The sequence below is a fragment of the Varanus komodoensis genome, unplaced genomic scaffold (genome assembly GCF_004798865.1).
Source record: "Varanus komodoensis strain SLA01 unplaced genomic scaffold, ASM479886v1 scaffold1, whole genome shotgun sequence".
Lineage (NCBI taxonomy): Eukaryota > Metazoa > Chordata > Lepidosauria > Squamata > Varanidae > Varanus > Varanus komodoensis.
In genome coordinates, this window is record NW_025335268.1 from 7620313 (window position 1) to 7692401 (window position 72089).

At 43.8% G+C, this 72089-nt stretch overlaps 2 protein-coding genes across 2 annotated transcripts in view; both read right to left on the reverse strand.

Annotated features, from left to right (window-relative positions):
* Positions 1–15001: 15001 nt before the first annotated feature.
* Positions 15002–39986, reverse strand: ACBD3 (acyl-CoA binding domain containing 3). The gene is made up of 8 exons (XM_044435868.1): positions 39672–39986; positions 30943–31084; positions 27283–27423; positions 26196–26354; positions 22744–22918; positions 21335–21524; positions 20290–20574; positions 15002–17255 (listed from the first exon to the last, which is right to left on the reverse strand). The coding sequence occupies exons 1-8, from the start codon at positions 39964–39966 to the stop codon at positions 17044–17046; spliced, it is 1599 nt and encodes a 532-aa protein (XP_044291803.1). The 5' UTR covers positions 39967–39986; the 3' UTR covers positions 15002–17043.
* Positions 39987–65865: 25879 nt separating this feature from the next.
* Positions 65866–72089, reverse strand: part of LIN9 (lin-9 DREAM MuvB core complex component) — a 35790-nt gene continuing 29566 nt past the window's right edge. Inside the window, exons 12-15 of the mRNA XM_044436001.1 lie at positions 70658–70783; positions 69012–69194; positions 67313–67410; positions 65866–67187 (exon numbers count right to left, since the gene is read on the reverse strand). Coding sequence (XP_044291936.1) covers positions 67082–67187; positions 67313–67410; positions 69012–69194; positions 70658–70783 — 513 coding nt within the window. The 3' untranslated portion in view covers positions 65866–67081. The remainder of the gene's footprint in view (positions 67188–67312; positions 67411–69011; positions 69195–70657; positions 70784–72089) is intronic.

Sequence of the window (72089 nt, forward strand, 5' to 3'; positions counted from 1 at the left end):
CATTCACACCTAACAGGATTGCAGTAGCAGTTCAAATTGCTGACAGGTAGCCTTGTTTTATCTTGTTGGTTTTCCTGGCAGGTTATGAAAACCTCTAGCTGGAGGTGATGGGCAAGAGAGATTGCTAGGATATGAGGAAAGTTAAAAGGACTTAGAAACAGAAACAAAGCAAGTCAGAAGAGAGCTCCCAGGCCATCTAGTCTAACCTCCAGCTCCAATCTTTTCTTGGACACTTCACTGATGGGGCCTCAACCACCCCCTTTGGAAGCCCATTCAATACCCCAGGGGTCATAACAGTCAGGAAATACTTCCTGATGTCCAACCCGAAGCCTGGTTCCTTGAGCTTGGCCCCATTGGAATGCGTCCTGCCCTCCACTGCAAGGAAGAACAGGTCACGGCCCTCCTCCACATGACATCCCCTCACATACCTATAAGTCACTAAAAGATCCCCTTGGAGTCTCCTCTTCTCCAGGCTGAAAAGACCCAGTTTCCTCAGTCTCTCCTCATATGTCATCCCTCCCAACCTGGCTACCATTCTTGTGACCCTGCACTGAACCAATTCTAACTTAGCTATCTCTCTCCTATAATGTGGAACCCAGAAATGGATGCAGTACTCCAGTTGTGGGCTCACCAGACTTGTGTAGAGCAGTAGCAACACCTCCCTAGATAGGGAAGCCATGATTCTGTCTATACATCCAAAGGGTACATGGGCTCTCCCTCCATTAACTTTGTTGGAAGTGAATGAGGTATGCAGCTCCTGACACCTGTTTGGCTGCAGTGGCTTCTTTTCCTTCTCCAGTGAATGAGAGTGCTGCTTTGCCACCATTTTATGTGCGTACTCTTTGGTCTGGGACGAATGCAGCAAACTAGGAAGGTGCACTTGAAAGTTTCCTGGGGGTAAGCCTGTACTGCAGCCTTCTACTATCTGGTGTCTTCCAGAAATTTTGGACTTACTCCCATCAGCCTCTGCCAGCATGGTCAATATTCAGGGATGAGAATAGTGTAGCCCAAAACATCTGGAGGGCAGGAGGCTGAGGAAAACTGTTTTAAACGCATACCTAAAGTCTAGAGTCCCTCCTCTTTTGTTAAGCTGGAAAAATACACTGTACAGACTTGTATCCTGTATGATAAAAAATCAAATCAAATCTTAACCCCTTAGAAATTTTACCTTAAAAATTGAGGTTTGATGGGTCAGATCAGCTGTTCAAAAGTGATTACCCCATAAATAAAATCCTGACTAATTTTACTTCTCCATGATTTGCTAACATCTCAGGAACACTTGCAAAATCTAGGAGACCTTGTGGAAACTTGTGCTTCTTCAAGCCCGCTATCCCAGGACCCTGCTGTGAAAGGGGTGTTTGAAGCCCTCCCGTTCTCTCCTTTTCTGCAGCCACGAATCATTCTGGGCTTTGTAATCAGAGCACAAAAAATTGTGTTCAAGGAACCTGCAGCAACATTTGGGATGCTCAAGGCCTCAGTATTCTACAGAGCCCATACTAGTTTCCTCCAAGACCAACTAATCCTAGTCCCCGTCCAAGTACAGGCCTCTTTTCAGTACAGCAGTATGTCAGGGGTGTGCCTGATAAGATTTATCTTCTTGAAGCCCTCAACAGTTGGCTGATTCACTCAGTTTAGCATTTGAACTTGAAACATCCTCTCAAGTGTGAATACTTTGGAAGGCAAAACTGTCTGACGCCAATTCAGCGTGAGGCAAAATAGAGATTTCAAAAGACTTTTTGCAGAGAGCTAAAAAGTATCACTCTTAGTCTTTCTGTGTCATTCTTTTATTCTGTGGTCAGGGGAGGCCAGTGGCTCTAAAGCCAGCAGGGCTCCTTATCTGTTAATCTGCACTTTAAAGGAGCCACCCCGGTGCTGTCGCCAAACTTAGGTTCAGCACCACGGAGAGCTCCTTCAAAGTTTATAGTCCAGTTTGGAGCTAGAAACCAAATGGTCCTGTTGCTTTTCTTTATTTGGATGGGAAAAGATTGCCATGATAGTCTTTTAGCTGTTCACACTTTCACCAGGTTTTTCTTTTAGAAAACAGTCAGAAATAGAAAGCATGTACAAATATAAGCAATAGTTTATTACTGTTTTTGGCTACTTTCTGACTTGGGAGAAATGACTATTAAATTCAGTGGGACATATTTGGGAACAGACATCTAAAGGGTTGTGCTGTTAATTGGTTTAAAAGGTGAGAATTACTAATGAATGTTGTTGAGCAGTTATTTGGAAGTGGTTGATAAAGAAAGTCATACTTTGAGCTTTTAAATTCAAAGTTAAAGAGCTTGAGAACATTTCATCAAGTGATATGGCAGCCATATAATTCAATGTACATTACTGATGGATCAGTAACAGTCACTGCTTCTAACTTTATGAGTGATCTAGAATCTATAATTTATACCAGTTTTGTGTTTCCTCTGTGAAGGCTGGTACCCTCTGCTGGACGTTCCTGGTACCACATGTACCTTCTGAGAGAATTATGTTTCTTTATGACAAATTCACACATAATAAGAAAAAGTTTATTAAGAATCCATAAGGCAAGACATAGAGAGGGACAAACTGATTTTGAATAATAAAACAAAGTCACATAAAGCACATGCTAACAGTTAAAAGAGATACATGAGCGATGCTGCATTGATGTACGGTAGTACCCTGCATTCGTGGGTTTGGTTACTGCATTTTAATTAACCACAATTGACTTCAGCCTGAAAGAGAAATTGTAAAGTGCTGTAAAGTGCCAAAGGAAGTCTTTAAGTGCTGAGGTAAGAATGAATGAAATTGGGAAAAAGGAATGCATATAGCTTATTTGAGTTTATTTTGCAGTTGCTACTCACTGCCTTCTGCCACCACCCCTGGGCACCCACTTGATCTTGTATAGTATATTGTAGAGTGTATGCTATTATCCATGGGTTCAGGCATCTTCTGTGGGACTTGGAACCAGTTCTTGTAAATATATGGGTCCTGCTGTGTAAGAAACTGGAATAGTGTGTACCTGCGGAAAACATAAGAGAAAAGCCCTACGGATTAGACCAAAGGCCAATGTCATCCACCATCCTGTTTCTCACCTGATGACGATGGCAAGACCAGAAATAGGGCATGAGTGCATTAGCCCCCTCCCAACTGTATTCTCCAAGAGCATAGGAAGTTGCCATCTGTCGTGCTAAACCAATAAATAATCTTCAGCATATTGCCAATATTTCAATGTATGGAAATTCAGTCTCATTGCAAAAAGAATCCTTTCTCAGGTGGCAAGGAATATATGTTTTTCACTCAGTCGCTGTTTTTCTTGTCCAAATTAGTTTTACAGGTACATGTCTGGCAAAATTGAACTTCCATTCACAGATGTCAGACAGGGCTGCTGGCCAGGTTGCCAGGATTAGATGTTGCGCCATGCTGCAGGTACACACACATTTTCTGTCACATTACAGGTGAGGTCTGCATACCACTCTTGTTATGTTTTCAGATTCAGAAAGATGGACTGTGCTAATGAAGGACTTCCAAAAATAGAAAGCAGCCAGTTTGAGACCTTGCCTGTACTTCTGAAGGAATATAATCCAGGTACCTATTTGCACCTGGTTTGCAGTTTAGGCCTTACTGAGAGCTGCCCCTGAGATTGAAGTAGTAGTTTTGTCAGCACAACTGGTTGGACGTTGTAGTCCTCTGGCATTCTCCGGTAGTGCTGATGCTCATGTGAATGGATTCCATCGGTGCCACAGGAATCGGTGGTTCCCAGAGCAACTGGAAATGAGCAGAAGCACTCATTTCTGGAATGGGACAGGTCATGGGAGGAGCTTTGCTGGTCTGCCCCAGGCTTTGAAAGCTAGTCTTGCCACTCAGTTTTGCCACTTAATTTTGCAAGTGGGCTGTCCAGGCACTGTCTTCTTTCTCCATCTAAAGGTTGTCCAACCCTGGAGAGGGAGTTTTTGTTAGATCCTGATACACGTAATACACATTCATGCTTATCCTCATGGACTTGAATACAAATCTTGACAATCTTATAGAAATTCTCCAAGGTTCATTTTCAGTGTTAGTTTTCACTATTTGTGACTTTTTGTTCATTTTCTATTTGTATAATAAAACTTGGATTTCATAAAATGTTATTTTTAAAAATTCCCAGGGACATGTAACATCTTTACAGGGTTGGAATCTCAGAAAAGCACCAGAGGTAATAATAAGACTGGGAGAGCCAGTGTGGTGTAGTGGTTAAGAGCATGGGACTGGGACTCAGACAACCTGGGTTCTAGTCCCCACTCAGCCGTGGAGCCAACTGGGTGACTTTGGGCCAGTCACAGATTCTCAGCCCAGCCTACCTCACAGGGTTGTTGTTGTGGGGATAAGATGGAGGAGGAGAATGATGTAAGCTGCCTTGAGCCCTTTGTAGGAAAAAGTCTGGATATAAACCGGAAAATAAATAAGTAGAGGAAGAAAATGGAACCGGCAACTAAAAGTTGCAGCATGAAGTGCTTCTGTTCAGGATTCCAGATACTCCATTCCATCACCCCCTTCCTGGTTCTCTGTCCCCAATCTAAGGATCAGCATTCTGTGGGTACTTAGCATACTTATTTCCCACTGATTTTGGCAGTTCTCCCCATTTCAGTATCCCCTCCATTTAAACACTTTGTGTACTTTTGCAAAACTCAGGATCCTCCAAGGTTGCGAATTTGTTAGCTGTATCATGGGACTCTAGTACCAGTTGGCACTGGGTCACACCCAGTTGGACTGGATATTTTGCTCTTTGACTGGGTCCTGTCTGCATTTGTGCTCTGCATAATAATAGGATTCACCCAGCGCTGGAACGGCTGAGCCTTCTGCCAGCCTCAGTTTAATAACCTGCCCTCACATCTGCTTCTCCTCTCTGTATCCACTGTATGTTTCTGCAAACTGGAGATAACACTGTATGCATGTGACAGCACAGGCTCTGGCCACAAAAGCTTATGCCTAAATAAAATTGGTTTGCCTTTAATGTGCCACAGGTGCTGCTTTTGCTGCTTTCCAAGAAGCACATTCCCTGGGGGATGAAGGTGTTGGAGAGGGAACTAGGAAAACCCTTTCACATTCAAATCACTCTTCTCTTACCCTGCAGGGAAATACCCACCAACCCACAGCACCAATATGGAACAAACACTTCTTCTGTACTGGTGGTAACTATTGTCACAAAATTAAAGTGACAGAAGTAGTTGTGATCAGTGTTTTCCAGGGGATTACGCAGGCCTTGAAAATAACATTACTGACAACAATAGAATCAACTTGATTACGGCTTTGAACAGGTCTATTTGTTTCAGGTCTACAAATAATTAGGCTTTGAACAGGTCTATTTGTTTCAGGTCTACAAATAATTAGCAGGAGACTGGAAAGAAACTGGATAGGATGCAGGCAGGCCCTGTATTTGCTAAATAAGCTCTAGTGGGAGATGAGTTGCTGTGTCCTTTTCTAGTAGAGGGTGAGTCGCTTTGTACTTTTCTAACGGAGGGCCATGTTAGCACTCTGCTGCAGGCCAGTTGTAATGAAATGGAAGGACGGATTATATTAAGCAAGATGAGGAGAGAGGGCTCTTTTTTCTATCTGGGGCATCACGCAAGCACAAAAAGAGATGAAGTGAAAGGGAAATTGTGTGCACAGATTAAGGGCAGGAGGGCACCGTGACTTGCTCCACTCTGCACAATGTTTATGCTCGGTGTCGAGAAAACCGGGGCACCCAGCCTCTCTGTGGTGTCTCTCTCTTTAGCCCAGCAGGCATTCAGCCATCCACAGTGTATGTGTTAAAGCAGAAACATGGATAAGTCTCCTAGCCAGGTTATCAGGTGGCTCACCTGCTCAGTAGAAGATGACCCCTCCTCTTGCCAAAGAACCATTCATGTGTTTGCCTCTAAATATGGCTCTTTCCGTGTATTACCATATTATTTCTATTTCTGTAATGCAAACTGGAGGTAGAACATCTGTTGGAATTTAGCTGTCTACAGGCACAAGTCTATGCAAGTTTAGACAGAGAAAAGGTCTACCAAGCCCACTGCTGGGTGTTGTAGGCTTTTTTTCATCGAAATTGCATAGGATCACACCTTGATGCTCTTAACATGCTGTATGTACTTGTTCAGCCTTTACAGACCCAGGAGCCAATATGCTTTCGGACAGTCACTTCTCCATTTTGATTTTAGCCAGATCTGCATATGCAGATAGTAAAGATGTCGGGATGTGTCTTAGGTCGGACTGCAACCTCGAAGTGTGTCCCTAAGCCACAAGTTGCTGAGCAGTGCTATAAAGCCGTCCACCCCAGTGTGGTGTCCTCCAGCTGTGTTGGAGTTGGAGTCCTACGGGTTTTCAGTAGCGAGGGTGATGGCCAGGAATAGTGGGAGTTGTAGTGCAAAACACCTGGAGGCCACCAGGATTGTGCAGGTCACCTCGGCACTGTTTACCACAGTCTTGTAAGGCAGGTCAGTGTTATTACCTAGAGGGCTCATATTCCTCCCAGTGACATCACCATTTGCTGCCTCTTGTAGCTGGAGCTCTCCAGCAGAACACCTGCATCTTTCACAAGACACATTTGCCAAGCATCCTTTGCTGACACAAACCCCAAATCCCCTTACTCTCCTGCAACCAGGCCAGGTGGAGGCAACCTGTGCACCCCCTCCCCCAGGTCTTGTGCAACTAGAGTTTCCATCAGGCTGGGCCTGATGGGAGTTGATATCCTGCAACTTCCGGAAGCCTACAGGCTGGCCTGACCCCCGAGAGAGATGCATAGTCCTCTTTGGGGCCCTGACTTCCACCACAAACCCATTCCCCAGCTATCTCCTCTCTGCCCATTTTAGACTGTTAGCTCCTCAGAGCAGAGGTCCTTTCATCTGTTTCAACAGCACATCACTATGTTGTAAAAATAAATGCTATGACTATATTTTTCACTGAGTTTGATTTTATTATGCTGTTTATGTGTTTTATCTCCTTTAGTCTTTTATTTGTTGCTGTGTTAATTATGTGGCTGTTAATTGGATTTTGTGCTTTGCATTATGACTGTTAGCTGCCCTGAAAGATGGCATTTCTCCCTTTCTCTGCCTCTCTCCTGCCTGCCTGCTTCCATATTCACAGAAATGCATGTGTGTGCACACACACAACCCCTTGGGACCAGGTTACCTAGCTGACTGTCTTCCCATATCAATCTGAGCTGACCTTACTGGTTGTTTTGTACCCAGCAGATAGTTGCCAGGTCATGGCATGGAATCCAGCCAGCCAGTGGGGACACCCAAACCTTGGAAGACTCCTCAAATGTGGTTGAAGAGGTAGGCATGGTCACTAGTTTTAAATGCCTCTCAAAAAGTGACTTATTCGCAGACTTTCCCTGACTCATGAGAGATCCTGCTGCTATTCCTTTTTTATTGTTTATGGTGCTGTAATGTTTTAATGTTTCAGATATACATTATTTTTATCTTGGTATATATATTTTATTGTGAAGCATTTAGGAATGTTAATATATGAGGCACTATAAAAGTATAATACTAAAATAAATAATATATGCATGCAATTAAATGGGCAAATATATCATCATAAAATTTATCAGCTGATGTGGAAAAGTAGCAGCCTACTTCTATTATTTCACAAGTACAAAAATCTTTAGAAATGAGTTAATAGACCTAATGAAGTCTGTCCGCAGAATGCTGACTATGAAAAGAAAGGAAAATTGGTGTGGATGGAGGGAAATGAATGGAGCATCCTGGGGAAAAAGCATGGCTGGCTGGCTAACATCTTGCTGTTCCATGCGGCAAGATTTTGCTGAAGGACCTAATGGTTAGAGTGCTTGACTGGGGACCTGGGAGATCCAGGTTTTAGTCCACACTCAACCCCAAAGCTCACTGGCTGACTTTGGGCCAGTCACTGATTCTCAGCCTAACTTACTCCCCAGAGCTGTTATGAGGATAAGACTGAGAGGAGAAAGTGCAGATGAGATATGCATCCCTGAGGTCCTTGAAAGGAAAAAAAAGGTGGGATTTAAATATAATAAAAAAATAAACAAACAGTTGCACAGGGACTGCAACAGTTACGCATAAATGACCTCTTTAAATTCTCCATCCTCTTTGAGGACAGAGATATTGTATGGGGGTGCAGTGTGACAAGAAATTCTTCAACAAATTCTCCTTTTGACTCACCACTAGCAGAGGTTTGCCCAGCTCATTTGCATTTTTTCCTTTTTTCTTTCTTGTGGGTGGTTTTGTTTTGTTTTGTTTTAGCTACTTGCCCTACCAGTGCAAGTGGTAACAAAACTACTGCACTGAAAGTCTTGTCCTCTCTCTGCACCCAAACCCTAACCTACGTAGCACTAATTGAGGGCAAGAGGAGATGACCTCCCAGTCGTTTTATCAGTCGTGAAGAATATTTGGACAAAATTCCCCAAAGTGACCTCCTATTTCTGGTGGAGTAAAACAGAAAAGGATAACCTCAGCCATTTTCCTAGGTTAAACAATCTCTAATACAAATGTTGATAGCGTCAATCCTTTGGTGAAAGCTCTAACCCAGAGGGAGGGCCAAGGAGTTTTGCATCCAGCTCCAGTGAAGAGTGGAGTGAAATGCTTGGGTGAAAATGATTCCTCCAGTTTCCCAGACGTCTTCCCCATGGGAGGGGATCCTGCTTTTTTTGTCTCATTTTCTTTTGAATTTCTTTCTGTGGTGTTTTTAGGCCACCTTCTTACTGCAAGGTGCTTAGGGTGCTGTGAGTATGCACGCCTGATCTGAAAAAAGCTCCATGGAGAGGAGTTACCTCATAACATAGTTTATTCTTTAGAGGGCCAGTGTGGTTTGGTGGTTAGTGTGTTGGACTGGGGACCTGGGAGATCCAGGTTCTAGTCCGCACTCGGCCAGGAAGCTCACTGGGGGACTTTGGGCCAGACACTCCCTCTCCGGGTAACGTTACCTCATGGAGCGCTGGTTCTTGTGAGGATAAACTGGAGCTGTGTAAGCTAAATGCAATGTTAGAATAACAACAATTGTTTTGTGGTGTTAATGGAGTTGCAGGAAGCTAGAAATGCCACTGATTGTACAATGAAAGGCAGGATGGACACACAGAGAGAACCCCTTTCAGCCACTTCATGAGTCAGCTAAGGTTAAGAACCCTGACCCTCATCTAAAAGAAATTCTCTGAAATGTCCTTTGAGTTTCTTTTCCAATTTCTTTCTTTTGAAATGAGTAAAAATAGTCTCCCAAAATGTAGACATGTTTTTCAGTAAAGCACCTGTTGTAACCATGACTCAGCCAAGTCTTGGCACATGAGCTTTTTCATGTTCCTAACAGAGGCTTGCTTGATCTGTCAGGCAGAACTTCAGAAGCAGAAATGGAGAAAGATTGCAAAACTCTGGTGACACTTCAGGGCCACTCCAGCAGCTTTCGCTGGGATCAGCTCTATCACACGTCTTCTGCCCCTCAAATGTTTTTGTTCAGGCTGCTCATTAAACAAGCATTATAACCTTAAGAACTGGTGTCCAAGTTTTTTTTTTTTCATTCACCATCTCTTTTTCACTGCATGTTGTGCCTCTTCAGTGGGAAGCTGGTGTGCAGGGTCCACCTTACTTGCTCCTGTTCTCATGCATGCTGCTTTGAGTCTTTTTGGTCAGCGTGAGGTGAGAATGCTTTAATCCAGGGGGGTGCACATAGACCCCACCCCCATTTTCCCCTTCTTGAAAAAATGGTATCTGTAGCAGCTAGAGTGCCCAAACAGATTAACTTGTTTAGAAGTCAATTGTTGTGCTGGCACTCCTTGGATGTTATGGAGCACCAAAAGATTTGCGTTTAGTTTGCAAAGAGGTGGTGCTCTGTAGTGCTAAGGAGCTATTTGGGTCTCTTTTGGAAGCCAGGAGGTCAAAAGTGCACCCCAGAAGTTGCCCATTCCTGCTTTGAACAAACAAAAGAACATCCAAACAAAGGAAAATCCAAATGCATCTGGGTGTCACATGGAGGTGGGTAGAGAACTGCTCTCTCCTGCAGAGGAGGGCAGGACACGTTCCAGCCGAGTGAAGCTCAGGGAACCGAGGTTCAATTTGGATGCCTGGAATACCTCCTGACAGGTAGGACCCCTAGGACATGGAATGGGCTTCCACGGGAGGTGGTTGAAGCCCCAACAGTGAGGGTGCTCAAGGATAGGCTGGACATGCACATGGTAGGCAAGTCATGAGTGGAGCCGGCTGGAGCCAGAGGTCAGACTAGATGGCCTGGGAGACCGCTTCTGACTCACTCTGTTTCTATGTTCCTATTATCAGTATCTGAATATTAGATGAATGAGGAAGATGTCAACTGTTGAAGAGTACAAGGAAAAATATTGATGATAGTGAACAGAGAAAGAAAGAGGGGAGAGGGAGAGGAAAAGGGAGAGAGGGAGAGGGAGAGACTTTGACTATACACTATCAAGAATTCAGAAGCTGTTTGAAAGAGCTGTCAATTTTTTATTCAGCTTGTCACCAACAGGCTAAGTGAATTGACCAGCAGCAGACTTCCATAAGCTAACCATATGGATGGGGCAATGAAAAAGGATTGCAATGCCGAACAATCAGTCAAATAGAAAATGACAAGCATGCTTGACCAGTTGTTGTTGAACTGTTCCCTTTACTACCAATTGTCCTTGCATGGCTTATTTCTGCTCGGAGATAATATGGGAAAGTTTGCTGGTTTTATATTATTATGTAACTTTAATCCCTGCAAAGCTGAATGGAGTGAATACATTTTAGTCTTCAGAGTGTTTAGTTAGTTGGGCTGAGGATGCCAGAAGAACAAGTATAAAAAGCAATTGACATGAAAGGCTAACCAGATTCTCCCTGTCAAGTCTTCAGGTCAGCAGTTCAAATACGTTCCCAGGAAAATTAAATTTCCTTTGCATGTGGTGTAAACCAAGGCAAGGAACCTGTGGTCCTACAGATACTGCTGAAGCCAAATTTGCATCATCCCCAGCTCGAGATGATGGGAGTTGGAATCCAACAACATCTGCAGGCTGCACTCCCCCTGATGTTCAGGAACTCCATTTCTCACTGTGAGCACTTACTGTGAACCTGAAATAGTGACAGGCATGGAAAATCTCCCTCACATGGACCCCAGCTTTGAGAGGGCCATTTCAGACAGAAACATCGCTGCCAGCCTCCGAGTCAGCTGCACTTCAGCCACCGCTTGCTGTTGCTGTTGCCAGATGAGTTTGCCTTGGAAACATCTTACAATATGGTAGGCCCCCAGCTCCACAAGGGCCTGCCATGAATCAATTCCCTATTCCATCTCAGCTGCCTCTTAGTTCTGCTGACAGTTCCAAGTGCAGGGGCTATAAAACACAGAATAGGTTGTGGCACATGCAAAGAGTGCATCTTTCTATCCATGGCTCCCAGTTCTCTGAGATCCAACAGTGACATTTCGCTCTTGAGGGAATGGGGCATGTATACCTTCTCTGTACCAACTTCTTGGAACTCTTTGTCCTCTGAAGGGCAGGCATCCAGTGTCAGCTTTAACTCATTGTTGCAATCAAGTTAAAACCAGACTTTTCTGGAAGTGGTACATAATCTCATAATTTACTGCTGCTGTTCAGAGATCTCAGGCTCTGTCCTCTTTCCGGCTTTGGCATTTTATTATGTATGCATGTTAATGGCAACATCTGGGGCATAGGTATATTTGGCAACTTGAGACATTGTCGTGGGCACCACCACAAAAGGAGGCATAGCAAATGAAAAGTAACACCCAAAAAACTGAGCATAAGGCGGGGGGGGGGGGGCTCAGATCCAACAAACAAAACAATTCATTTGATCCTACAGTTTCCAGCACTAACAAAAGTGCATTTCAGCTGCTGGTAAGGAGATGTGTCAGTTTTTAAAAAGTGGAAAGAGTGGGATACTTCGGTGGGCAACAAGGAAAGTGTCTGGGGCTGCATTTCGGCCCAGAGCACCCCTGCTGCCTTTTCCTGGCTTAGAAGGCTGGAATCCTAGTAGAGACACAGAAAAAATTGGGACAGAAAAAAAGCAAGCCTCCAATTTCCATCCACACCAGGCCCTGAAGGCTGGTCAGCGAAAGAGGAATTTAAATGGTTCGGAAATCTGTGGCCATTCTGTTATGTCACCGTGTTTGCCTATATACACTAGGATAGGTTTTGCATGGAATTTTTCCTTGCACGCTCTTCACTTAAGCATGCCCTGAATCTCTTTTGGTGCTCTGTGCTCTCTTGACCTCATTGCATTTATGTGAAGAAGTAGCAAGGCAGACCAGTTTGCCCTGGGTGTGCCAAGTATTTATCGCAAGTGATTGAATCATGGCCATTACAATTCTGGCATCTTTTAAAGTCAGAACCACAGTGAATTAGTGGAGGGAACACGGCTCATAAAATACTTGCTTCTCATGCAGGAGGTCCCAGGTAGGGATGGAAAATGTCTGCATGAAACCTCTGGAAAGGAGCTGCCAGTCTGTGTTGACAGTACTGGGCTAGATGGACCCATAGTCCGATTCAGTAGAAGTCAGCTTCTGTTGTTATGTTCCTAGCTAGGCCATCCCTTCAAGTCCTTTTACAACTGGCATTAATTGAGATTGTAACCAGGCTCAACAGGTCAAAGGATGGAAGAACAAGTTGTAACATTTTGCTTTCCTTGTGTTGGTTAGCTGTGTCTGCAAAAACAGAAATGGGTGATATGGTATGACAAGTGATGGCCCTTTGCCACCCGCTCAACTGGTGTAGGATCTGTTACAAGTGCTAACTAGGAGAAATCTCATCTCCTAGAGAATTTCAAGCTTTCCAGAGGCTGTCGCTTGTGCAGGTGCAACCCCCATCAATGTGGCTGCACCTAGGATGCAAGGGAACGGCATATGTAGAAGGTTGAATACCCCAGTCCCTTGCTCTGCAAAAAGTCGGCATACATAAGCATATGTTTTGGATAGTAACATTCAGCACTGTTCAGCAGAGGTTGAGTGCCAAGTCAGCAGCAGGACCAACTAGCTGCCCCAAAACCAGGCACTCAAAAGGAACAGCCACAAAGAATAAACTCTGTAAGGGCATGCCCAAAATGACTGCAAGGCATGTTCAATAGCTTAGTGCTGGCAGCATCTTTTGAAGGGAATGAAACCAGGTTAAGAGTTGCAAACAACTTTTGTTGGAAAATAACTAGCAACCAGAATACAGCAGCTGTCCCCCCTGCCCCTGGGGTCCTCCCAATGTGCTGGATAATGGTGATGCTGAAAATGATAAAAACGTTTTAATAAATAAATAAAATGATAGAATATGCAGTCCAAAACATTTGGACGGCACCACATTAAGAAAAGCTGGGATAATGTTGATCTCTCACTATAAGGCAACATCCAGTATGCGTATCTCGAGTCCCCATCAAGAACTGTACCAAACAGAGGCAGACTAGTGGGTGACATGAAGATTTAAAAATATTACTGAACTTGCTCAAGTTTTGATTGCCGTGTGTTAAATCCAACATCATATTAATGGAAGCCTTTTCCTGTGGAGTTTCTCTCTTGCCTCCACTGCTGTAAAATGTGGTTTGGAGAGTCACCAGGCACACAGGGAGAGGGAATTGATGCCTTCCCAGATTTGCTGATGGAACTGCTTCTGTCAGCGGAATGAAAGTTGGAACTCACTTCATGTGGCTAAACTTATTTCTCTAAATCAAATTTGCTGGAGATTCTAATTTTTGGTCTTGTCTTCCATTGACTATTGCCCAAATAATCTAAGTTATTTTCAGTTTAGGTTCCTTAACTTGGAAGCCTTTCTGGTCTGGATTGTATTAGCATCATAGTCTGAAAGCAATTGCTCAACTTCTAGAGAGGCTGGTAGGCTGATACCCTGCACAGGGGTGGACTGCATTTATGTTGACATTGAGGTGTATGTATTAATTGGTTGATTTGTTTGCTGGTTGGATAGTTTTAATATTTGGGAAGTTTGTTCTTTTAAATGTTATGCGGACCACCTGGGGATTCCTTGCGGATAAAGGCCAGTCCATATATTATAAAAATAGATACAGATCAGTTCTATGGTTCCTGGACAGCATCCTAGGGAGCATAAGGTATTTTGGATTCCTAATCCCAAGGCCAGGAAGAAAATCAAGAAACAGAATCATTCCTCCACCAAGCCTTCACAGCCCTGACAATAATGACCTTAAATGATCTCAGAGATCAGAAAGGGAACATTCCCATGAGCAGATAATGGGGAGGAGAGGACAGAGTCAAGAGGACCTACTGGGACTCTCAAGGATAAATGGAAGGCTCCAATCTCACATTATGCAACATGAGCTCTCTAAAGGCACAATCCTATGCATGCTTAGATGGAAAAAGGTTTTGCAACCCTCAGCATTCCCCAGACAATATTGGCTAGGGGATGCCGGAAGTTGCAGAATCTTTAACATGCATGGGATTGTGCCCTAAATAAATCGAATGGTAGCTTCCAGTTTCTATTTGGCAATGCATGCAGGAGCATGTGAAACAGGTTTCAACTTTGGGTGCTTTTCTTAATGGATCCAAGTGATTGAAGAATTTTATGTTGACTTTAAACTCCTATATTTGTGCAAGCTCACCTTTCTTCATGGTAGCTCAGAAGAGACAGATGGAGATGCATCACAAGCAATTCTCTCCACCCTCGTTCCTTTCTGTTTTCCCATGATACCAATCCTTGTACCCAGTTACCCTCTTCCTCTCCTGTACTTCCTTTACTAGAGTGCCATTCCTGAACCTCCACCTCAATGTTAGTAATTTCTGCAAAAACCCTCCACATTCCACAAAGGAATCTGAATTCTGTAAGCAGAAAATTATTCAAACCTTTAGTTAAATCATGCAAACTAAACCCATGTTGCATAATTTACACAAGACACAGAAATCTATGCAAACTCCTGAATAGAGAAATGGGTGAAATGGATGTTATGCTGATGAACCAACAGTATTTCACATCGCCTCTGACTTGGAAGTAGGGGGTAAAAAATTTGCTTCATTGAAAAAGTCTTTGCAAATTTAATACATCTTTTTCTTCCTCAACCACAGAAATAACAGCGGTACTTAAGAAAAAGCCAAGAGGTTCCATATAAGCATTTTTAATTCAGATTAAATATATTATTCCAAGGTATTTTGAAAGCATACTTTTCTCTACTCATCAACAGTCAGAGGCAATTTTTGGAGATTGGAGATCCAAAGCATGACAGCAAAAATGTGCTGTTGTTTACAACAAACATATATTGCTCTCCAACACATTTTTTCCTGCTAAATCATGTGATACGGACAAAACGAAATCTATGATACTCAACAGAATTAGTGCCTGCCTCTAATTTCATTTTAAAATTTAAAATACAGCTTTTTAAAAAGCAAGCGATTTCTAACTCCATGAGTTTATATAGTATTAGGTACACATGAGAACAGAACATGTTAGAGCAGATTTGAGTGGAGCACCGCTAACTAGACAGTAGCTCATAATGCACTGCTATATCAAACAAGGTAGAGAAATCACATCCTTTTAAGAGATCCTTTTACGATGTGAGAAGAAAAAAAAAGTATGTATAATGTATGTACAGCTACTTGAACAGAAAAACCCTAGAATTCCAACAGATCCATTTGCAGTAGAACAAATCATTCATGTGGGACAGGGGAGACTGCATTCCTCAAGCATAACAGACTTTACTCAAGTCATTTTTTAAAAATGCCAACCCCATCTTGCTTCTTGAAAACATGATTCCATATAAAGTTGTTTTACTGCTGCTGCAAATAAATTGAACAAAGAGACACACCTTCCTTAGTCACTGAAGAGCAAATACACAATTTTTCAGTTTTTCTCTAAACCTGATATGCAGATTAGAACAGTTCTTGTGTTTCTGAAAGAAAGAATGAGTCTACAAATGCAATCTGGATAAAAAAACTACAATGTTCCTGGCAACAATTGCCACAACATCAGTGCAATATTAATTCCTACAACATGACATTCTTTCATTATGCAAATGCACAAAATGCAAGCTCAGGTTTGTAAAAGAAAAAAGGTCCCCAAATGAACTATAAAAGTTGGGCAGACAATGCATTTGAATTGGAATCCTATCCAGCAAGTTTCAGAAGAGAAGCACACCAAGAGGAATGTCTCATGCACGCCCCTGCCAATTCAAGAAGCAAGAACTACAGAAGGGCAGTTCCCACTTATTTTAATGTGGTTTATAAAAAAACAAACACACACAATTCTGGAGTTTTTTATCCAAATGGCAAGTTACCTATGTCTCCATTCTGAAGTCTGAATCCTGTATAAAACTTGGGTCTTGGGATTAGCAGCAGACAGAGGGGAAAGATAGAGATCTTTTGCTATCTCCTTGAAGTCCAATATTAAAATGGTCTAATGTTGAAAATAAAGCAGGAAATTTATCTGATGTGCATATAAATATATATCTATATCATCCCACATACTTTCTTGCTTTGAATAGGCCTACACATCTCCATGCAGGGCAGGCACAGACACTCCCAGGCCTCATCCAGCCGCATGGCATTTCAACCGGGAGGCTCCAAATGACTTCTTCAATGAGAACAGACGACGAGACAAATCAGTTTCTAAACTGCATCCACTAAGTTTCAAGTTTAATGGTGTAAAATTCTGACATTCAAATACAGTTTTAAGAAACTTGCTTGCTACAGTGCAGATTGCATCAGACTCCCCACCCCCACAAATAAGGCTGGTACCCTCAAATGAACGACTAACAGAATTATCATCTTTAAACGTTCAAAGCTTACAGGTCAGGCAACATCAGACTGAGTGCCACCAAGGAAACATCATGCCCTTGTATATGTGTGTTAGCGTTTCAGGGGTTTTAAAAGGCCAGTTTATGCAGTGTATGCTACTTGCTTAACTGTCTCACAGTGTGGCAAACAACCAGAAGGGAGTGGTTGTCCCCACAAACTGCATCAACACTGAGCTGCAGAAGAAAGCCCAGATCCCAGTGCCAAAAGTTAACACGCGCACACGCACACACACAAAAACCATACAGATACATCAGACAGGGTAACAGAGTCAAAAGGTCCAGTATGCTTGATGGAAGTTCCAAACAACATGACATCTTCTGCACCGGCCCAGCCTCCAGCACAACGAGATCTCTATCTAGTATAATAGACTCTGTAGTAAACTGTTTTTGACCTCCATAACGAGTAGGAATTATCAAATTTAAGGAGATAGACCCCTCTCCCTGGGTACTGATGGCTGCCAGCATATACTTCTTCATGACAGTCTCGTCTGTACACAGGCACTATTTCATCTAGTTGAGGCTTGTTGGCATTCTTTTTGGCTTTCTCTTCATTGCTAGCATTTTCTGAGAAAGAGAGGAAAGAAAACGTGCGTCAGTAAATACAAGCTGCCTTGATGTTAAACAAGCCCCACATCCCATTTCTTTGTAGTCAGTGTAGATTAGCCCTTCTAAAAATGCACCAACACCTGGGCAATTATTTAAATGTAACCAAAGCAAAACTATATGATCTCATCTGTGCCAAATTTTTACAAAAATAATGACTACCAAATGTTCACCAAGAGGATTTGGACCAAGAACACATGATGGTAGCACATGAAGGTTTTGATTTTTTAAAAGCTGCTTAAGTGATTTCTCAGCGCCCTGTCAGTGATTTTGTCACTGACCAGTGTTAAGACCAACTGATGCAACAAGACCAGGGCACCTCAGTGACCTAGACTGGATTGGTCTGACTGTGTCAGCAATGTATTCATACAACTTCTACCCCTCAACCCCACAAAATGACCATTTAACACTGAATTTAATTTGCTGAAAGTATCACAGGTTACCTGCAATTAGGTAACACTCAAAGACCGGCTGGAGTGACAACATTCAAGATTAAACTGGGGAGTAAGTTGACAGTCCATGGTTTACACTGATCAATCCTTAGCATGAAGCTGCTAGCAAAGGTTACACTTGTACAGAATGTTCTACACCATGGGTCCTCAAACTATGGCTCGGGGGCCAGATCCGGCCCACCATGCCCATTTGGACCCGCCGTGTGCACCCAGCGCCGCCACCCACCTTGTCCCGCACGTGGGGAGACAGTAGAAAATGATCTCCAAGCGAGCCAGCTGCTGCCTCGTGCGCCTACCTTGCGGCGCATGCCCGCTCCTGCCTCAGCACGCGCACCCCACCCCTGCCTCAGCGTGCGCGCCCGCATGTGCCACCCCCAGCCCGGCCTGTGTGCACCACCGGCACCACCTTTCCAGCCCACGCCCAGCACTGGCACCTTTCAACTGGCCCCCTGGTGAAAAAGTTTGAGGACCCCTGTTCTACACAGTACACAGACCCATTTTTCCTAGCTTGAGATTTTAGAATGGGGCATTGTGTAAAGACAATAAAATGCATCACCACACAGTTAGAGGCAAATATTTGGGTAATGGTTCCCGAATACTTAGGTCTTCCTTAGTTATGTGGAAGACATGACACACAGGTCCTTAGGTTAACTCAAATCTTATAAAAAGAGGATCTGGGAAGTGACACCATTAACAAGGGTAAGAAAAAGAGTTACTAGGAAGCTGCAAGACAGGAACATCTGGAAGGGAGACTTGGAAAAAGATGTAGAGACAGCACAGAAAGACTCATACACTGAGTTCTAGATGCTAGGGATACATGGCAAAAGCAGTCTAGAAATAAATTTAGACAGACAATACAAGGCAAGTATATACAACAGAGGACTTGTTCACCTATCTCAACAGCACACCATGGCATCGTCATTAGCAGTGAGGGGTGTGTGTCACACTGTGTTAAGCACCTGCTAAGCACCTGTGCAATTTAGCATGGCAGCCATGGGCACTAGGTTTGTTGTGCCTTGGCATGGTGTGGAACCCAGTCAGTAGGGGTTACTTGAGGGTTAGACAAATTCAAGTGACCCTAACACTTGAATGGGCATGTGAGGGTTGCCGAGGCACAAACAATCCCTGCTGCCTCATTTTGCACAGTGGCAAGTCAGAGCACGGTACGTATTCATGAGTGCCATGCAAAGATGGTGCTTGTGGATGCACAGCATGGATAAATTAAGCCACAGTGAGCTGTTGTGCTATGTGAACCAGAACACTGCCATTTTATTAATGCCAATGATGCTGTACTACCAGAAACTAGATTTCTGAACTAAGCACAAGGAAAGAACCCAACCAAGTTTCACTTGTGCCACTGCTTTCAGAAGAATGGGCCAGATGTTCTGTCAGTGCAGGCTCTGCTTGCACAACTGAAAGAATTGGCAAAACTCTGCTATTACTATTTGAGCCTGTGGAATCACACCACTGGATACTGCCCTGATATTTAGCCTCTATTTCAGGGGTCCTCAAACTTTTTCAATAGGGGGCCAGTTGAAAGGCGGCGGCGACCGGCGCGGGCTGGTGAAGTGGGGGTGCCCGGGCGCACAGGCCGGTTAGGCAGCACCGGAAGTGCACACAACGAGTCCAAAACCATCTCCGAATGAGCAAGCCACTGCCTCCCCGCCCGCGCGGCAAGTGCGCGCACGTGGGCAGCGGGAGACGGCACAGGCCGGATAAATGGGCATGGCGGATCCGGCCCACCATGCCCATTTGGACCCGCCACGCGCGCACCCGGCCCCCCACCTCGCCCCACGCATGGGAAGGCAGTGGTTTGCTCACTCAGAGAAAGCGATCTCCAAGCGAGCAAGCCGCTGCCTCGTGCGCCCGCCCTCCACCTGCACCTCCCCTCCCCTCGCCGTGCACACCCACCCGCCCCTCACCTTGCCACACGCCCCTCCCCCGCCTCAGCGCATGCACCTGCATGCACATGTTGCCCCCACCCCTCCCCGGCCCATGCGCACGCCGGCTCCACCTTTCCAGCCTGCACCCAGCACTGGCAGCTTTCAGGTGGCCCCCTGGTGAAAAAGTTTGAGGACCCCTGCTCTAATTGATCAGGTCTCCAAGCTCTAAGTCTGCAAGAGGTGCAGACGTGAACAGCATTCGGCTGATTTTCAATGATGCCTGCCAGAGATGATAAAGAACACCAGGTTGATTTTCACACTAATTAGAATTCTATGCTGATTTTTGAATTCCTGGCCAAGTTGAGAGAGTATGTCAGAACCAAACCTACAGAAGGCCTCTAATAGCAATGACCATAGAAAGGGACTTCTAATTTCAATTCCTGCTTGTGCTACATGATTCCCACTTGGTAACTGTCTGCCCACAAATGACTAGCCCAAACATTCTAGAGTTTCTTCCCGCCCCAGAAAACCAGGTTTCCAAATTCCAAGTTCAGCAACCATCATATTTCACTCTCTGCATGCCATATCATGTACATTAAATAAGTGCTAGGACAACTTCTTGAATGTTCAATCCTCTGCTAAGTATATAAAATAAAGTACCTTCATCCTCATCCTCATCCTCACTGGATTCACTAATATGTACGCTGACTGCTGTGTTAGGGGAGTCTGTCCATTCAAAATATACCCCAAAACCAATGTCATAATTGTCTGTAGCAAACTCCCAGAAGAGATAAGAGCCCTCTTCGTGCGTTGGGACACGGACTGTCACAACTTCTCCTCTGCCCACTGTGATCACAGAATCTGCATCCTGGCGGATCTTCTCTTTGAAGTCTGCAATCTGGGGTCGTGTCCACATGGATGGTGCTGCTATGACTGGAACAGATTCTAGAAAAGTGGAGGGGACAAAAGTGTAAGAGATGAGCCACTTACAGCATGAAACACGAGTACAGCTGAGAAGGGCTGTGTCTCGATGGGAGAGCCATGCTTCGGAAGCAAAAGATCCCTGGTTCGGTCTCTGGAATCTCCAGGAAAGGGTGGCAAGATTTGTTATTATAAGCCTGGGGAGCCAGTGCCGTGTCAGACTCAACAATTCTGGGCTTCATGGAGCAATGGTATGACTCAGTACCAAGTAGTTTCCTATGTCCTGGGATGGTGAGCCAACAGACTAGAAAATTATTACACAAAATAGTGGCCTCCCTCCCAAAGATAAAACTTGCAATCGTTCAGGGACTCAAAGGGGAACCATCCTCATCCTGCCAGCACCTCATACCTTTTCCAGCTTTAAATCAATTGAAGGCTGGTTTAAGAGCATGGATGAAACTATATACCAGATACTACCTTACCTGGAAGCAACAGGTGAATGTACCACCTTCCTCCTCCTTCCAGTTCTCCCAATTTGTTTTGCCCATAACAGATTTCTATTGTAGCCAAGAGCATTTAGCCCCTTGCAGTTAAACAGCAGCTAAGCAATAATCCCCAGATCAAAGGGCATATTTTTGTACACTCAAATTAGCCAAAGGACAATGAGTTGTCACCCACAACAGAAGAATGAAAATGTGGCAGGGGGAGGCCATGGGAAGCACAAAATGTTTCTATACCAAGATTTTGTGATTTCTCTTTAAAGCTCAAGAATCTTTACTCTCACCTTTTGGTCCATTCTCTAGTGCTTCTTCTATAGCATCAGTTTCCAGATCTTTTTCAGAGCTGTCTGTATGTGTGCTAGCTTGCCCATTGACAGATGGGATTTCTCCTGTGGCAGCTGGGTTTGCTTTCGATACAGAAGTAACTGAAGCTCCTGCTGTGGCTGCTGCTTCTTGCTGTTTTTGTAAAGCTGCCTACAAATTAAAAACAAAAAACACAACACAACAACCTAAGTGCAGTGAAAGACGTGAAATGTATCTTACAAGAATCACTGCACGCTATGAAAGGCAAATAATGACAAATCTATTACTATGCTTTAACAGAATTAAATGTAGAGGTTTAAGGTCCAGTCAGTAAACTTTAAGGGACAGAATACTTGCAGTTATCCTGCATACTGCTGCAGATAGTTGCATATGCAGAGGTGGTCTGGCATGCTATGCATTTGAACCCTGAATCAAGATGCTTAATTTTAAAGAAATCTCTCCAGTGGCTGGATATCCTTTATACTAAGTTTTTATCTCCCTGCGTTACTCCTGAGCTGGACACATCAAGTTACTGTTCAATCCATTATTTGGCAAATGCATTTCCTAATGAAGTCAATGTAACCTCACAATTCATCCTACAGCTTCCCTTACCTCAGAAACAGCAAGATCCACCTCAGCTAATAAGTAATAAAGGGAAGCTCACTGAACATCCCTTTATTACTTATTAGCATTAAAATTCTAATAAGTAAATGCTAGAAGTCAACATGTAATTTTACAATATAATGGAAAGGGGTATGAAAACTGTTGTGAGCTATTAATTGAATTACATTTGTCCTGCCCTTCTGCAAACAAGAGCTCAGGACACCTTATATAAATCTCTTGGCTGCCTCCCCCATTTTATCTTCACAGCCAGATGGGGTAGATTAGGCTAGGTTCAGGAATAGTGATTAACCTGAGGTCATCAAGCAAGCTTCAGCCAAGTAAGAATTTGAATCTGGGTCTTCTAGTCCTACTATGACCCCATAATCAGTACAGCACATTGGCTCTTGGTAGCTCTATCAAATACTAAATTCTACCTTAAAACTGGATCAAAAAAGAGCAAACTTCGCCTTGCAACTATTTTAAATGTGGGGAATGGATCATAACAGCTTATTTTTTCCTGTATTGCAAGAGTCTAAAAAAGACAGTGTTTAGCAAAGTCAGCACAGATGGCTCAATGCTTATATTTTCACATGCAATGTATTCTTAATCTTCACTGGAGAGGGCAGAGCAATACAGGGATAGTTTGTCAGATATTTTAGCATATGAACTTGATATGGTATTAGAATTGTTATTATCTTCATTAATGGCAGATGTTTCACTAAGGTTTAAGAAGAGAGACCAACATCTATTAACTTGAAAACTGCAGTGTCAACACGATGTACTGTACCTGTTGTTGTGCAAGCTGGACCTGATAAAGTTGTTGCATGTACTGTTGATAGTGCTGCTCCTGGAGCTGACGAATTAGGATCTGCTGCTGCTCATAGTTGCCAGGGTACTGCTGAGCTGCATACTGCTGGAACTGAACAGCAGTCTGGGAGTTCAATGCTGCCATTATCTGTTGCCTGGATGAAGAACACACTTCCATAATAAGCAACAATGCAGGCATCCAGGAGTCACCTTTTAAGTAGGCTTCAAACACAGCAAACTGAATATTGTTCTTATTAACAACAACCTGACTGCAACAATAAAAGTAGAATAATTAGGATTTATTTCTGAAACATAAGAGTCCAACTCACATGAAAAGGCAAATGGAATGTTAACTTTGTCAGGTGCAGTGACTGAAAGACCAAGGTAGAAATCAGAATGATCCAATATAATTTTTGTTTGCTAAGAAATCACTAGATCACGCACATACCTATACACATATACATGAATATATACATATATGTGTATATGAACCACAGAGTGGGCAAGTTACTTCTGGTTCACACTGAAAAGCTGTTTTTATTGTCTCTAAGGACAGAAGATGTTCACAACTGAGAAATTCACATTTTTAACGTAGCTGGGACACCCTCTCATCACAGTTAAATGAAGGGAGAACCTGCCATAATGGTCCAATGAGGACTGAGCATGCTCTGTGGCAAGGATAGGGGGCAAGAGGGAATACAATGGAGTGACCAAAATCCTCAACAAACTCACCACATTGCAACGTGTTGTTGCAGGAACCCACCAGTTCACTGCTACTTGCAAAGCAGGGCACAAACGGAATTCAACATTTTTATCTGAAAACTGACATGCATAATAAAATATGCACTTTTTATGATATAAGAAGGAGAGTTGGCTGGTATCAGGCAGGAAAGTTTTGATCAATACAGCTGGTAGTTTTATTTAAAAGGTAAAAGGCAAGACAGTCAGTGCAGTATAGTGCACAATCAGTGGAACTTGGCATAGGCAACGTAGGTTCATGTTTGTAGTAGCACTTTTTAAAGGCTGAGCACATGGTTCTATCTAGCACTCCATGGCATACCCGAACCTGAAAATCTAGGCCCGGGTCTCTGATGTTTAAAAGGTAGGGCTTTCTTGGCATAAGTGACCCTTAGATACCTTCTTTATGCTAGTAAAACAATAGAGCTTTGGTTATTATCTGTTTGGCCACCTCTGCCACTCTTTCTGACAGGAGAAGTTCCCAAGAGAGATGGATCGAAGGAGTAATCACACACGCACTGCTGCCGCGTCTGCTGTGCTCTCTCCTTTGGCCATGCTCCTTATCAGCCTAGTACAACGGTGCCTTCGTGCCCGTGGTGGTCACGAGCCTCTGCTTGGAGGAATGTGCTATCACTCTGGCACCTTTAGGCAGGAAAGAGACCTTGGCAGGCCAGACAGAGACACTCATTATTATTAGTTCATTATGCATTATTATTAGCACCTGCATAACTGGTCAGTATACTCCTATGTTATGATTATAATGTAATGTAGAATGCTGTGTGCATGCACTGTGCTTTGAATTAGGTAACCTATATAACTTTGTCATTTTCTCTGTGCTGTTGTCTGGACTTTTCAAAGTAACCCCTGCTGTCCATCCATTCCAGCTGATTGCATGCTATCCACACTGTGTTTCCTTGCTAAAACCTTTTAAATCTAGTTAGTGTTTGGCGTGTTGCAGAACAATAAGCTGTTTTGATCATTACAGGATGTAAGGCTGTTTGGCCAAGTCTGTTGTGTTGTTGCAGAACATAAACCCGTTTTGATCATTGCAGAACGTAAACCTGTTTTAAGCATCACCAAGACATTAAATTGGATCAGTATTTTGCTAACAGGACTGCTGGGCGGTGTCACTGCACAACACGCAGCCCTTAGTTGGCAAACCTGGAGGTGGCATATCACTTCCTGGGAATCAAAAGAACTGCCTCATCCACAGCCAGGGCTTGGGGTGATACACACTCAAACCTGACCTTGGTTCCCTGTGCTTATCTCCCAAACAACTATTGCAATGCGCTTTATAGGAAGCTGCCGGTGAAGACTGTTCAAAAGCTACAGCTGATGCAAAATGCAAGCAGGGTTGTTCAAGGGCAGAATGCACCAGTTGCATTGGCTACCAGTAGTTTTCCAGGCCCAATTCAAAGCTTTGGTCTCAAGCTTTACAGTACTTTGAAATCGATAACCTGTGTAAGTATCTGAAGGACCAGCTCCACTCATGCAGTTTTGCCCATTCATTAAGATCTTCCTCAGGAGACCTTCTCATGTGTCTGCTGTTAAGAATGGTTTGCTTATGCACAAGAGACAGAGCATTCTCAGTGCCAGTCCCAACATGATGGAGCATCCTTCAAATAGATGTATGCCTAGTCCCAATACTTGCATTCAGACAAGCCCTAAAACCCTTCTCGGAATCACAAAGGTCTGCTTGCCCAGAGCAGCTTCTTTAAATACTCTGTTGTGTATATATACTGTTTCTGTGATATTCTATTTTATATAGAGTGGTACCTTGGCTCACAAACTTAATCTGTTCCAAGACTCTGGTCGTGACCCAAACTGGTCATGAGTCAAGTAAAATGTCCCCATAAGGTTCAGTGTAAATAAGGTTAATCCGTTCTGTAACTATTTTTTTAATCAGAAAAATGTGAAGCAAAGTGACAAAGAACAACAAAATTGCAGCCACCTCCCCTGCCCCACCCCGAGCAGAAGCGCAGTCATCTCCCCACCCACCCCCCAGTACAACCGGGATCATGCCCATCGTCCCTGCAAGCACCTGTCACCCTGGCACACTGTGGGGGGAAAGACGGGCGCGAACTCAGGCATGCTGGGAGGGGGGAGAGATGGGTGGGAATGCAGGTGTGCTGGGGGGGGAGACGGCCTGCTGGGGGCAGGGGGGGAGATGGCCAAGATTGCGCCCATCTTTCCTGCATGAGCACACCCGTGATGGTGCCCGGCTTTCCTGCACGAGTGCAACCGCGATCTCGGCTGTCTCCCCACACTCCCAGCACGATCACAGCCATCTCCCCACTCGGGGGGTGGGGAGATGGCCGTGATCGCAGTCACCACCCAATGCGGAGTTCATGACCTGAATCAAAATTTTTATTAAATTTTTGTTTGCAACCCAATTTGGTTGTGAACTGAGGCGTTCGTGAGCTGAGGTACCACTGTATACTGTTTCTATGATACCTCATCTCACTCCTTTTGTATGCCTCTTTGTGAGGATAGAAACCTGAAGAACAAGGAAAACACTTGAAAATAAATAAAGTATTCTGCTGCCGAGTTCACTGTGCACAAATTATGCTTTGCTCTGGCATGGCCTAACCTGTCTCACAGAGAATAACAGGGATAACCCAATATACAAAAGTTGTTTTGAGGACGATCCTATACAAATATGATGAAAACAATAATATACAGTTGATTCCTTACTTCTGCTGCTCCATTCGGAATCTCTCTTCTTCTATCCGCCGCCTCTCTTCTTCCTCCCGTCTCAGCCTCTCTTCCTCCTCTCGCCTACGTTTCTCTTCCTCCCTTTGCAAACGCTCTCGCTCTTCTTCTTCACGTTGCCTACGTTCTTCTTCTTCCCTCCTGCAATAGCCATGTTTACCAGACAATACAATTCTCTGCTGCTCCTATCATTTTATATCAAGGAAGGAGACTCAAGACATATATGATTACTCATCACTCTGCAGAACAGGCACCAGAATTGCCAACAATAAAGTTAATTCAGATATTATTATTATTATTATTATTATTATTATTATTATTATTATTATTATTATAGCATTTCTATGCATCCTAAGTTCTGGTGACAGACTGGGCCACAGTCTTATCCACATGTACCTAGGAGCTCAGTCAGATTAATGCCTGCATAGACATGGGTGGGATTCTGCTTTAAGGTAGTACATAGTAAGATTTAAGAGATCTTTGCTCAGGTTCAACATTGTATACAGAATTATTACTATAAATTCAAAACTATTCCATACTCTTCACCAAAATGACCCAAAATGTGTAATAAGAAAACTAGGAAAATTCTGCATGTCAGCTTTATATGCATGTGTTCATCAAACTTCAGTAGTTTTCTGTACAGTATGGAATGCTAACTGAAGTGCTACCAGTCTGTAAGCACAGAAATGTGACTGAGACGAAGCAGACACAGTGCAAGCACAAGCTCAATTTTTCAATAGGAATCAAAAATCTTTGGCAGATACTGAGCTTATAAGTCAGTATGCTCCTAGAACTGTAGAAGACAAATAGGCCTGGGCTAAAAACATGTATTTTAAACTGCATATACTTAACATTTGGTTAAGATTCATGCCCAATGGTAACAAGATATTTTGGTGCCATTTAAAATGTTGCCAATATTCCTCACTTTTTTCCAAAAACACCAATATTTTCAAGCCAAATGTTTCTAAAGGTAGGAAGAACTGCACTAGAACAGTCTTAAAACAAGATTGTTTCAATGGTTTAAGAACTAATGCCTCATAAGACAAGACAGCAATGCAAGAGAACTTGCCTTTTCTTTTCCTGTTCTTCTTTCTCTATTTTATGGGAGGTAACATATGTTGAGAAGACATGACAGCACCTGTTCAGGAGCTTTACAAACTCTGTCATGGCATCTTGTTTTGTCATGTTTCCAAGGGCAGCCCATTCTTTCCTGCAAGAAGGAAAGAGACATGAAAGAACATTTTGTCTAACAAACTGTGCATATAAAGACAGAATGAAACTTTTGCTTTACCTAGTATGGGGATAATAGAGGGTGATCTGAGGGTGAGGAATTTGTGTCTGACTCCCTTGTCATGGTCAGATCACTTCCTCATGAGGTTTTGAGCTCGATGCTGGCCTTTCCCTCTGTAAGGGTGCAGACCCTATTGTGTTGGTCCGCCCTCGGAGCCGGATGGATCCGGATGGATTCCTGACCCCATCCCCATAGTACACATCTGAATTACGGGCGATGAAGCAGGTTGGGAGATGACTAGAGCACAGGTGGAGGAGATCACGGGATGAATCTGACCGAACACACTTAAGAGCCCATTATCGGGCCTATGCTGTGGCGGTGAGGGCGGTGAAGAAGACATTCTCCTCCACTTCCATTGCCTCCTCACAGTGCCGTCCAGCGGAGCTCTTTTGAGTGGTACATGGGCTGATACATCGTGGCCCTAAGAAAGATCCTGTACCACCTTTGATGGCCTGCTGTGACGACTTTGCCCAGCACTTTAAGGAGAAATTCGCTCAGATTTGTCTTGAGCTGGACTCTACAAGTGATTCAGATCCTTTAGGGGAGATGCCAATGACTCCGTCTGGTCAGGTATTAATGGATGAATTTCAGTTATTGAGACCTGATGATGTGGACAAGGTGCTTGGACAAGTACGTCCCACCACCTGCTTACTTGACCCTTGCCTGTCATGGCTGCTGACCACAGCCAAACACAGGATTGGTTCCTGGATCCTGGAGGTCATTAATGTCTCTCTGCGGGACGGCCGGGTGCCCACTCCTTTAAAGGAGGCAGTAATCAGGCCTGTCCTAAAGAAGGCGTCCCTGGATCCAGAGATGGCCGCCAATTATAGACTGGTGGCCAACATCTTGTTTTTGGGAAAGGTGTTAGAATGGGTGGTGGCGGGACAACTCCAAGCACTCTTGGATGAAACTGATTATCTGCACCCATTTCAGTCCGACTTCAGACCCAGGTATGGTACTGAATCTGCCTTGGTCACCCTGTATGACCACCTGTGCAGGGAGAGAGTCAGGGGGAGTGCGTCCCTGTTGGTCCTTCTGGACCTCTCAGCAGCTTTCAATACCATCGACCATGGTATCCTTCTGGATAGGCTGGCGGGACTGGGAGTAGGAGGCACTGCTTGGCAGTGGTTCCGCTCCTACCTCGACAGCCGAATCCAGAAGGTGGTGCTGGGGGACTTTGGCTCTGTGCCATGGCAGTTATGCCATGAAGTACCACAGGGTTCCATTTTGTCCCCCTTGCTATTTAATATCTACATGAAACCGCTGGGAGAGGTCATCAGGAGGTTTGGGCTGTGGAATCATCAGTATGCTGATGACACCCAGCTCTACCTCTCTCTTTTTTTGACTGATCCAGGTGAGGCAGTGGCTGTACTGAACTGGTGCCTGGCCAAGGTAATGGGCTGGATGAGGGCCAATGAACTGAAACTTAATCCAGACAAAATGGAGGTCCTGTTGGTGGGTGGATCGAGCTCCTGGGTAGGTGACTTGGACCTTGCCCTGGATGGGGTTGCACTCCCTCTAAAGGACAGTGTTCATAGCTTGGGAGTGCTCCTCGACCCAAAGCTGTCCTTGGAAGCTCAAGTGACTGCAGTGGCGAGAAGCGCTTTCCTTCAGTTTCGGCTAATCCATCAGCTGTGTCCCTACCTGGAGGAAGATTGCCTAGTGACAGTGACAAATGCACTGGTTACTTCCCAGTTGAATTTCTGCAACGCACTCTATGTGGGGCTGCCCTTGAAGACAGTCCGGATGGTGCAAAATAGTGCAGTCAGTGACGGGGACTGGGCGTTATTCTCATATAGCCCCAGTCCTCTATCAGCTCCATTGGCTTCCCATCCAAGTCCGGGCTCAATTCAAGGTGCTGGTTACTACCTATAAAGCCCTTGACGGCTTGGGACCTGGATACCTAATGGAATGCCTTCTTCCATATCTGCCCTCCCACCCGCTGAGATAAGCAGAAGCCCTCCTCCTGGAACCCTCCGTGAAAGATATTAGGAGGCAAAGTACCCGGAGGAGGGCTTTCTCTGTGGTGGTGGCCTGCCTATGGAATGCGCTCCCCAGAGAGGTCCGCCTGGCGCCGTTGTTATTTGTTTTTCGGTGCCAGGTTAAGACCTTTTTATTTCAGCAATATTTTAATAAGTTTTAATATTGTCTCCTATATGTTTTTAACTGCAGCCAGTGTGGTTCGGTAATTTATTCATGTTATATTTTATGTTATTTCATTTATGTAAGCCATCTTGAGGCTTTCGCGACAGGACAGCATATAAATATTTTAAATCAATAAATAAATAAATATGACAGTCCAGTATTTCAAGGCCAAGGAATTTCTACCTAGCTTAGTCACTGGGATGAACACTGAAAGCACAGGACATGATTGCAGTTTTGTACCAAAACTCAGCAGGGTTACTAAGAACTCTACAAAAGATACAAACTTCCTTTAATGATTTCTGCAGTGACACACGGACCTCTACCTGAGAATTCTAGAAAGCAATTAACTGGCTACTGATTGTTTGCTTCTTGTTGTTGTAATGTATAAAAGGCAAATAAAATCCCATGTCAAATTCGACCAGTTTTTAACTGTTCATTTCAACCACAAAACAAAATTTAACCTCTCTTTTTCTGCCAAAACAAACAGAAGGCTATGCTTTTCATAAAATACATGGAGGTCCAGAAATGCTCTTTTTACAAATGTCACCCAAGTGCTGCATCATGAGATATTGCTATATCACTACTATTATAGTCACACACAAGGTGCAGAGAACCTCCTTCAGTCTGAGGACTGAATTAAATTTCAGAGAAGCTCTCAGCAGAGTACACTTCAGTGATGGGTAGGGGCAAACACAACCGCAGTATGACCAAAAATAAACATACCAATCGTGTGGTAGCTTGGAACTGCTGTCACCAGTTACAAAGCCCTAGAATCAGCATTTCTATATGTCAGAAGTGGGGGGCGGGGTACACAACTTGTAAGCCACCAAAGTATCTGTGGTTAAAAGAGACAGATACTATGGAGGCCATATGGAGACCACTGGAGGGCCACTTGAACCCAGCTGGAACCCCATGTCTGAAGTTCCTTACCATTCCTAGCCTGCTTAATTAGTCTATGACCCAGGTCACACATTATGACAACCCATGGTTTAAACAAGCCATGATCTGTCAGGACTGTAAGTGAGGGACTGAGCACACCAACTCCCACATGATTGCTACTTCTGTTCTGGATCAGCTGTAGTCAAGAACACAGGAACACCCTGTCCTTGGGCTGTTTGATGTGATGCTTGCACCTGGCACTCTCAACCGTTTAGGGTTAAAATCTTGGTTGTTTGTCTTTTAGCAAGCCTGTGCCTTTTGCTCAGGAAGCTGCCAAGCTGTTGGGCAACCCATGAACTGGCATTATATGACAACCAGATAATCTTTGTAATTGATGGAAAACATCAAAATTACCTTCTGTCATTTCCCAGAACGTCAAAGAACCCAACTTCAGGACAAGTGTCTGGATTGTAAGGTCCCAGCAGAACCTGCTTATGCAGTGCTACAAGTCTGAGCTTTTCTTCATAAGTTGGATGAAATGCTTTGCCATCTTTTTCTGAAGAAGATAAACAATATGATTTTAAAAACATGTATGATCAAAATCCTTGTACTTTCCCATCAATTCTGCATTCAAAAGAGTTATGGAACTCCATCTCTTCCTGCATTATCACAGTGATAATTGTCATGCACAGGAATGCCAGGGTACTAATCAACTTAGGGGAAGGGAGCAGTACATATGACTTACAACACTAGTGAATCAAATATTCCTCTTGTTCACTGCCAGTATATTATTTTGCTGCATACTATAAACTCAGGCTTCAGTCATACACACACTCACTTCTAGGAATAAGTGACACTGAACTCACTGGAACTTACTTCAAAGTAAACATATAGAAAATGTAAATATAAGGCTGAAACCCACACCTTTACATATTTTTCTGTTGAGTCTCACTGAACTCAGTTGGAAAGATTGAAAAAAAGCTTTCCACAATTGCAATCTATAGAACAAAAGCCCTTGCCTTATTCCATTTGTGTGAAAGAGAACTGTTCTTTAACACATACCAAAACAAAAAACGGCAACCAATATGTTGCCATGGCTAGATAAGGGCCAGGGAGACCTGGATTCAAGTATTCACTCAGCCATGAAGCTTGGGCCAGTCAAAATCTCTCAGCCTAATTTACCTCACGGGCTGTTAGAAAGATAAAAGGAGTGGCGAGAGAAGGATGTATACTACCCTGAAACCCTAAGAGAAAGGATGGGATATAAATGGACTTAAACAATGCTATAAACACTAGGCTGTCTAGATGCTGGGCTTTTTCTTCTCCATATAGACCTCTGCCGGTTCCTTTACAATTTCCAGTATACAAATCCTATTTCTGACTATTCAACCAGGATACAGGCTTGCCCAGAAGATATTTATTCTTGTTATTTTATATATACATTCTCAAATGCGACTGAAATAATACAACCATCCCAAATGTTAGTGAAGCAAACAAAGAAGTGGTTTTTACTTTCAATTATTAAAGACAGCTTAATGAATTATTCACAGATATGACTGATAAGTGAGTTGCAGAGAAGCTGGGGTGGAAAGGACTGAAAGGGCTTTATTAAAAACCACACAGCAAATCAATAATACAGAATGATCCATTTCACAATTTTTAACCTGCTTTTCTAATGTCTGACACAAGAGTAAGGTAAACCATTAAAAGTTTAAGAGCACAATCCTATGGCTGTTATATGCTTTCAGGTGGCCACAGGATAGGCTGGAGTCCCTGTGCTACAAGTTGGAGCTGGGACTCTGACCATGGAGTGCCCTCCTTCTGACCTGGCAGCCTGTGCAGTTCTTTCTGCATCAGCTGCGGTTCCCAGGTCACAACTGTGACTTCAAAGCCAGCAGAAATGGGGTGGTGTTCCAGGAGTGTGATGGGGAAGAGTGAGGCTCTGCCAGGATACAAAGAATCCCAGTGGTGCTTCAGCCCTTCCTCTTTGAAAACGGGGCAACAGACACAGATGGATGAACTCTTTGCCGCCCCACTCCTTGCACACACGTCAGGATGCCCATAATCCTCCAAATCCAGAAGGTTATGGGCAGCCACCTTAGATGTGCCCCAAGTGTTCCACAAAACAAAAAGGTGCAAAGAGGTTCACTCCAAGTTAGCATGGTTAGCACCAAGCACAACTGGGCTAACATTATGCCAGAAATAAGATCTCTTTGTAATTCAATACAAGCATGTTAGACCCTGATCCAGGGGCAACTATGAAATAGAAGCTGATCTAGTACAACTGTAAGAAAAGAAGAGTTTGGTTTTGGTGAGTCACTGAAACTAACACAAATATTACAAAGCATGCCTAGTAAACTGGCAAAGTACATGGAGAATGGGAGAGGCTAATGTCTGTAAAAAAGGTGGCTTCATGAAACATGGAGTCCTGGCACAAATGGATATCCCATATTTTCTTGTGGAAGATTATTAAGCAGCTACTCTCATCCTGGTGCCCTCCAGATGTTATGGACTACAAGTACTAGCATTTACAACCATTTGTCATGCTGACTGGGGCTAATGGGAGCTGAATGTCAAAACATCTGGAGGGCATCAGGGTTAGGGAAATCTGGCATAAAGCAGTCATTATTATTGCAGGAGCAAACTCATGTAGATCTGTTAAGGCATTAAAAACTGGCATTTGCTGTAGCATAAGTGCTATCTTCTAGCCAGGAAACATAGAAGATTTCTATTCACTTTGCAATACAAACATGTTTAACATTGTTCCTAGTGGCTCTACTTGGATGCCCAAGATATGTTTGCACTGGGCATGTGAGGTCCAAGTTGTTCTCAAAATAAAGCCAGCAGCTCAAGAATTTTCATGTTCTTCCTTGCTGCTGCTACTTTGTATTACCCCCAGCACTGAGCAGCTTTACTAATCAGTACAAATACTACCAAACACACCAATTCTTTTGGTTAAGCCTCAGCTGTTGCAGGAATATTGAACTTATATTGCCATTTGATGACCCATCTATATTGGGGTGAAAAAATCCCAACTTCAAGTATCGCCAATGGGATCTAAGCTAGCAGTGACTAAATAAGACAGGGAACTTGGGGTGATGTGAACAGCTCAATGAAAATGCCAATCCAGTGCACAGCTGCTGTGAAAGAGGCAAACTACAAGCTAGGTAAAATTAGGAACAGAACAGAAAATGAAACTGCCACAATTGTACTCCCCTTATACAAATCTTTGGTGTAACTATACTTAGAATCTTATGTACAGTTTTGGTCACCTTACCTGAAAAAGGACAATATTGAGTTGGGAAAACTACAGAGAAAGGCAACAAAAATGATTAATGGGCTGGGACAACTCTCCTATGAAGGACAGCCACAACTGGGACTTTTGAGCTTAGAGAAAAGGAGAGAAGGGGGAGATAAGATGGAGGGGCTTACAATTATGTATGGTGTGGAGAAAATGGAAGGCAAACTTTTCTCCCTCTCCCATAATACTAGAAACCAGATAAGAAGTAGTACTTCTTCACACAGCATATAGGTAAACTACAGAATTCACTACTACAGGAAGTGGTGATGGCTACCAATTTAGATGGCTTTAAAGGGGGATTGGACAAATTCAGGGTGGAAGAAGTTATCAGGTGGCTATGCAGTACCTCCTTTACCAGAGGTGGCATGTCTACATACACCAGTTACTGAGGAGCTTGGACAGGTGGAGATGCATATGGAGAACTAGAATGGATGAACAAGTGGTCTGATCTAGCATGGTTTTTCTTAGGTTCTTATTTTGTTGTACTCACATCAGATACATTTACCCCAAAATGATAGCTCCTTCATTCATTAGTCATGTTCCACACCTCACATTTGTTTACTTTGGCACAGGATTAAATGTAAGATAAAAGTGAGGGGCTTATTTTGAGACAGTGCATCAACTCAGACAGTGATTAAGAATTGTATCAGGCATTCTTAATAACAGTATCAAACTAAACAAGTGAAAGACTGCAAAGAACTCCAGACCGGTATGCACAAGCTGGTTACTATAAGAGAGTATCTACAGAAACTGATGGAACACCTTGTGGTCACTTACAGCTTCCAGCTGAAACTGCTGCATTGCATCAGCAAAGTTAATATATAGATATTTCTCAAGGAGTTGTATGGTAGGCCTGTCCTTGCTTAGATGGCCCTCTATCCACCAGCAATACTGGACCAGCTTCTCGAGAGACAGAGTTTTGGCTTTTCTAGAATATAATACAAACAACAAGAACTCTGGGGGAAGAATGCATACACTAGAGGCAACCAATTCTACAACACAGTCTCCAGGTCACTGAAAAACAATTGTTTATACACAGTTTAGCAGAGGACTTGTTAACATGCATTAGACTGCATGACCTAATTAAGGCAATTCATTCTAGGACATATGTCAGGACAGTCTTCTCTGTTACTAAAATGATAAAAACACTAATGTCACCAAAATTTGTATTAGTAAATACCATATTACATATGCAGTGTTAGTTTCCTATTGACACAGCTCCCAAACTAATATGCAATGTTAGTTTCTTATTGACACAGCTTCCAAACTTTAACTGAAGAGTTTTATTTAATAGTCCAGCAAGCAGTAGATTAGACTGCACTGTGGAAAAGTCAGACCATCTGCTCAATGGGCTTTTCACAAGATGCTAAGAAAAATGCAAGAAAATGAAACAAGTGACTTAAGGAACAGGCCACATGTGCCCCCCTCCCCCTGCAATTGAATTCCCTTGTCATCTAAGCAGTCAAAGCTTTATTTTTCAGAATAGAATGCCATTGCCAGAATGTACACATCTACAAAGTGCAGGTTGAAATCCTGCCTCTGTGAACAAGCTTTCCAAAGACCAAGAGGCTCAAGTCTGCTTTTACTAAGAAAATGCCTGAAGGAGGAAGAAAACAAAATACAGAATCAATTAAGAAAGGAAGACTTTCACTGGGAACAGATAAAGTTAATGCAATGCAGGAGGATGAGACACTCAAGGACTTACTCTTAAGATAAACAAGAGCACTTGCAAATGGCATCATTCTGAGTCTCTCAGAAAGGGCTTCTAGGTTACAGCTTGCTCTGTCTTGTCCAAATTCATTAATGCTCATGAGCCCCTTCAAGCTCCCCTGCAACAAGTCCAATATTATAATGCAGAGCTGAATGCAGAAAAATAAGGGAGACGCTGTTTTGCCAGGTAATTTTCTAAAAATTTTCTAACTGGAAAATGTTCAGGTGTCCTAGAATGGATTAGGACCCAATTTAGAATATTCTGAGTAATATTTAGTAACAAAAAATACATGCTAATGATGTGTACTATGTACATTTTATAAAGGTTTTTCTAGTAGAAAGTAGAATATTTGAACAGAAAATTAAAATGTACTTGGTGAAGGAAGGAGAGGCAATCTTTGCTTCTTGTCCTTCATTTTCTGCTAGATGTGCTTCTTTGCCCCCGTAGCAGGAGCACCTCGGAGGGTGAGGCAAGAAGCTCAGAATAGCTCGTATTCTGGCCTCACCTCCCAGCTCCCACAATGCCCCTTTCTCCTCTTCCTCCAAGATTGCTTTCCTGACCTTGGAGAACACTTGGTGTTGCTCTTTCTATACCAGCTGCAAAGAAGTGGGGGGGGGGGGATGGAGCTCCAGTTCTGGACTCTGAGGTTGCACTGTCTCTTCAGTCTCAGAACTGAGAATCCAAATTATCTTATGGCCCCCTCAAACACTGTCTGGGGGCTCAAAGGATTGCTCCCTAGCCATAATCCTACACCCACCTACCTGTGGGAGAGGCATACTGAATTCAATAGGACTTACTTTCGTATAGGCAGGCATACAATTGCACTGTTTATATAAGTTATAATCTAACAAATTTCAACAAGTTTTTTTATCGAATTATTTTTATTGGAATGAATTTTACTTTCAGACATGACTGCTCATATATTTGCCTTAGTTTTTAACTTTTTAAAATATAAAACACTGAGAAGGGTTCATATGTTAAATATGGCAAGCCCAGAAAGCTTGTGAATCACAAATGCTCTAGGCATAGCCCACTGAAGAAAAGGTTAACTACATCTTAAAAATTGTCTAGATTTTGCAAAACTGGAGGGGATACAAGATAATAATAAAACCTCAAATACCACAAGCCTAATTTTGTAGACTTTTCCCTTAACACAATGGGGTATCCAAGGGACACTCAGCACTACAATATACGTTATGTAGAAATTCTAGTTTGTTTAATGTACAATAACCATGCATCATATGTTTATTGTAAGCGCACTTACAATGAAGCTGGCTTCTATGTTAAAGCCTCATACTGATCTAGTATGCTTGTTCAGGGTTATCTTTAGTTTGCTGTTTTAGTAGAGGAAATATTAAGAAAAATTTCTCATGAAGCTTTTTTGACATAACTTGGTATTTTTAGGAACTAGGTCATACTAAGTAAGAATATGCCCCAAAGAGCTTCTAGGAGGAAAATAGCAGCATTGTTTCCACCCACTTTACCTTTCCCAGTCCTGATATTGGAAATCATTGAAGTGGATATACTAGAAACTGTTAGACTTTAGCTGTGCAAAGAATGGGTTTTACCACCAAGCCAATGAAAATGCCTTTGGTAACACACTTTATATAAAACTTAGGCTCAATCTCGAAATGGGATGAGAAGTGTCAATTGAATATACCCCATTATTTAAAAAAGTAAAAAAGTTTTTACATATATAACAAGTTATATCGATAACATGTTAAAATAACATTATTTCAATGGTGAAGATTTTTCAAGAATGTTTAACTATCCAGCTCCAAACTCCTAACCTTGGGTAGAATCCAGCTAGTTTCCCTCCACCAACAAGGTTGTCAGTGGCATGGGGAAGGGCATAATATCCAGCTATTTCCCTCCTCCCTCTGTAACTCTCCAAAATTTGCTCCAGAGGACCCCTCAAGATTTGGGGATGGCTTAGGGACTGCAGAAGTGAACAGAAATAATTGGAAATTACATTCTTCCTTCCAGTGGAAGAAGTAGGTTAATTGGATTCCACCTCTAGAAGTGGGAAAGTAGCTGAAGTCTACCCATACATTGTAAAGTAAGGCATCTTTGGAGAAAAATGAGTAAGTCTGGATTACGTTGTTTTCAAATGACATACTCAATCCAAAAAGGATTCATGTTGATTTATATAGAAGCAACCAAGTGTTGATATATTCTGATATATTTCAAGTCTTACAACTGACTGGAAAATGCTGGGGATTGTAGATTTTTTTCCCTATCTAAACTTGTGTGCCCTTAATGTAGATTGACATTTCAGAGGCAATAGTCTATTTCAGTAAGATGCAGACTCATTCATTATAAGATAACATACCTGAATTTATTATGCTTGTACAGGAAATATTAAACATTACTATATCTGCACAAGGCCACAAAATGCTCAGATCAGGATCAGTCCCCTGGATCTAACCATCTGCTGAATGTTCTTTTATTAAAGATTAAATAAGCACATCACTTTAGAATTAGGTTATTACAGAAGAAAATGCCCTCAGAAAAATAGCACATACTCTGTTCAGAACAATAACCTGATAATAAGCCTTACTAATCTAATCTGTTAGACTTACTTCCAAGTAAAGATGAACAGGATAGTCTTCTTGAAGTTGCAAGTTCACATCTCTTGGGCATACTACTAATACAGATCAACAGATCTCTTTTGTTTTGGATTTCTCTTTGAAAGATATTGCAAACCAGCAACTTCTTTAAAAAGATTTTGCAGATCACTCAGTTACAAGATTTGATCCTAACTCCTCTGTAAGGGCAATTTCTTAGGCTGCTTTTACAAGTTACAGATGCATTTTATTAAGCATACAGCCTGTGAAGCCAAGTCATGCGGACACCACAACAAAATATCACCAAGAGAAAATCCAGGAACAGCAATACTGCAGAAGTAACTGCTGTGCTGTGCCTGCAACTGGTATTTTCGTAGCAAAAATAGGTCTAATAACTATAATTTGCTGCTCTTGATTTTGTTCCTATGCTTTTTTCATGTTGCATTTAATTTCAATGTTGCAAGCAGTTTGGGGTCTATTTTACATTTAAAACATGAGCTGGAAGTACGTGAATGACACAAAAAGTGGATTTTCTCCTTCTATCACATGAACAATGAAGGTAGTATCTTACTGTGTATCTTTACCACACAGCAAGACTGTCTCTCATGGGTACAGGAAACACCCTGCAAACTGATGGGGCACCACCTGATAAATAAGGTCTGAAAAATTGGCATTAGCATTTTTATTAATAGCATCACAGCAACTTTGGTCTCCTTCATAGAAGAATGCTTGTTTCACCCAATAATCCTGAGTGCTATACCATGAAGTTATCCAAAATACTGCCGTTAGAACTAAATTAAGCGAACAATCAATAAGCAAGTCTTTTTTCATCAGGTTAGGTACATATTTGATATTCTCAATTTTATCATCTAGTGCTTCCCGTGGTTTCCTCTAACTTCTTAAGGACAGCTCTAACCTCATCTGTATGGCTTTACAATAGATTCAGATTCACTTAGTATATATAATTCCAGGGAAAACAGAATCTAACTGAGAAGAGGATGGGGTAGTAAGCAAGTTATGTAAACCAAAGTTATGAGAACCCAAACTACCACCTTTCCAAAAAGACTATGTTACGTCCCTTGAAAACAAGAGTGTACTCTACACTCAACATACAGAACACAGTTTAAAAGGCCTTCTCCAGAGAGAAACTAAGCTTGCAATAGCAGCTCACCCTTTGGAAATAAAAGTTAAAATTCAAACCTTAAAGGGTTTTCTATTCACTGCCGTTTCCTGCGTAAAACGAATCAACACCCGCTCCCCACAAATCCTTTCAATATTTCTAAGCGATCTTGACCACAACCATTTGAGGCAGGTTGCCCTCTCAACTCGATTTTTTGCAGCTTTCCTTTTAGTAACTGAGTAAACAACTATCGTTAACGGCAGAGAAAATTTTGCAAGAGAACATCGTGGGCTTCAGGAACTCGGGCCGGGGGGCTTTCCCAAGCCCTCCTCTCTCTCACCTCCCCTTTTTAAATCGGAGATGGTGGGAGAAGAAGGGAACCGGCGAAGTTCAAGTAACCTTTCCGCCTAGGGAAGGGGGAAAAAGGGGCTTCGGTGCGGTCACCTTTGAAGAAGCGCAAGGCCAGGCCATACAACTCCTCCAGGCCAAAGCCCCATCGCCGCTCCAGGCTCAGGCCCCCATCGCCGCCGTCGCTGTCTCCGCCGGCCTCGCCGCCGGCCTCGTCCATCTTCTGCCCCATCTGGGCGCTAGCCCCCGGCCGCCCGCCCCGGCCCCCGGCAGCGGGGAGCGGCCTCGCGTCGGCCTGGCCCGGCCGCGCCTCCTCCGAGTCCGGGCTCAGGGTCAGCCCGTCAATGGAGACCTCCAACCTCTCGGAGCTCAGCGCCGCTGCAGCCGCCATCGCCCGCCCGCCGCCTCGCCCCCTGCTGCTGCGCTGGGCGGCCACGTCCCGACTTCCTGCTCCCTCCTCACGACCCGGATCTTCCGGCGCTGCGAGGGACCTGCGAGACGGGCAGGGCTGAGGAGGAGGAGGGGCAGTGCCTGAGTGGCGCCGAGCGCTCCCTCTCCCTGCGTGGTCTCTTCCGGGGTTTCTTCACCTTGCTGTTGGCGTACTGGGCGTATTTGTGTGCAGGTTTAGATGGCTGCGGGGCCCACTGAGCTCCAGGGGACTCGCTTCTGAGTAGAGGCGTACGGTTGCCGTCTTTATTTCCTAACGCAAACTCCCTCGCCCGTTTAACCGCTAGTGCGTGACGAGCAGGAATTAAGCCGATTCTCTTGCTTCTCCACACCTGGCGCCGTGCAGGAGCGCTGGACTACGCCTCCCATCATTCCCAACCAGGAGCCCAACGTTTTTGCAGGGCGCCAGGCTAAGGAAAGGTTGCTGCTCTCGCTGCATCTCAAAACTCGACCCGTTGATTTCCTCCTGCTAGTTCAAGGGCGGCAGCGTTGCCATGTGGATGGGGCTTGGACACGTTGCTTAGACGAGGACACGTGAAGTCGGCCCTGAAGCCGGATCAGTAATTTAGACCCGGGCAGCAGAGCCTCTTTCAGCCTGGAGTGAACTCCATTGCGGAGAAGCTCTGGGGGTGCCTTCCAGCTCTTAGCCAGGCTGAAGAGGCAAAAGAGGAGGAACACCGTTCCAAAAATACCACCATAATTTGGTTTAAAGCTTTTACTGCCCGGAACGGAGCCTTAAGAGAATCATTTCGACCTTTTAAAAAAACCGTGCTAAATGGGTTGGTTGGGGGCACGAGTGTGTGGTCTGGCAAGCTCCAGAAGGATTGAGTCCCCTGGGCCTAAAGGTGAGCGTCTCTGATTAGATTCATTCCCCGCCCCCCATTCCTTCTGAAAGGTTCATAGTCCCTGTGGTCGCCATCTGCATGCCTCATTCATACATCTTTGCAAGAAACGTCGACTTTTGCTTTGGTGGTTCTTACTGCTTCTATTTGGTTTTTCTTAATGCAGAAATTGAAATGCAGAAGAAAAAGCCTGAGTAGCTGCACAATACCTACTAACTGCTAGTGCAAGGAGCCCTCCATCTGAATGTGCCCAGGACTTAACACCAAAGATAGGGTATGCATAATCACCATAGTCCACCATAGCTTATTTAAACCATGGGGACTGTGGTGTGTGCCAGAGACCTCAGCAAGTGTGACTTACACAAGAGTAAAATAAATGGACTATTTTAGGGTCAATGGGAAAGTCATTTAACTCTCACTTATTGTTTATTTCATTTCTATGCCACCTGATAGCCAAACTACTCTGGGTGGTTCACAGCAATTGAGTGCAGTGTAAACCACCCTCCTCCTTGAGTTCTCAAAGCACAAAAAGCCACCTGCTGCAGATTGCATACTCAAAATGGCCACCTGTACAGGCTGCAACCCACCATCACTTAAATAAATCATGGTGCATTGTGACAGTTATGCAAGTGGCCCAAGGACACGTCCCTATATCCATGGCACTGGTTTAGAAAGCTGGTAAGTTCATGGTCCAATGTTCTGATTTACATTCTTACCAGTTTTCAGTTGATATGCAGATGATTTATTTAGGAAACTGCAGATAGAATGTTTAGAATACAGTGTACTGCAGAGTGAAGGGCTTGTTCCCCCTCCAGTTTTCTATTTTGTAAAAACGAGCTTCAGTCTTTGTGGAAATGATGTAATGCTATCATAGGCTCCTCTGGGACAGCATACAACTTACTGAGTCTTCTGCATGGTACTAGTTTTATGAATCAGGAAATAGATCTTTCATATACCATGCAATTAATCCTGGGCCATCTGCATAAAAGCAAATAAGGGAGGAAATGAGTGAGAAGAAAGTGACAGTGCAGCTGTTTCAGTCAAAAATCTATTTACATTAGTTCACTCCCTTGTGGCTGAAAAAAACAAGAGAGACTCCAGTGCCATGTATAAAATTTTCTGTTGGTCCATGTAGCCCAATATGGTCTGACTGGCAGAGTTCTCTCTGAGGCTCAGGGCCAACCTCACTTCCAGCTCTTCTTCCTTGCAAAGGGCAGCCACTGATCTCTATCATTGTTTCTCATTTCTCTCTGGTAGGGAGGGGCCTTTGACAACTCTAATAGGCAGTTGCAGAACACACAATGCTTGGAATTTGGCAACATGAAGGAAATCAAAGGAGCCACTGTCAGCATCAGGCTGGGATGGCACCCATCTCTACGTTGATCTTGGTGCTAATTCAGTGCCCTCTGGATGGTCTGGACCACAGCTCCCTTCTTTGCAGCTGATTGACGTGCTAGCAGTAGTGGGTGAACAAAGCAGACCCAATGAGAAAGTGCCGGCTTTGCCCAGGAATTCTCCTTCATGGATCACTGCCTTGTCGTGGTGAAGGGGCTTGCGTAGCTCAATGAAGCTATGAGCTATGCCATGCAGGGCCACCCAAGATGGACAGGTCATAGCAGAGAGCTCTGACAAAACGTGATCCACTGGAGAAGGAAATGGCAACCCACTCCAGTATCCTTGCCATGAAAACCCGATGGACAGCACCAAAAGGCAAAAAGATACGACGCCAGAAAATGAGCCCCTCAGGTCGGAAGGTGTCCAGTATGTGACTGGGGAAGAGCAGAGGGCTAGTACTAGGAGCGCCAGAAAGAATGAAGCGACTGGGTCAAAGCCGAAAGGACGCTAAGTTGCAGATGTATCTGGTGGTGAAAGGAGAGCCCGATGCTGCAAAGAACTATACTCCATAGGAACCTGGAATGTAAGATCCATGAATCAAGGCAAGCTGGATGTGGTCAAACGAGATGACAAGACTGAACATCGACATCTTAGGAATCAGTGAACTAAAATGGACAGGAATGGGTGAATTTAATTCAGATGACCATCAGGTATACTACTGCGGGCAAGAATCCCTCAGAAGAAATGGAGTAGCCTTCATAGTCAATAAAAGAGTAGTCAACATCACAGTAGTCCAAGTCTATGCCCCAACCACTGGTGCTGAAGAGGCTGAAGTTGACCAGTTCTATGGAGGCTTACAAAACCTTCTAGAATTAACAGCAAAAACGATGTCCTTATCATCATGGGGGCTTGGAATGCTAAAGTAGGAAACCAAAAGATAACCGGAATAACAGTCAAGTTTGGCCTTGGAGTGTAAAATGAAGCAGGGCACAGGCTGGTAGAATTTTGTCAAGAGAACACGATGGTCATAGCAAACACTCTTTTCCAACAACCCAAGAGATGACTCTACACATGGACATCACCAGACGGTCAACACAGAAATCAGATTGACTATGTGCTCTGCAGCCAAAGATGGAGGAGCTCTATACAGTCAGTAAAAACTAGATCAGGAGCTGACTGTGGCTCAGATCAGGAGCTTCTTGTTGCAAAATTCAGGCTTAAATTGAAGAAAGTAGGGAAAGCACTAGGCCACTCAGGTATGACCTAAATCATATCCCTGATGAATATAAAGTAGAGGTGACAAATAGATTTAAGGAATTAGATCTGGTAGAGTGCCTGAAGAACTATGGACGAAGGTTCGCAACATTGTACAAGAGGTAGTGACTAAAGTCATCCCAAAGAAAAAGAAATGCAAGAAAGCAAAATGGCTGTCTGAGGAAGCTTTACAAATAGCTTAGGAAAAAAGGGAAGCGAAAGGCAAGGGAGAAAGAGAAAGATATACCCAACTGAATGCAGAATTCCAGAGAATAGCTAGAAGAGATAAGAATGCCTTCTTAAATGAACAGTGCAAAGAAATAGAAGAAGACAATAGAATAGGGAGGACTAGAGATCTGTTCAAGAAAATTGGAGATATGAAGGAAACGTTTCAGGCAAAGATGGGCATGATAAAGGACCAACATGGCAGGGACCTAACAGAGGCAGAAGAGATTAAGAAGAGGTGGCAAGATTACACAGAAGAACTATGCAAGAAAGAGTTTAACGTCCCTGATAACCAAGATGGAGTGATCACTGACCTCGAGCCAGACATCCTGGAATGTGAAGTCAAATGGGTCTTAGGAAGGCTGAGCAACAACAAAGCTAATGGAGGTGACAGTATTCCACTGAGCTATTTAAAATCCTAAAAGATGATGCAGTAAAAGTGCTACACTCGATATGCCAGAAAACTTGGAAAACTCAACATTGGCCACAGTATTGGAAAAGATCATTTCACATTCCGATCCCAAAGAAGGGCAATGCCAAAGAATGTTCAAACTACCGCACCATTGCACTCATTTCACATGCTAACAAAGTTATGCTCAAAATCCTACAAGCTAGGCTCCAGCAGTATGTGGACCGAGAACTATCAGAAGTACAGGCAGGATTTCGAAGAGGGAGAGGAACTAGAGATCAAATTGCCAACATACGTTGGATCATGGAGAAGGCTAGGGAGTTCCAGAAAAACATCTACTTCTGCTTCATTGACTATGCCAAAGCCTTTGATTGCGTGGATCACAACACATTGTGGCAAGTTCTTAAAGAGATGGGAGTACGAGACCATTTCTTGAGAAACCTGTATGCGGGTCAAGAAGCAACAGTGAGACCTGGACACGGAACCACTGATTGGTTCAAAATTGAGAAAGGAGTTCGGCAAGGCTGTATACTGTCATCCTGCCTATTTAACTTATATGCAGAGCACATCATGAGAAAGGCGGGGCTAGATGAATCACAAGTTGGAATTAAGATTGCTGGAATAAATAACAACCTCAGATATCCAGATGATACCACTCCAATGGCAGAAAGTGAAGAGGAACTAAAGAGCCTCTTGATGTGGGTGAAGGAGGGGAGTGCAAAAGTTGGCTTGAAACTCAACTTCAAGAAAACTAAGATCATGGCATCCGGTCCTCACTTCCTGGCTGGGGAATAGATGGGGAAGAAATGGAGGTAGTGACAGTTTTTATTTTCCTGGGCTCCAAGATCACTGGAGATAGGGACTTCAGCCAAGAAATTAAAAGAAGCTTGCTTCTGGGGAGGAAAGCTATGGCAAATCTAGACAGCATACTAAAAAGCAGAGACATCTCCCTGCCAACAAAAGTGTGTATAGTCAAGGCTATGGTTTTCCCAGTTGCAATGTATGGCTGTGAAAGCTGGACCATAAGGAAGACTGAGCGCCGAAGAATTGAGGCCTTTGAATTGTGGTGCTGGAGGAGACTCCTGCAAGTCCCTTGGACTGCAAGGCGATCAAACCGGTCAGTCCTAGAGGAGATCAACCCTGAATGCTCTTTAGAAGGCCAGATACTGAAGATGAAACTCAAATACTTTGGCCACCTAATGAGAAGGAAGGACTCGTTGGAGAAGTCCCTGATGCTGGGAACATGAGCTTCCCAGCATGAGCTTAAGTGGACTCCGGGGAATGGTGGAGGACAGGAAAGCCTGGAGGAATGATGTCTGTGGGGTTGCGATGGGTCAGACATGACTTCGCTACTAACAACAACATTGTAGGAATTACTAGATAATGTATGTGTAGTGCTGCAAATGCTTGTTGCTATTTCATTTAGGGGAAACACACTCCTACCCAAGCGCAGCTTTTCTATGAATCAGGTATAAACAGTCCCTGGCTAAGCAGCTAGATGAACAAAACAGCAAATCAAATCAAACCTGGCTTCTAAGAGCAAAATCATTACAGCTGCAGAACATTCTGAATGTACCAAGTATGCCTTTTTAAGTAGACAAGTATCTCAGGCTAGAAAGGAAACCTGGCTACTAGAAACCCCAGCCCCTGTACCCACTGCTTACATCCAAAGCTTTCAAACAGTCAGAACTGCTAATTCTCTCTCTAACCTAATTGACTCTAAACTTACTAATTGCGTAAAAACTCCAAGAATACATTAACTTCTTGCTTGCTTATTTTGGTGTGATTCCCTGCCATCACTGTATATGTACATCCACTGAAACCTGTGAAGGACTTGCAAAATTTTGCATGCACAACATCCCAGATTCAATCCACAGTATTTATTGTAGCCTATTCTTTCTCCTTGACAGCCAGCGTGGTCTGTTGGTTAGAGTGTTGGACTGGGACTTGGGAGCTCCAAGGTCTACTCCCCTCTACATGAAGCTCACTAAACAAGCCAGTCACTGACTCTCAGTCTACCTTTGCTTCACAGGGTAAAATGTGAGGATAAAATGAAAGAAAGGGGATTATCTAAACTGCATTGGGTTCTTTGCAGGGGAGGGGAGTGTAAAGTATTGGAGAAAAGAGGTTACTAAGCTGCAGCTACCTTGCAGTCCCTAAACTTGCACAATATCCTAAGGAGCAGGGTGGATGCAATTCTATCATCAGTTTGGAAGAAAGATTAAACAGCCAGTTCAGTTGGCCTTTGCACACAGAATGGGAGGGTGCACCCCCTTGTTCTTTGTCTTAGACAGCAAATATCTAGAGCCAGCCTAGCTCCTCCTCATGCACCGCAGCAAGACACGGGTGGGCAGGCAAGCTGCAACAAAGAAACCATTCCAGGGGTGTTTAGATAGTGGGTCTCTGCTAAAGTGTGGGTGCTTGGCAGGAGCTCCACCATGATTGCCCTTGACTCAGCCCTGCCTGCACCAGCCTTCATCACCTTCCAGTTCTGACCAGTTTCTCTGAAGAAATTGCGAGACAATTCTGAGTGTATCTGCTAGCCTAAAATCCTAAATTTATTTATTTATTTATTTATACATGTATTTATAGGCTGCCTATAACTGTCGAGGCCTTCCTAATAAATTTAGGAATTTTGGGTGAAGTACTGAGCTAAGTTGGGTAAGTGTTGCCAATGTACACATCTGAAAATTTGGAGGAGGCTCCACCAAAGTTTGATGCCAGTTATTTAACCTTTCAAGCTCTTGCCTGCCCTTCTATGATTTTTTCGAGGTTATTATTATTACTATTACATTTCTAAACAACCCATAGCCAAAGCTGTCTGGGTATTTCACAACATTTCAACAGGCTTGACCCTGCTTAGCTTTCAAGATTAGGCAAGATCAGGCACTTCAGGCTATATGGAAGCTATGGGTTGATTTCAGAGACAACAGTCGTGCCTTGCAGCCAGTCTTGCCAGGATTAATAGTGTGCTACATAATATCCAGTAGCCTGCTAATAATGTCCTATCAAGCAGCAGTTTAATTCTTTCACCGGGCATCCAATTTCTTTTGGATGCCAAGTGTACTATTTCTTGTACACTTAATCTCTTTATTCTTTATATACACCGGCAAATTGCTCAGTTCTTTCTTGTTTCTGCCCACTTATGGACAATTTTTTATACTGTCATAAGTTCAGACAAAGATTTCTATGTCTGTGATAAAGTTCTCCCAGTGCCTCTGTCAGGGAATCCCTGCTTTGTTTTATGTCTGCTGACTGTCCAGTAATCACTCATTCCCAGCTCCAAGATGGATTCTAGGAGATTCCTCATTGTTTAGGCACCTGGTCAGCTTGCTGTTCTGTACATTTGCTAAGTGGAGACACTTGGCCTTGAGATAACCTCAGCTAGGGCATCTGCACTGCAGGACCAGCATCCAGATAGCCTGGTCCTTAGCTTTAGAAGAGACTTACAGCTGATTGCAAGGGGGCGTTTCTGTCTCTTGGAACTGGGTAAGATGCGTTGAGTACAGTCTGGCTGAGTGGGCCACTTCAGGCCAACCATAACCGTGTGTGTATGAGAGAAAAAGGCAGAGAGACAGAAATCCTTTAAACACATCTGCCTAAAAAGGATAGAATGAGGTAACAAATGTGAAAAGTACCAAAATTAAGGTTACCATCACTAGGACGACTCATGGGTCACCAAAAAAGTGCAAGCTTCAGAATCTAAATCTTTTGATTTAAAAAAGTTAATTGATGGGAATGCAACTGGGTTGAAAATTCTATTTTTTTTAAATGTTAAGGCTGCAATTGTTAGTTGAGATCCACCAACTGAGGTGCCACAGGATTTGGCGGATCAAACTATGCCAGCATGATATACCTGCCATGACACAGGCGCTAATGGAATCCTGTGCTGGCAGAGCAAAGAGATGCTGGCAGAACAACTAAAATGGAGTGGAACACAAGGAGGAGCTCCCCTAGGCTGGGCCTGGGCTTCTCCAGAACACAGCTACACCCTTGTTGATGGCACAGCTTTATACCAGACCTGGCACATTGGCTTGGATAGACGAGGACGTTAAAAAATAGCTGTCTGCATGTCAGTAACTACTGCCACTATGTACATGACAGCCCCATGCGCTTCACCAGATAAGATGCAGCATTACTCAGTACACACCCCCAGTAAATAACACTGGGAACTGGTTACTCATGCGATAGGCGACGTGGCACTGGGGAGGGCTGTATCTCCCTGGCCCCATGATGTGCACCCTCGCAGTTTAGAAGGGGGGATGGTGGCACCAAGAAACCCAAGCACTTTGCTCCCACCTGTCTTCCTGGAACTCTACCAGATATATCCTGACAGATCACCACGGTGCTGTTCCATTTAACTGTCTCTGGTGACTGTTTTTAATCCTACCTTTGCTGTTGTAGGTGGAATTTTTTAGGGTTCTATTGTACAGTTGTACTTTCAAGTGCTATATAAAAATATTTTTCTGTGCGGATATCTTAGGCACGTTGTTACGTTAAGCAGTATGCAAGTACTGGCCATAAATAAAGCACGCCATGAAGTAGAAATGCTGCACAGGTCTCTCATGCCTCCCTCTTCCTGTGCTTATTGGGTGGTGTCTGAATTGTGTCACTCTAACACTCTTCCCCTCTAACAGTGGGCAGGAACAGTGTCTCCCACACAAGCGGGAGGCTCTTCACACTCACCTGCCAACACTCACAGACACACCCACACATGGCAGTAAGTTCGCCACTGGCACAGGGCAAGCCCTGCTCCAACTGTTGCCACAGATGGTCGGACACTCATGAGCACATGTGCCGTGCAGGAGAACAGACTGGATGCAGGGAGAAATCTAGCTGTCACTATGCACGCAAAACACACAAAATGGCAGAGATGTGTGGGGTGGGGGTCACATGGGCCACCGGAGGGAGGAACTGCTGGAGCCAGGCCCTTGGTTCCTGCAGCCCTCCCGCTAACTGGCTCGGGGTGCCCAAGTGTGGGGGCCCCTCCCTGCTTTTTCTAGTGAACGAGTGTACTCGGGATGCAAACTTGGAAGCTCCGCATCCTGTGACATACATGTGAGCTGGCTCAGGCCTCTCCTCCGGTCCTGGTGCTCCTGGGATCTATGAGTGAGTTATCACGAGGGTGGAGAAGGGGAAGAGACCAGTGCCTTGTGTCTCAAATGCCTCTTGGGTTGCCATGGCTGCATCAGTTAAGGAACAGCTCCGCAGAGCTTCCTGTGTGGGTTCAAGTTCATGGAGCTTCCTTTTCTGTTTTTAACCAACCCCACCTTTTTTCCAGCCATGGAGAGATGAGTAGCAGCTTTGCCTGCCCCCCACCCCCACGTACGGCTGGGAAAGGGGTTCTCAGCCTGTAACCCCCCCCCCCCCCCCCCGCAAACCAATTAGTTAAAGCTTCCAGGATGAGTTATGTGAGCTAGCAATTTACTGGGCAGGAAAGAAAAGGGAGAAAGAAAATGGGCTGGCAGAAAGAGAAAAAGGGGTGGTCCACCCACTGCTGAGCTCGGTCCTGCCCATCCACAGTGTGGAGGCCTGAAAGGTCATGGAAAAAGGAACGTGGCCCACCCCTACCCAGCAGGTCCCATGAGGCTTTCAGTCTGCCTCTTTAGACTTTTGCTTCTGGATTCTTTGTGGAGTTAAGATCAGTCTCTTTAGTCATGGGCTTTCCTATGAGAAATCGTTAATCACTGTGTTTATTTTCAGTTTCATCACAGCACTGAGATCCAAGATCTATACAAACAGCTCTTTCCTACTTTTTCTCTACATATTCTCTTGTGGGGTTGTGTTATAGCAGAGTAGCTCAAATACACGAGGAGAAACTGTGTCATTTTCCCTATTTTAATATAATACCTCATCTTTCACATGCTAACATCAAAATCAGGAAAGTGCTCTGAAAAACAAGTGAAATTGGAAGATCACATCATATAAAGAGCCTGTACAATTGAACCATAAGGTGACAGTATGGTATAGTGGAATTATGCTACTACACTAGGGTTTCATGCTGCCATTCAAGGACATACCAGACTGTCAGGAAAAACAAGCCGCACACATGCTAATATTGTTGCAAAGCACAGTGTGACCCTGGAGAATGAATGCAGGTAAAGCACCTGCAAACTTCCTTAAATGAGGAATCATGAGCACGCAATAAATGCCTTGTATAGAAAGGCTGTTAAACTCCCTTGTCCTGCTTTTCAGCCTCGAGCACTGTGGAGTTGGCTGCTCTTAGTGCCAGTCCATGACTACCCTTGTTTCATAACCTGGCCTTTCAGTAAAAGAGCCTTTCCCTCCCCAGAAAAGCCTCAAATCCCCATGCCTAAAAGCTCTGTGCAAACTCCACACAGGTCTCCTGCCCTGGGAACTTTGTGGATGCCATGTTGTGTGATCCCTCCTTCCTTCCAGCTGTTGATGTTGTTTAGTCGCAAAGTTGTGCCTGACCCATCACACCCCCATGAATAACATTCCTCCAGGTTCTCCTATCCTCCACCATCCCTCAGAGTCCACCCAAGCTCACGCCCACCGCCCCAGTGACTCCATCTAGCCACCTCGTCCTCTGCTGTCCCCTTCTTCTTTTGCTGTCAATCGTTCCCAGCATCAGGGACATCTCCAACGAGTCCTTCCTTCTCATTAGGTGGCCAAAGTATTTGAGCTTCAGCTTTAGTACCTGACCTTCTAAAGAGCAGTCAGGGTTGATCTCCTCTGGGACTGACCGGTTTGATCTCTTTGCAGTCCAAGGGACTCTCAGGAGTCTCCTCCAGCACCACGATTCTAAGGTCTCAATTCTCTGGTGTTCAGCCATACTTATGGTAGAACTTTCACAGCCATACATTGCAACTGGGTCTTCCAGCTGTGCAAAATTTTAGTAGCAAGGGGAAGAATTGTCCCAACATCTAGCAGCAGAGAGAATTCACACACAAGGTGGTTAGGTTGCCTGGCTATTACCTCTAGCAGAATTGTTGCTGCTGTAACACTGGGAAGGGGAGATTGGAGTTGAGGGCACTGTGTATATGTGCTGGTGTTGTTGTGTGTATTGTGTATGGGTCTATGTGCTGGGGGCATCTCTGTTGCTGTGTGTCAGCATATTTTTGGGTGACAATGGCAGCACAATCCCTGTACTGGCAGTGTCTCCAGGGCTCAGGGGCATGCCTGTCATTTTAATGCCTTTTTGGAATTTTCAGGTCATGTGTTTTTCCTCTCCCTGGTCAAGCATAAGTCAGATATAGTGGGTCTTGGGTCTCACCACTGATTAAATGCAAACTAGTTGCAGTCCTTAGATTAAGATTTATTTCTGATGACATGCCCTGTGGTCAGGATTCTTCCTCTTGTTAGCCTAGCAAAAAACACAAGCACAGAACCCTTCATTGTTATAAAAGTGTCAGATACAAAATCCACAGCTGAGTGATTCCTGAGTGAGACCTCCCAAAATGTCACAAAATGTGCAATCTTCCAAGTTCTGCAAAATTCTCAGAAAAAGCCGGTGTATAGAAAGAGTAAAACAAAACAAAATATGCAAAAACTGGGCTGGATGTTATAGCTATAAAGTTAAATGGGGCTTTCTCTGCGGTGGCGCCCCATTTATGGAATGCACTCCCCAGAGAGGTCCTCCTGGTGCCATCGTTATTTGTTTTTCGGCGCCAGGCTAAGACCTTTTTATTTAAAACTTATTTTAATTGTTAATTCATTTAACTAGGTTTTTGTTTTTTTGTTTTTTTAGCCGAGAATGCACTGAGGTTTTATTGTATTGGGGTTTTATTGTATTGTTATTTATTGATGTTTTGTGAGCCGCCCTGAGGCTTTATTGTGATGGGGTGGCATAGAAATGTTTTAAATAAATAAATAAATCCTGATCTATTCCATTTTAGATGCAATAATAAGCTAATAATACAAAATAGATTTTTTAAAAACTGTGAGCCATTTGCACAATGAGCTCTCCTGCTTGTTTGCTCTGGAAGCTTTTGTTCCAGATTTCAAATTCCCTGTGCTGTCTCTGATAGCAAAGTACAGAATAAAAGAGGACTCTCTGCACATGCTCACATTCCTGTCTTTCTGAAGCCAGCACAGATTTCAGAATGAAGTCCTGGCACTGAAAGCAGGACTAAGCTGCATCTCAGAGGTCAGCAGTGCTTTTCTGGGGCATAAGAAGTGACGAACTTGTTAAAGCCTGGAACAATTGAGAGGAAGAGAAGGAAAAATGAAGCTGCCTGGGTATGTGGTTGGTCAGAGGTTGCACTTAACAGCAGAATGAATGAAATAATCGGATCAGGTTAAGAGCTGACACGATGCATTCTTCAAGCCTTTGAGGAAGGAAAGAAGCCATTAAGAGCCGGTATGGTATAGAAAGTGCTGGACTGTGGTCCTGGGAGACCCAGATTCTAGATTCTGCTTGACCATGCAACTCGCTGCTTGACTTTGGGCCAGTCACAGGCCTCCAGCCTATCCTACCTCATGGGGTTGTTGTTGCAAGGATAAATATGGAGTGGAGAAGACCTGCGTAAGCCACCTTGGGTTCCTCGCAAGAGGGAAAAAGGCAGGATATACATGTAATGTAATAATAACGACACAGTTGAAATGTACGTAATACGGGCAGACGCTTGCTTTGCACAGATCCTCTCCCTGATCAGCGTTTGTTACTTATTCCCTACCTTGGCCAACAATTCCATTAGCTGTGGTTGTTCTGCAGCAGATACTGGCCCAGTACCTAACTCTGTTAAAAGCCTGCTAGCATCCAGGCACTTAAAGGTCCACCAGCATCCTCTACAAGCTTCTTACATAGCTCTGTCACCTTTACTAAACCAAAGGGTGGTATCCAACATATGCCCTTTTTGAAGTGCACCCACTAAAATGAATGGGACTTAATGCTTATTATTTGAAATGTGTTCATGCTGTTCCTCAGCGAAAGCATGGCTTTCATATGATCCAGTTACCAAAACAGTTGCTTCCCACAGAATGGCAGTCTAAAAAGAGAGGGAGAAAGGTGTGGAGACTTTATTAATTCTTTTAGCAAGGCTGCTTAGTCTGGCCTTGCTTCTTGCTGGCACCTCTGGTGCTCAACTTTCTGGAATGGCTGCAGCTGATGTCAGTTGATGAAGAGGGAGTCTTGATGAGGAAGCCTTCAGTGGGGTGGTTACAAGAGCCCCACTTCCTTCTCATCTCAGGCTCATGGATCCATTCATTTCAATGGCTGTGCCCTAAATTGGATTTATGCCGCAATTTACAAAGAATATGGAAGTGAAATAGAATGCCAACCTTCAGGTCCCACAAGGGACCCTGTCTGGATGCAAGGAAGTCAGTAGGCCCAGTAAACAGTCTGTTATGCACTCAGTGTTGCTGCAGGCAGATCTAAGAAGTCACAGGTAAGGGCAGGATATAAATATAAATAATATAGTGAAAACATTTTAACATAAAGAATGGGAAAGGTGGGTAAATCTAAGCTTATGTACCAATTGATTTTTAATATGAATATAGTTTAAGTTTTCTCTGTACTTCATGCCCATGACCACTGGGGAAGATGGGAATTATAGTCCAAGACAGCTGAAGCACACAAGGTTGGGGAAATATTGGTTTAGAATATCAAAAAAAAAAAAAAAGTAATATTGTTTTCTTCCACAACCATAAAAGATCTATGGGGCTTTTTGAAAAATCTCAGCAACTTTGCTAAAGGTCTGGAAAGTCTGCTTTGGAATTTATATGTCACAATTTATGGCAGATTTATTTATTTGACAAGTCATCTTGAGCCGAAATTTTCATGGTAACATAAAATCAAATACAATCAAGCTAGTCCTGTGCATGTCTACTCATATGTCCCCTGAGTTCAAAGACACTTTTACTCCCAAGTGTGTGTGTGTGTGTGTGTGTGAACAGCAGGCCAAATGCAGTTCAATTTTATGCAAATTACTGAAAATATGAATATACAAGACAATCTTTTGCCTTTTGAATATATTGGAAAAATGACTAAGTTTTGGAAAGAGATTGCCCTCTTGTGGCAAAATTATTTTTCTGCAAACTATTTCATCTTTTTTTGGTCCTCCTTAGTTACTGGAAAAGTAATATTTATTGATGGAGTGCTGTCAAATACCAGCTTTGACTGGAAGATGGAATGAGCCCCTTCTGGTGGGTTTAGGTCCCACCAGAAACTGAGATCTCTCAAAATAAATATTAGGTAAAACTAAATGAGAGACCTCAATAAGCCAGTTTGATTGCTGGTAGAAAAAGCTAGACCGCACAGAGTAGCTATTTGTTATACATATAAGAAGTCTAAGAACATAACCTCCAATCCTTGGCATCTAGAATTCAGGATATGGGCTATTTTGGTTATTTTAAAGATTAATTACAAGAGGGTGTGTCTCAAACAACTGCACGTATGCTGGGTATAATATTTGGAGTGTTTGGGGGTCTTCCTGGTGTAGTTTTCTGGAAGATGAAATGCCAGCATTTTAGTCATCTCCCCTTCTGCATTTTGGACAGCTCTCTTTGAAATAATTGCTCCTGCTTACGACAGCTTTTATTTCATCACCTTTGTCCACCTCTATAGCTGCCTAGTCAACTACTGAATGTTGAAATTTCAGTTCCTTAGTAAGTACAGTCAGATTTGTGATGAAATTAAAGATTCTAGAGTAAATATTCTATCAATTCCCTAAACTTATGATTGGCTTAACAAAAGATCAGAATACAGGGCAGAACAGGCTCTTGCAGGGTAAATTACATCCTGTGACTAGAAAAGCATTAAAAATATCCATTTGGGGCCATTTTGTATCCCATCTGGATTTAGTATATTTGTGGGGCATAAAATGTCCCCAAATACTGATTTGTTTTCTTTTGTTATGGTGAGCTGTGCTTAAACACCAAAACACCCAGATCCAGAAAATAGGTATGGCAGAGTGAGCCAGCCATCTTGGGCACAAGACATTCAGGTAGTGGTGGCAACCAACCCAGCATGTCAAGAGCTGGGTTTTCCTCCGTTTGTACATCCAAGACCACAGGATGTACAAAAATCCTCTATCCACCAAAGTATATCCAATAAACTCAATCACCACAGAATGAATCTCTGAGCATGCCCCAAATGGTTCATTGAGTTGGGGAATTCAGATATATCCTGGTAGAAAAGGGTTGTTTATATGTGCCTTTGTGTTATAAAATCAACCTACACCCCTTTCCCAGAAAGTAGCAGAATTCCAAGCCAGGTTACTGTTTAGCATTGATGTTCCTTTACGAGACTGGAACGTGGACCTGGAGAGTGGCTATTCTTGTGCTAACAGCAGCAAAATGGATAAGGTGGCCAGAGAAGTTTTTTTTAGCAGTATTGCAATCACCCTTATTAGCATGATCAAACTCATAGTGAAGACCAGCAATGACTCCTAATTGTTATATCTATCTCCTGTAATCAGTGGTATTGTATTGAGCCCCCTCTGCAGGCATATCATGTTTTTTTGACTGTGTTCCCCTTATTTCATCAACATCTGCCCAGCTGCTGGGCCAATGTGACTCAGAACCTGTATGTGTTCTAAAAGCTTGTAGTTGGTCTGGCTTCCACCCGGCTGTGCTGTTGTAAGTATGGGTTCTCTGCAAAGGGTGCCTGAGTGATGTTTCAATAAACTGCTGAGGTTCAAGGTACAAGGGGTCTCCCCCCCCCACACCAAATCCATTTATTCATTCTCACAGCTGCTATACTGATGTCCCCAAAATTGAACCCAATCTATCAACTCCTCCTGGGAACCCTCCTTTGAGTATATCAGGGCCCCATCATTCTAGGAGTGTCCTTTTGGATGTGAGTACAGCTTTTCTCTGTACACCATCCCTGTAGTTGGCTAGTCCTCCTCCTCAATGCCACATCTGAATTGTACCAGCTTTCTCTGGCTCCGAGAACTCCTCTCCCAGGCCCCTTCCTGATAGTTGTACACCTTGATTATTCTCAGAGCTTGCCTTGGCACCTGGAAGGAGTGGCCTTGAAATAAGCTTCTTGCTTCTCCCATCTCAGAATGTGAAGCCCCAGATTCCCAGCCTCCTCTGCCACCTCCTCTGATGAGTCCAGATTGGTGTGACCTGGGTGTGTCCACCAAGAACAACTGCCCCTTTCCTTCCCAACACAGTGGTTCTTCTGTACTGGACAACACTGCCTTGCACTGCCAGTCCAGGAGTTGGGTTGGTGAGTACCTTTGCGTTTTGGGGAGAGTGTCATTGGTGTTCTCTCAAGATGTCTGCAGGGGCTCGTTCATTCATATAACGGCTGCCATGCAGGACATGGCTAGTCACAGAACACTCATTGCAAGGAAGGCAAGGAAGGCAAAACAGTGAGGCTACTAAGAAAGCGAGTGCCCAAGGCAGAATTGGGTATCTAAGCTGCAGAGTCCAAAACCCTTCTTTCGAAAGCCAAATAAAGGTTTTGGACCCAAGGAGAAGGCTTTGCTGCATGGTGATCTCCCACTAAAAGAGATCATTTGAAATAACCTTAACCTTTGCCTCTTTGTTCCTCCCACCCTGCAGAGCAGCTAATGGCCAGGTCTGGGTCTTCTCCACTTCCCCCAGAATGCTCACTTTACACCCTTTCCGAGGTCACTCTTACAATTTCAGACATGTAGCCAACATGGTACTTTCCATGCCCCACAGATGCACAGCCCCTTGCTTGATGCTCTTTCTGACTCCACATTTGGCAACCTGAATGATCCCATGGCCCTCTAGATAGTGTCCAGTGGCCACAGAATTGCTCAGCCCCGCCTGTGAAGGATTAGCATGCTTACAGATTTTAGATGCTCTACTTAATATGATTCCGACTGAATTCCTAAATAAGCTTAACACACTTGATTGTTCTATAGTGATAATACTTGATGGTCCACTTTTGTAGTCCAGGGCTTTTAAGCAAATAAAATGAGAACTGCTTTAGCAGAAATCAAAGTAAGGGTAGCCAGTGTGGTGCAGTGGTTATAACACTGGACTGAGGACCTGGAAAACCCAGGTTCTAGTTCTCACTCCATTGTGAAGGTCACTCGGTGGTTTTGGATTGTCATTGTGAGGATAAACACTGAGTGAGTGCAGACTATGTAAGCTACCTTGGATTGCTCACAAGCAGAAAAAAGGCAGGATATAAATGCAATGTAATAAATAATCCTACTAATAAGGAGTTGTTTTTCACAAAATGATCCAAGAGCCCTAAGAAGACCCCCCATAACTATATGTCGATAAAACAACTCAAAAGCCATGTTGCCTGCATAAAAAATATAGAAAGCTTGCATTCAAAAGCTACAAGAGTCAAATACTTTGAACAATATTTTTTATACAGGCGTTAGAAGGGGAAAAGGAAGCTGTGCTGAACGATGAGAGATGAATAGGACAAGCTAGGATCATTCTCACTCACCGTTTCTGTTTCCTGTTCTGCTTGTCACAACTGACATTAAGGGGAAGAAGACACATAGGAGAAAGTGGAAAAGGGAGGGAAGGTTATGCTCGTCACAACTGACATTAAGGCAGGGAAGGTTATGGCAGCCTTCTCAACCTCCAGATGCTTTGGACTTTGACACCCATCAGCACCAGCAAGCATGGCTCTAATGGTCAGGAATGCGGTGAGCGGTTGTCTAAAAAACACGGCTATCCAAAATACCATGGGAGTTTACCAAGGGCTCAACAGATCTGATAAGCAGAGTGTCCAAGTCACTGAGAACAGTGGACCATCCAAACAGGCTGGGAATAGGAAAAATCTACATTGTCCAGGTGGAAATTGGGTAGGACAGTGAACACTCAAGAAGTACAAGCTTCTTTATGCCTTTTGCTTGGAAGTCCACTAGACACAGTTTTATCCGCTTGAGGGGACTGAGCATCTTACACATAGAACGTTGGTCTTCCTGATTATAAAGCAACTATATGCAAACAGCATACCCTTTGCTTCCTTTCAAGTCCTCCATAAATTATTTTTTGTTAGTCATTATAGATGTAAGTGTAAAGCATTCTTTAAATTCATTCATCCCCCATTTTAGAGATGATTGCATTTTCTGATTAAATCCTTACAAAGAAACAATGCATAGCATTTATGTATACATTTATCTTCATTCAAGTTTATTAATCATCTTACCATGAGGAACATTAGCTTTCATGGGCTGCAGTTGATACGAAATGCCTGCACCTAAAATCTGTTTAGAGCAATGACAAAATCATTGAAATGTTTTTACTGTTCTGAGAGTGCCATGAGTGTGGGGTTGCCACATACACCTAAATGGTGTGGAATCAAATGTTCAGATTTTGGATTTGAGGGTCCATGGTCTATTAACACACTTGAACTGGAATAAAAGTATATTTAAATGCTAAGCATTGTTTCTTTCTAAGGTCCAGTCAAGAAGAGCAAGCATCCTTCTTTGAAGTAGAGATTCAATGAATTTGAAGTATATCCACAAAGGCTATCAAAAGACTCATCAGAGTAGAGTGAAATAGATGCTTCATCAGCAGAAAAACTTCATTTATCAAAACTGAACCCTCTCCTTAAAACAAGGTATAGAATATGTTGAGTGGAGATGCAGAAGGAAAAGATACACCTGAATATTCAGCACCATAAATGTCACTGGTTCAGTCTGACCCAACTCCTAATTATGGCGAAGTCTCTCCAACCTGGTGTCTTTTGGATGCTTTGGTCTACAACTCTCACGAACAAAGAATATCTCCAGCTTCTTCTGTGGATGCTGAAGTCCATGAAGGACAGTGACCTCACCACAGAGGAAACTTTTGGATCAGAGAATTCCCTTATTTAATGCCATGTGGCATGAACATGTCTTCCCCGGACCTTTACTGCATTCCTCCTAGGAATCCTTACAATCATGCGCATACACGAAACAACCAGTTCTAAGGTTGTATTCATCCCTAGCCCTGCTTAGAGTAGACCCATCAGCTAACATTGCTTGCAACCCATTATTGGGTTTTGTGTGGAAGGCGGATGGAGAGAAGGCCAGCAAATTTCTCCAGACATTTTATTCTCTTGATCCAAACCCTAAACCAATCGTAACTTCATATAAGTAATGCAACATAATAAAAGAAATTTAAACTCAGAAAAGGATAGGCTAGGGCAGGGGTCCTCAAACCTTTTGAATAGGGGGGCCAATTGAAAGGTGCCAGGGATGGGCATGGCCCACCAAGGCAGTGCGGGTGGGGGGGGGCGCAGGCCAGATGGGGAACCCGCACACGCGCGCAGAAAGGCAGGAGCATGCGTGCACAGAGACCATTTTCTCAGAACGAGTCCAAAACGATCTCCTTGTGAGCAAGCCGGCACCTTGTCGCGCTCGCACACGTGTGACAAGCTATGATGGGCCGGATCCAGCCCGCGGGCCATAGTTTGAGGACCCATGGCCTAGGGACTAACAGAGCAACGAGACACATCTTTACCCAGAAGTAAGTATGGTTATGTTTAATGAGATTCTCTCTCGCAGGTATTTAGCACCTAAGCCCTGTGACCAGAGAGGAGAAAACTCAGGTGTGGAATCTTGCCTTGTGCAGTCACTGGATGGTTTTAAGCAAGATAACAGACACTCTGAGAGCACCTGCGAAAGAGACACATTTATCATGACTTCATTAGATGTATAAAGGGTTATCCTCAGGGTCAGGTAGATTCCCACAACCCATGCATCTGTGGAAGTGGACTTAGTCCGCAAAAACTTAGAGATGTCTTTTAGGTGTCACAAGGCCCCTCCTTCTTTTTGCTGCAACAAATGAACCTGGCAATTCCTCAGTCTCCCAAACTGCAATATGGGGGATGATAGAAACAGAGAAACAGAGCGAATCAGAAGTGGTGTCCTGGGCCATCTAGTCTGACCCCCGGCTGCAGCCAGCTCCCCTCATGGCATGCCCACCATGTGCATGTCCAGCCTATCCATGAACACCCTCACCAATGGGGCCTCAATGACCTCCCATGGAAGCCCATTCCACATCCTCAGGGTCCTAACTGTCAGGAAGTGCTTCCTGGCATCTAAATGGAACCTTGGTATGATAATGCCCACTACCCTTACAGGGTTGTCATGAGGACTACAGCAAGGAAATGCATATGAGCAGTTTTGAATAGTGGGAAGGCGTGTACAAATGGTGCTGGTGGCGATTACGATATTTCTCATTAATTGAGGTATCAGGTCAACGCCCTCCCGGGCGCAGGGGCGAAGCTGCAAGGAGCCACGCGGGGAACCCTCGAACGGGGCTCGCCGCGTGGTCACGGGATGGCTCCGCCCCCAGCCAGGGGCCAAGGAGTGGCGACCCCCCCTCCGGGCCAGCCGCAGCAGGAGGCGGCGGGGGTTGTCCTCAGTTCCGCGGTGTTCGCCACGAGATAAGCGACCTCCCCCCCCACCCCGCTTCCCTCCCCCGCCGCTCGAGTGCCGGTGGCCAACCCTGTTCTCCCTGTGTGGGGACAGGATATCAGCTCCTGGGTACCTGCAATTAGCATTCCAGGAAGTGAATTTGCCACGGGACATCTTCCGCCCCTGCTAAGTTTCTAGTTCTCAAGGAACGATTCCTGCACAAACCGACGAGGAAAGAAAACTGCCCCACGCTGTTCCTTGTTTGAGGTTCCAAAAGGCTCAGCCGCCGCCCCTCCTCGCCGGGGCGCCCAGCGCTGCCTAAGGGGACCAGCTCACTGGGCGGGTCAGGGGGAGCCCTTCGAGGGAGTCCCCCCCCCCGTCCCCCTCGTTGGAGGACCAGGTTGCGTTGTTAGAGCTGCCAGAAGGCTGAATCCAGGTGCGTGGGAGACGTGATGGGGGGCGGGGGCGGAGTAGAGGAGGAAAAGGAGCCGCTTCTGCTCTCCGCAGGCGCCGGAGTTGCGGCGGCCGCTAAGAGGGAAGGTGTCCGGGCGGTGCGGACGCGGGACTCTCCGGGTAGCTCTGCCGCAGAAGGCGCGCGGGTGTTCGCACGTCCTCCATCAGTGCCGGCGCGCCTTTTGCAGCCCAAACCCAGGCGAGGCTACTCGACATCACTACTCCCGGGTAACTGTGCCTGGGCGCGCAGCCTCTCAAGCCGCAAGCCCGAGGGGCCTAAGAGGAGCAAAGGCCCGCTGGCCTTCCCCGCGGAGCGGCGCCTTCCAGTCCCCACGTACGCCCGGGCCTGGCCGGGGCTCTCTCGAGGGCGTCGGTAAAGTGCCTTCCTGGGGATGGCCGCGAAGCCCCGGGGCGAGGCGGTGGGTGCGGCGGTGCAGCCGCTCTCCTGCTGGTGCGGCGGAGGGGAGGTGTATCTGCCACGGGAGGCTTGCCCCCCCCCCCCCGCCTCAGTGGCCCGGCCCCGGTGGGCTCGCAGCCGCGCCTCGCACCACCACGTTCAGCACCGCGGACAGCTGCCTGCTTCCAGAGCCCGCCTAGGCCCGGCCCCGCAGCGCTTCCGCCCCCGTGGGTCGGTTGCAAGTCGCCCGGGAAGCGTCTCCGTTGCATTTTCCGCAGGCTCGGAGGGGCAAGTCTTTCCCGGGCAGCAGAGGGACCCTGCCGCGCGGGGGGCACCTAGCAACCCGAACGAGCCCGTGGCGGGCGCGAAACTTCGCTCCTGAGTCTCCACTGCTGTCTACAACCCCATAAAGCTCTACTGGTCCTTCACCTCCTTTTAAAGAAAGACACTTTTATTGATACAACACGAGCGCAGCCCTCTATTGATCTCCACTCCAACCTCCCACCCTGCCTCTATTTCTCAGATGAACTAGTGAATAAAATCCAGGAAGTGGCAATGCTTCCAGTTTTTTCCCCTGCTTCCTCAAAGGGTGGGTAGATAATGTGTGCTTGTAAAGCTGGAAGAGAGATGATTTCCCTTAGAAACAATAACTAGGAAGAAGGAGAGATTTCCTTAACTAAGCCTGCTGTGTTGCTTTGCCTCCAGCATCCCTATGATCCTGTTTATTAAACAGTGAGTCTTGGTACACCAAGGGTTACCTGCATCCAGAGCACCCTTTTCAGCATGGAACTTCAGACCAAGTCTGGCAATTCTGTTGTGAATTCTCTTCCATTATGTTCAGAAGTCTCCTTGGAACTCCATGCTGACGACTAATAAGTTCAATTATACAACCCTTTAGCTGTTGCATTTACCCAATGACTGGACTCTTCCAGGTCTGACCCAAAGCAGGGGAACTAAAAGGGACAAATGCAAAGGGCAGGGGGTTTGAATTTTGAACACAGCCCCAAAACATGCAGATTCATCCCTGAGACAGTGGGGTGAAAGTTTTCCCTGGAAATACCTGGAGCAAATTGATTTCCAGTAGTGAGAAATGTTTTGCTCATGCAGTGCTTCTCTTTTCTAATAGATCTGGTTCCAGCACAGGCGAGCCAAGGATCACCAAGCAAAGGCACAGAAGAGAACTGCAGCTTTGGATGGAGAGATGTCTCAGTGCAGGTGCTCTGAGGAAGACTCGCCACCAGTGGAAAATTCAGCTATACCACCCATCATCTCAGCTGTGTCTACCATAAAAGTTGGGGGCCAGCAAACTGGACTTTCTAGGCAATACGGTTTGCCAATGTCACAAGTCAGCCGTATTCCAGTAGGACATTTGAGGGCCCAGCAAGCCCCAGAGACTTTGCCCCCAAATGCCTACAAATGGATGGATGTTTACCTTGTCAAATCTTTTCAAGTTAAACTACTTTGTCAGTGCTAATATGTATCAATACCCATATATTGTTGGAAGGCATTCAGAATTCCAGAGTGTACACACCAGTTTCCCTGATTTTTCTACTGATGTCTCGGGGTGTGTGTGTGTAATTCAAATAAGTTAACACCATTTCCTCTTCTGGTGGTGCTCCTGTTTCTTCCGAGTCAGTCTGGAAATGGAAAATCTGTTTTTGCCTTCTAGTGAATGCATCTATCAGGCTGTGCTTTCCTGGTGAGCACTGAGTGCATTGGACTCCACCTCGCGTAACCCAGACCCACCGATTTGCCCCTTCTCCTTGCTGATACATGAACCTTCACCGGCTGTTCACTCTCATGTCCTCTGGCAAGACTAGGCAGTCTACTGCTGTCCTACATCCTACAGATGACTATTCCCGTGAGACTCAGCCAGGTGGACCAGTGGTTAGCGATGATAGTTGTGCTCCAAAATATTTGGAAATGCCTGGTTACCCTACCATGCCCTATAGATTGAACCAATGGGGACAGCAGCAGTGTGTACATACTTGGGGGTTCCCTTATTGCATGGTCCATGCCCTTCTCTCGACTAATGCCCAAAAGAGGCTTCTACTTCCCTGGATGGGTCTTGAACCTCATCCACATAGGACTCTGCTCTCTGCAGGTCCCTGCCCTATGAGCCGCCACACGTGTTGTGGCCTCCTCTTCCTCATGACACTGATGTGCTATGCCAGAGTGGCAGTGAATGGCATTTGGAGATTCGGTCTCCTGCATGTAGAGATGCTTTGGGGAGGAGAGTACTGGAGCTATTGTTAGCTTTGCCCCTGGGACCAGAGGAGTGCGGGTAATGTTAGCTTGATTGTTCCTCAGACTGCATGCTTAGGTGGCATATGGGCATTATTGCCCACACACTTGCTGACCAGTGGACTGTGGCCGTGGTCCAGGATACTGCTGGAGGTGGAGTTTCAGCCATGTGTATCATGTATTTTACTTCTTTGTTCCCAGGTGGTGAGAATCGCAGACTTGGTGTAAGGCTGGGGTAGGTAACTTAATGGCATTCAGGATGCTTTGATCTACACCTACCTCAGTCCTGGCCAACAGTCAAGAAAAAAGTCCCTGGAGGGCCAGAAGCTGCCCTTCCCTGGCATAAGGTAAACACAGCATTGCTCAGCCTGTGAGCTGGTGAAACTGGAAGGTCTGGCACTTCCTTTTCTCTGAAAGAGAGTATGTTTGAAAACGCCTTGGGTGTGTTATACACAGAAGTCACTTTGATTTTTGAGAATTATCATTTGAGGCTTTGCCTCTTTGATTTACTTCTAAATTCCTTTTCATTTCCCCCTTTCTCTGCACACAACCACCCTGTGAGGTGGACCTGCCTCCTGCCTGGATGACCCAGATGGCCTCATATGCAAGTGTGCTGCTCCCTCTCAAGCATGACTTGCGCGAGACAAGACATCGCAACACACACACACAAGGCCATGCCAGGTAGAGCTGAGGTGTCTGGGCACTGGGAAGTGCATGCTGGGAGGCAGGACAGAGTGGGGGGCAGGCAATCAGCTCCCTGTCCAGCAGCCATTGCTAGGTGAACAGGGCAGTGGACTATTTTAAAACATTCTGGGATGTAAAAATTAAGACACCTTGTAAAAAAGAACATAATCACAAACATAAAACTCTTGGTGCACACACTGAAGATATTTTAAGTCACAATTTTCGAGGGAGATTGAAAAGTATAATATGGTATTATATTAATACCAGTTAATGAATTAAGGATATAATCTACACACCTACCTAGGTTTTCCATTGACTGAAGCAAGATTTCTGGGTAGATATACCCTGATTGTAGTTTACACAGCAAAGGTAATTCAGCATTTTATAAACTAAACCCATCCACTTAAGGAGGCCAGATATCAAAGGCAACCGCTTCTTCACCTTTAATGTGAAGTGGCAATTTCAGCTGGTGTAGCCTATCAACCACCTAGCTGAAATTCTCCTTTTACAAGACTCTTTAGAAAGTGCAGGAGCTCTGTGCTCTTTTGCATTTGGTCACGTTATTTCCACAGAGTCATATTTAAAGAACATTATGATCAAAGTCCATTTCTTAAGGCTATAAAAATGGTAGCTGAGCTGTAGTACAGTAATACTAGCTGTGTCAAACAGATCAATTGTCAGGAAATTTACTGTTGCTCTGCAGTTTCTTATTTCATTTGCATGTTAACATGTCTGTAAGTCTCAGCAGGTAATGTGGTTAGTCCTCACAATTCAAAATGCCCTTCCTCAAAAACCAGACAAATCAACCCTGAGCTGTACTTTTAAGGAAGAGTTTTCACAACCCTTTCTCCAGGTCATTCTGTAAAATAGGTCTCATATTCTGCTACCACCAACCTTAGAAATATTTGAAATAGTTAACATTTTCCATATAAAGGAAAAAGTATGAAAAAGGTAGTGGTACTGACCTTCAAAATTGTGTGTGTTTGGGGGGGGGCAAGGGTATGCCTATGAAATCTAGGAGATTGTTATATTCTGTTCTGCATAAACATGTCAAAGTTATTTGCAAAGGAAACTACTGCTCTAGGTCCAGACAAGCAACAAAGAACCATAGCAGAGGCTATGGAGTAATGAATGCCCAACTACTCCTACAAAGCTCATGAGACTATAAACTAGCCTGATCTCACAAACACTGAGTGGCAAAACTCTAGCTCATGATAATGATTTTCTAAAAATGATTCACTGATCACACCTAATTCTAACTACAAGCATCACTGAAACATTGGGAACATTAATACTTAGTTTATCTGAAGAGATGATAGGAAATAGATACACTGAATAACTACTATTGTGGAAATGATGCAATTTTGATACTATTGTATCTATGGGAACTATACCTATCAAGCTAGATCTCTACATGATCTATTAGAACATTAGCTGAGGAAATGAACAAAAAACTATCCATCAAATCAAAATGGTTGGTTCACAAACATAAAATAAAGCTTGTGGTTTTAAAAATATTGTACAAAAATAGCTATTAATCCTTGCCTACTGGACCTGAAGCTAGAAAATTAACCAAGTTTGATAATTTAATGTATATTTTTAACTCTTCTCCACTTCTACTGCCCACATCACCAGGGAAAAATGCATTTCTGAAAACAAGGATGCTAAATGCCTGAAAACTTCCAGGCTTTCTTTTCCTGTTTAAAATATGTTTGCAATTTTTGCAAGGCATTGCAACATACATATGTCAATTAGAATAAAGATTTATGCATTTCTTAAAAGAACAGGCTTTGCTAAATATAGACTCTGCAGTTAAGTTTTGAAGCAGCACAAATACAGACACAGAATACAGGAGCATTTTTAAAACTATACAAAATTTTAAGTTGAAAATAATTGTTTACATTTTCTTTATACATTAACATACAAAATACCTCATTTTATGAGGTAAATAATCAAAACATTGCTACAGCTATCTGAAAGTTCAAATCTGGAAACAATTTATTACACTGAAGCTTTACAAGACTATACTAAATGAACAACTTAATACACCCTTTTTACAAGATTGACTTTTTTTGTATAATCCTCAGATCTTTGCTTTATATTTTTTAGGCAGTTTAGAGGACTGACTATCCAACTGCATTGTAAAACTGTTAATTGCCTGATAACCAGGTACTTAGTTTAAGGTTGTGCAAACCAATCAGTGGAAAATATCACCAGTTATTTGTGTGAAATAACTTAACTAGAACACTTTGTGTCCATTATAGAGGGGAAAAAGCAATTTCTGGGAATTTAGCAGTCCTTTTTCTACTCCTTCATTAGATTACATTTTATAAGTTACTATAAATTAAACATTCCAAAGATATTAACTGATTTACAGGGACTCTCAGTATCCACAAGTGTACACTAGCTATTTACTTGCTACCATTCCTTTCCATATCCCATTCTGCTGCTACTTCCCAAGAACAGGTATGGATACCCTGCTTTATTAATCACCACACTGTTCAGAGACTAAAATCAAAAGGCAGGAAGACACTAGTACTAGGGTATTGTGGTTTTCAAGAACAAAAGATTGCTAATGCACCCCCTGGTTTGTGTCATGTCCTTTTCAGTGTTTTCAAAACATCTGTTAATAGTTGACAGAATTTGCTGCAACTAAATTTAAAATATTCTTACTTTACATTATATGAAAACATGTCTGTATAACTTTCAGTTTAAAACAACATATGTACTTTTATAACTAAAGGTTAGCTGTTAAACAAGATACCATGTGTGCATAGCAAATGATGAAGTCTATAGCAATGCTGGTAATTTTATGCTGGTTTCTTCAGAAGCAGTTCAATGGATCTCAAAATATCCTTTCTTTTCCTTTGTACTTCCAGCAGTTAGGATATTTGGTGAAGCTTATATAAGAAGGCGTTTCCACAACTACATTCTGTACACCTGGACTAAGGTAAACATTTCTCTCAGTCTCTGTTGGTGTTATTTGCGGCAAAGGCATGTAAATTTCCCATCTGGCTGAGGCCACTCTGGATGTGTGCAACATGGATCTCAACATTATTCTGAAAACAACTTAAAGGAAGAAAAACAGTGGTTTACTGTGAATGTTTCTATAATGGTCAAACATTCTGAATGCAGAAAAATCCTTAGTTATACAGAAAGATTATCTGTAATGTTTTACTACAAGTTATTATTACCTGATGTTGGTTGAATCTATAGAATTCTTGATATCATTTAATGAATCTGTTAATGACTTAAATTCAAATGAATTTAGATCACCTCCTTCTGCTAGGCACTAGAAGAAATTATGGTAAATGATTAGAATTTTGAGACAGACATATGTAACTGTTTTGCAAAATTCACACAACTACACTACATAATACACAAAGATGACATTTGTGACAAGGAGGCACCCCCGTGGAGAGAGAATTGTGCACGTTTCTGCATTCTGCATAGGGGAGGGGAAAGAGGCAAAACATTCACTGGTACTGATACACAGAAACAGAAATATACCAAGTCAGAAGGGACCTCCTGAGCCACCTGTTCTGACCCCCGGCTCCATCCAGCTCCACTCATGTAATACCCAACATGTGGTTGTCCAATCTTTCCTTGAACACCCTCACTGATGGAGCCGTCACCACTTCCCATGGAAGCCCATTCCATACCCGAGGGGTCCTGACCAACAGGTAGCACTTCCTGACATCCAACCTGAAACCTGGTTCTTTGAGCTTTACCTGACTGGACTGCATCCTTTCTTTCATCAAAGGGAGAACAGGTCACAACCCTCTACCATGTGACAACACTTCACATTCCTATATAAGTTGCTATAAGATCCCCTCTGAGTCTCCTCTTCTCCACGCTGAAAAGCCCCCGTTCCCTCAATCTCTCCTCATATGCAATCCTTATGATCCTGTGCTGAACTGATTCTAACCTAGATATGTCTCTCTTATAGTCTGTAGCCCAGAACTGGAGGCAGTGCTCCAGTTGTGGACACACCACCAGGGTCTTAATAGAATGGCACCAGCACTTCTCTTGATTGGGAAGCCATGCTCCAGGCTATCCATCCAAGTGTGGCACTCACCTTCTTAACCACTGCATCACACGGTTGGCTCAAGTTTAACCTGCGAGTGACAAGTACCCCAAGATCTCTTTCACAAGTACTGCCCTTCAGCCACTTGTCCCCAATCCTGTACCTATGGCACCTATTCCTGAGTCCCAAGTGCAAGATCTTGAACTTATCTGCACTGAATGCCATTCTGTTGTTCCCCGCTCACTTCCACAGTCTGTCCAAACCTTGTCATGGGAATCCCACAAGGTTTGTCTGGCAGGACCTGTTTTTGCAGAAGTCACGTTGCATGGCTGCCAACCGTCCTTCCCTACAGCTTTCCTTATTATAAGCTTTTCCATAACCTTTCTGAGATACTAAAAAGTCTAAATGGTGAGGATTCTTCAGACTACAAGCCAGGAAAGAAAGTGAAGGATAAGTGCAGGGATGGTGGTGACAGTATTTTAATGTTGTCACATTTAGCTTTCTGTGAAGAAGAGGGGCATGTATTCTCCTCCTCCTCTCCATTTTAACCTCACAACAATCCTGCGAGGATGAGGGTGTAAGTGGTGGGCCACAAGTCACCCAGTTAGCTCCATGGCTAAGCAGGCAATAGAAATGGGGTAGCCCAAGTCCCACTCCAAGACCCTGACTGCTGCATCACCGTGCAAATGTGGGGGGTATTTACCAGGTGTGGCAGTTGCCCGTGCTGCTGAGGCCAGCTTTGCTGCTTCTGAGGCCAGCTTTGCTGCTTCTGATAAGGAAGAATGTGAGCCTCATCAGCTTTCCTGTTCCCCAGCAGAGACTGAGCTTCGTGGAGTATGTGCATTTATTCTCTCTGTACCACTTACCTTAATCTGTAGTAATATTGCTGTAAGTCTAGCAATCAAATCTGTCAGGTTTTCATTTTGAACACAGGGCTGCCCTGTTGTTGAAGTATTTGACTGTCTAACAATCTCCTGAGCTTCTTCTTCACATCTTCTTCTCAGATCTGTGGGATGGTCTGCAGGCTGAAGACCCTGATCTGGGGCAAGCTGGAACAGAAAAGTAATATAAACTGCATTAGAGTTTCAATACTAGGTGTCCAAATATTCATCTAAGCCCATGTTTCAAGACTGATCATTCATTTAGGGCCAAACTAAATGTTATGCTAATAAAAAAAGTAGAGGTATGCATTACTTGGTTTGTTTACTTTAGTGTAAGCAGGTGCAGGCCTGATTTATTGCATTTCTAGAGAGGGCTATTTAAGCTCCTTCCCATTCAGCCTGAAATACCACCCTATTATTTGGGGAATTCAAAAAGAAAAAAGTTTCTCCATAAATTTCAATGAATATTGTTTCTCCCTTTAAAGTCCCCCACCCACACGAAGATTACAGATGAAAAATAAAGTGGCTTGAGCTAAATATCTCCCTCCCCAGATCCCCATATAAATTGGGCCTGGGCTGCACTTTACAAGCCTATTTAAAGCAGCTTGATCTGACTAACTGCCTTTTTCCTCTGAAGCATAAATATGTAACCTTATTGGAGTAGCAGCAACAGTCTTAAATACACAGCAGAATGAGACTGTAAAGTGTTGAAGTGATGGAATCATCTGCATCATTTCAGACAGCAAAAGTAAGTTGTAATTTCTAACATACCTTAAATTTAAGAAATCCCTTTAAATAGAAAGCTCATATAGAGTTGGCTGGGCTAGAAGCCTGCCTAAACTTTATTTTTTCAGGACTTTATCCTTAATTGCAGATGTTGGAAGAGGTAACAGAGAGGTGAAGGCTTGGGGGCAAAAAAGAGGGGGACTGGGTAAGCAGAGGGGGGAAAAGCTCCCTTCCAAGTTTCCAAATACTCCTGACCAAAAAAACAAAACAAAACACCTTACTCCCACCCCCCACCCCAAGTCTACACATTGCAAAAGCAGGAGCTTGACAGTAGTAATTCACTGATGAGCAAAATAAAATCTGCATCTGCTCAGGGGCACATCTCCCTTCATGGACATGTTGCAGCAAAGTGCCTGCCAATGAATTATTAAGAACAGGACACTATTTTTTTCTCCTTTTGGCCTCCTCATGGCCCAAACTTCCTCATGGCCCAATTCTCCACTGCAATTAGAAAGCAACTCAAAAATCAAGTAGGGCTCAATTTTCTGCCCATTGTTCACACTTGTCACTGCTGATATTATAGAAGACAGGCACTGTACAAGAAATAAAAGGACAAGACAGAAGGTTATAGAAAAAGGTGTGGATCTTATTCTCTTATGTCCTGCTAAGGGTTAAAGTGATTAAGGAGAATAACCAGTTCCAGCTTTTCCTCCCACAAGGACCACTGGTTAGACTATAGCTTGTACATCTCCCCTTTATATCTCCATGATTAAATGAGGTAGATATTTTTATTTCAATGAAAGCTGGACTTTTAGAAAAGGGCTCTGGAGAAACCCTAACCAGACTCCGCTACAACTGTAGCCCTTCTTATTCGAAAATATAAAAATGGAGTAGTAATATTTTACCTCATAACAATACTGTTGAACTTTATGCAAAACTTTGTTTAGATCCTTATTCAGCTGTTCAAGATCTAAAACAATAGTTGCGTATCTTCTCTGGAATTCAATGCCAATAGGCATAGAATAGGATTTCTGTATAAAAGACAAGGAAAACTAAATAAATTTACAAGACAATATTTGCTTATTGTAGCAACAATTTAGTGTACAGTGAAGTACACTAAAGTAGGGTTTTTGTTTTCTCAAATAACGTCACATTGTATTTTGTTTACTAACACTTCTCCAAAATATGTGTTGCCTTAGCTAGCCACTCCCCCCTCAAAACATGCAAATATACTTAAAATCTTCAAGATTATCTGGTCAACGGTGAATGTTATGATCCTCTTAATCCATTGATGCAAATAAATTCAAATTGTCAACACATATGATCTCTGACCATATATTTAAACATTTTAACTGTTTCTTTCTTCTCTCTATGTCAGTCAGAATTATATCCATGGTTAAGGCCAGTGCTTTTTTTGTCATAGAACGCACTGGAACGGAGTTCCGGCACCTTTTTTCGACGGATTTTCCACGTTTTAAAAGTAACTTTTGAAAATTTGATGTTTGGTTCACTTGGATTTGAATTGCCCTGTCAAACGTAGCAGGTTGGCAGCAAAATCATTAAAACGGTGCATGCAGGCTGCTTGTGTGTCGAGTCTGATGCATGCGTACTTCGTCTGCGCTGGTTGTGATGGCACTGCTTGGCTTGTGGCGCTCCTCGGCTTGTGATTGGCCATGTGGTCACATGCTGAGTACTTACTGAGGGTGGCAACCGTTATGTTTCATTACACAACTGACGTGTGTGGGAGTGTGTACAGTGATTACGTGCGAAAGGTAAATAATTTCTTTATTTTAACAAAACACTGGTGAATAGAAAATCTTTTTTAAATTTTTAGTATAAAAGTGTAACCCCAAATTTAAAAATGAAAAAAAAAACTTCTCAACCACCAGTCCTGCTAATAAAAAGGCCAGAATATTAACAGATACAATGACAAAGCACACAAAAATAACGACACCTGTTGATATTTCTGAATCTGATCTTAAGAAGCAAAGCCAAACTACAAATGACTGGCCTTACTGCTGGACCTATGATCAAAAAAATGATTTTTGCTTGAAAAATGAATGGCTCTGTGTTTGCAAAATGAAACTTGGCTGTACACCTTGTAGAAAAGTTGGAACTCTTGGAGTTGAAACGAAAATGGGAATGAAAATTTCCAAAGAATGAACCAACAATGAGATAACCTATTCTGGCAATGATAGGAAGCAACAGTTGAGTTCACTTCGAAAAAAGAATTTTGATCACAGAGAATCTGCTGACATAAAGCAGCATTTAAAATAGTTGCTGAAAGCGAAAAAATGACTCTTGAGAATGTTTTTTTAACATCATTATCTCATGAAA

Bases quoted from the DNA above. Each gene is read 5' to 3' on its own strand.
- ACBD3 (XM_044435868.1), bottom strand. From the start codon at position 39,966: ATGGCGGCTGCAGCGGCGCTGAGCTCCGAGAGGTTGGAGGTCTCCATT. The intron at 20,575-21,334 runs GTGAGAGTAAAG...CCACTTTTCTAG, and splicing joins ACTAGAGAATGGACCAAAAG to AATCTGTTCCAGTCATAGCA. The intron at 17,256-20,289 runs GTACTTTATTTT...TCTCTTTCTCAG, and splicing joins GGATGAGGATGAGGATGAAG to AAAATGCTAGCAATGAAGAG.